This window comes from Abramis brama (genome assembly GCF_963993115.1).
Source record: "Abramis brama genome assembly, chromosome: 13".
Classification (NCBI taxonomy): Eukaryota; Metazoa; Chordata; class Actinopteri; order Cypriniformes; family Leuciscidae; genus Abramis; species Abramis brama.
The window spans coordinates 5,717,357-5,789,320 of NC_139975.1; the positions used below are offsets into that span (position 1 = coordinate 5,717,357).

Consider the following 71,964-nt stretch of genomic DNA (forward strand, 5'->3'; position numbering starts at 1 on the left):
TGAGGACATTTTGACCGGTCCTCACTTTCTGAGAATCCTTTAAAGGCCTGTTTGAGGGTCAAGACTTGGTTTTAGGGATAAGGTTATAATGAGGTTAGGGTCGGTTTAGGGTAAGGGTTCGGGTTAGGCACTTAGTTGTGATGGGTAAGGTTAGGGTAAGCAGCTAGAGATTGCATTGTGTCAATGAATGTCCTCATAAAGATAGATGTACAAGAATGTGTGTGTATGTGTGTGTGTGTGTGTGTGTTCGATTATGTGCTAATGTCCTTGTCACCTTCCCTTTCAAAGATTCTCTGACTGCATCAGCATTCATAATATCACCTCTCATTAACACAGAAAAATTACTGACACAGAGAAAGAGAGAGGCAGAGATAAAGAATGAGAGAAGAGAGAGAGAGAGAGAGAGAGAGATGCATAGTGAAAGAGAGAGGCATGAAGAGACTCTTCATTTCACCTGCAATCACTTCATCCATATAAAGAGCCTCCGAACCCCCCTGATCTCACTCTCATAACCCCTGAACACACTTATGGACAGGTGCTTCGTTTCGAGATCTCAATCTCTCCAGTGCGGATTACACAACACATGCACGCAACACACAGGCTGCATCCCAATTGGCATACTTTGACTGCATACTAAAACGATGCACACCAGTATCCCAGTACGGCAGTAAACAAGACAGTAACCACATATTTAGGATTTAAGGGCCAAATGTTCTAGCTGAAGAATCAACCATTGATATCTGATAACAACTTTCTTACCAATAACATTTACTGTACACTTAAAAAGCCCGAACAGTTCTCATGTTTTTCAACTTTTTGAATCTGACAGTTCCTGTGCTATTATGTATTCAGACATAATTTGCCCTACTACTGGTTGCATATTATATAGGCTAGTGGATATTAAGTGTGCATATTGAGCTTCTATAAAAGTAATTTTAAGTAATATTCAGCCAAACATGTTATCTACCTAATCTATGCTATCACTTTACTCATACTGCTTTCAATGTCATCTAATTCTGGATGTACTAATCCTAATCTTGCATACTACATTTAGTAGGGATAGTATACAAACACTAGATGAATACAGCCACATTCACCAAGCTGACACATATCCATTGTTTTGAATATATGAGGTAATATTATATTATAAACACTAGACAATCCCTAACCCTAAAATAAACCTTTAGGGCGTTTTATATTTTAATTAATACACCATTTTGCTCAAGCTTTTACCTAGTGGGAAAGACAACAAAAGAAGGATCAGTCAGCTTTTGCTATTTTTCAGGGATTTTTAAGAGAATTCCCAAGCAGATTAACAAAACATAGAGACCATCTTTTGACTTTTGTTCTGAATTAAGCTGACCAAAATAAATTAAAATGACCACAGACCTTTACGTGGACATTTGGTCCACCCAGTGGCATAAGGAAATATAGTGGGAAAAACTCACGTCGCGGAATTTGTTCCAGTATTTGCTCTTGTCGTACTGGGACACGGTGCTCATCCACTTATCATTGTCCAGCGGGTTTCCATCACTGCTGCCGGTAACCGACACCGTCAAAAACACCAGAGACACGAACAGACCGAGACTCAACATCATCTGAGAGAGAGAAAGAGAAAGAGAAAGAGAGAGAGAGCAGGTGAAATTAGGCACGGGGCACTTGAAGTAAAGACGTCAAGCCTTTTTGAGAGGACTTTCATATAAACAAGCTCAAACAATAAAACATCAAAAAGCTCACTAATTCGTATCCAATAAACAACTCCAGAGCCTCACAGGCAGGGCTCGGATTATTTCTGGATTATAAATCCGCTGAATATGTCCATCTGATATGATTAATCGTCCCTGAGGAGAAAATCCTGAGGTGACTGACAAACAAAAATAACGGACTTTAACGGGCGAGTAAAACGGCTCGCGCTTCCCGCGTTCGACTCCTTAAAGCCTTCTGGTTTAATTGGCTTCATAGTGTTATAACGACATTATTCGTTTCACTCACCTCAAGACGGGACTGTTCTCGATTCCCGGGGCCAAACTGAACGGGTGACTGGAGACCGGGCGGGCGGCGCGTCCGTGGGACCGTAAAGTATCCGAGACACGGGAGAGCGGGTGAGTTTCCTCAGATCTTGTAGCTGCTGCACTGAACACGACCGGGAGAAACGGACCCGTGTAATGGAACGGTGAGCGTCTCCGCCCCCTCTATCGTGACTCCGCCCACTTTTCCTCGATATCTCTCTCTCTCTCTCTCCCCACAGAGGGACGCGACGTTATAACGCGTGACGCAAACTCTAATAACTAAACCGAAACGCTGCTTTTATGATTCTGGAAGCTTTCTTCGCTGAACTTTGTATATTATAACGGAAAGGTTGTAGTTTTGTTGCGTACACACACACACACACACACAAACACTCTCTCTCTCTCTCTCTCTCTCTCTCTCTCTCTCTCTCTCACACACACACACACACACACACACACACTTTGGATGTAGAATAAAGGGAGTGCTGCATTCAGCCGGGAACAAACAAACGCGCTCGTTGGCGTTGAGGTGTGCTGGAGGAGGAGGTAATACGCAGGTGTTGACTTTAAGCTGTAAAACATCCTGTGCTGTGCAGAGGGAATCGATACACCGACATGCTCTCACTCCCTGATCACTCCTAACAAATTAAAACCTGCCTCCGCTTTCATTTGAAATCAGCCTGTAATGGCTCTAAACTGCTGCTGTCCACTGCAGTGAATTCAGCTGCAGGGAGACGGATGGGAATATTGGCTCATGTTTAATTGAATAGAATAAACAAGTCAATGGATTATCTCATTAGTAAACATAACGCGGGGAAAGTATTGAGATTGATATTTGTAGGTGTTCTCCGTAGTCTAGTGCAGTGGTTCAGATCTGCTCTCTATCAGGGTTTGAACCGCTGATCCAGTGAGTATGTGGGGGAGCTGTCCGTTCAGCACCACACACACACACACCTTTACACTGCAAATTAGGCCCAGTAGCCTCTGTTGATGTGTATAAACCACGAGACGGTGCGTCCACAGACTGTTTAATGCTGCGCAGAGGCGGCATACATTTACAGAAATTACTATTCCTGAAATAATGTTATATGGCTCATTCCATTCTAACAAACCCAACATAGGCTAATATAACAAAGTGATATAAAGAGGGGACACTTGAAGAGTTGTCCTTGAAGAGTTCGTTGCCTGCAAGTATGATGCTATTATAACAGTTTTTTATTTATTTATTTATTTATTTATTTATTTATTTATTTATATACTATATGATGGTAACAGGATTGACATATAACCTGGTAACAAAAGCACTTAGCATTTTTTATGCACACTAAAATCTAAAGATATATAAATAAAATGCAAAATACTTGCTTTTCTTTTCTTTTTCAATCTATAATGTATATAAATGTACAAATACAGCAACGAAAAGTTGGAAGCATGACAGGGGATAGGCCAAAAAGGCAGAAAATGTATATAATAAAGTAAGTGTCACGGATGCACACGGGAAGCAGGAAAATCCAAGTGCAGTAATTTATTAAGAGGGCAATCCAACATCGTTGTAATCCATGCAGAGGTCAAAAATCCAGAGAAGCAATCCAAACAAGAACAGGTATAAACAGACAAGAAGTGTGGTGACACAAATTAACGACTCCGTACACATACAGAAACAGGCAGAGAATAAATACACACAGATCTAACAGGACTAACAATGAACAGCTGGGACAATGATTACGGGCAACAGCTGAGTGTAATGAACAGTGATAAGTGACAGACAGAATGCTGGGAATTGTAGTCAAAGTGAAGGACACCGTGAAAACGAGACACAAACCAGACACTGTGACAGTAAGGTTACTGAATTTTTATTTATTTATTATTATTACCTGTAATAATTTTATGTGCATAGTAAAAGTTGCTATTCATGGTTTAAACATGCATAAGTGACACAAAGGGCATTTAATTTGTGGAATGACTCATGAAATTGATCTATCAATATAATATAAAGTTATTTCAGTAACACTTAATTTTAGTGTCCAATTCTCACTATTAACTCATTGCTGATTAGCATGCATATTACTTGGACATTGGCTGTTTATTAGTACTTATAAAGCACATATTAATGGCTTATTCTGCATGACCATATTCTGCATCCCTTAATCCACCCAATACCTAAACTTAACAACTACTTTAACAACTACCTTACTAACTAACTAATAAGCAGTAGGAGTTTATCGTGGCAAAAGTCAGTCAATAGAGAATTGGACCCTAATCTAAAGTGTTACCATTATTTCTATAGAAACATGAATGAAAATGTGAAATTATAACAAAAATATAATAATTGCTGAAGCAAAACCACATCAGAGCCTCTAGGAACTGAGATGGGTTAGAGATGCATAATAATCTGGCAGTCTGTACAGCCTCAACTCAGCCTTAACTCAATTGTGTAAAGACGCCTTTAGAAAGGTCTACACATTAATGCATGATGGACCTTTTAATATGACAAAACAATTTATCACTAAATCCATCGTAATCGAACTAATGATGACCTTGGCAGTGGTCATTGTGTTGAGTCACAGCATTATTAGTGCATGAGTACTATAGTTCAGAAGTCACAGATACTGAAAATGACTTATGTAGGGTCATATTGGCTGGTGTGACTCGGTGGTTAAATATTTGCGCAGATGGTAAATAAAAGGTTGATGGTTCTAACCCTGCAATGGCTGATTTATGAATTGTCATCTTTAAAACACTGAACCTCCTGCGACGAAACATGAAACAACCGCCAATGACATCTATCATGCTCTGTGTGAAGCAACAGTTTCTCTCTGTCAAGCAGTCCTGTATACGTGAGTGTGTGTGTGTGTGTGTGTGTGTGTGTGTGTGTGTGTGTGTGTGTGTGTGTGTGTGTGTGACATTAGTTTGTGTGTTTAATTTATTCCGTTCCACTCCATTGGCTTAATGCTGTTAATGTTAAGTGGCAATATTTTAAAGTGGGTAATGTAGGTCAGTGTGGTTTCTGATTATGTGCCGTTAACATTTTACACTTTGAAAATGTTAGAGTGTGTAAAATCAGCCACAGCCAAGATATTTACACAGCTCAATCCGCATGATGTATTTCTGAAATCCAGCTGATTGACATGCATATGAGAGATGCATTAAATTGTAAATGAGAGAAACGCTGAGCACACGCAGAACAGATAATTTTAATTGAAAACTTTCACTTGTGCACTGAGGTGCAACACCAGAATATTGAGAGCGGTTTCACATTTTTCTCTGCTGAACAAAACCAGCTAATTATTCTTTTAGCATACACTATATTTACTTAACAGAGAAGTGCGCAAGCTGGTAATTGTTGAGGTTATGAAATTACATAGGCTAATTTGTTCATTTCCAAGGAAAAATGCTGCATTTTAATGCACAAAATGAAAGCTCTCATATAGGCACAGACAGTGACAGGACGCCCTCTATTGGCTAAAGGTTTTGTGCCTCCAATGATTTAAATTGATAACTATTTTATTATTTTTTAGGACCAAATTAAATATATATCAATACTTTGATCAATGCACACTTACAGCAATTCAATATTACTTTTCTTTTTTGTCACTGATTGATTTTTGTGACACTGGACTTAAACCATACACTGAAATAAAATAAAACCAAGATTATTGGAGTACGTTGTACAAGAAAACACTGTCAGATTTACTACTTTAATATTTAATTCAATGTGGTACTTGCCATTTCTTTGTGATTGTTTGTGAAATTTACTAGCAATTTCCGAGTGAAAACTGTTTCTTTCCGAATGGTTTTCAGTGTGTGTCGTGACCAATGCACCATAGCTCTGAAATGAATAAAGGAAATTATGTTTTTGTGTCTCATTTAATGGAAGATCCAAATTTAAACATTGTCTGAAAGCATTCTTATATCTGAACAATACATAAAGGAAATAAAGTTTTGCATAGAACAGCAGTAGAAAGAGAAAAGGAGGTAGAGAGAGTTAGAGACAGACTTGCATACTAAGTATTGGTGTTGGACGGGCAGTGGGTTCATGCTGAAGGTCACACTTCTCCGCATGTTTCCTCTGAGAGACACAGCACATCTGTCCTCTCTGTCTTATATGGAAATCATCTGTCATGTCATACTTTGATTGGTCCCTGAGGGCCAACATGACAGGAAGCACAAACTGGCCCCAGGTGCATTATTGGTAATGCTATAGTCTTTTGCGTTCACGTGATCCAGTCACCAGCGGTTACTCTTGGCAGCCAAGTCCTCGTCCATGATTCGTGGAAGACGTCCGCTCGCTCCGCCTTCCAGGTATCCAGACTTCACGGTAGGCGCTTCTGGAAATGTCCTCTTTTTACTCAGATCTAATGAAGGAAAAGTACAGAAGTTTCACATGAAAATGCTTCAAATGTTTAGATCTATCCACCATATGTCGACGTGATGATTTCTTAGTCAAATCAGCCAACAGAATGTTTCTTTAACGAGTTCTACATTAGATTGGTTAATTAAAGTGACCCGTGATGGCGAGAATCATCTTCCGCCGCGCTCCAAATGTGTTCACGCCCACTTCCTTCAAATCCTCGTCTGAGAGCGTCAGGAACGTCTGGTAATCGATCTGACAGATGAGAGAACAACATTTATTTGTTTGTGTGTGTGTGTGTGTGTGTGTGTGTGTGTGTGTGTGTGTGTGTGTGTGTGTGTTTGCGCACCAATGTCACTAGGTGTAATTGTGTGCGTGTTGCCTCATGTAGTTAGACGTTTGACTTGATGAAAATAGATGATACCACACAAACAAACTGGTGTAGAAAATATTAAATCATTCCAAAACTGCACATATCATCTGAATTTAACAAAAGTAACACACTCCAAAAATTATTTTCCTACTCAGAATTTTTCACTTGTTTAACAATATAAATATCTAAACATTCTTAAAATCAAGATGCATTTACTTGAGAAGCAAAATTATTTAATGTATTAAGTCTTGAGTGAGTTTATACTACCGTTAATAAAAATAAAAAAATCATGTTTTTGAAAGGAGTCTCACTCCTTTGCATTTTTAATAAGGCTGCATTTATTTGATCGAAAATATAGTAAATATGAAGCAGCATAACTGTTTTCAATATTTATAAAAATAAGAAATGTTTTTTGAGCAGCAAATCAGCATATTAGAATGATTTCTGAAGGATCATGTGACACTCAAGACTGGAGTAATGATGCTGAAAATTCAGATTTGATCACAGGAATAAATTACATTTCAGAATATATGTATTATTATTAAATATTTTTATTTTATTATTTTATTTATTATTATTATTATTATATTTTAAACTTTAATATTTCACAATATTATTGTTTTTACTATATTTTTGAGCAAATAAATGCAGTGTTGGTGAGCATTTGGTGAGAATATTATTCCACACATACTTGCAAATATCAGCCAGTTTTCTGGCCAGTCTTTGATTTGATATTGAACATTTTGCATCAGCAGATCAGATTCTTGTTTTCATAAATTTATCAGAAAACGAGACTTTGCATCTGAAGTCAATGTATATTGGTTTAAGAATGTTATTTTATTGAAATCCAAGACAAAGATACTGTGTAGGAAAATATTTTTTTCCAGTGCAAATACTGATTGTTTGTTTCACAAACCAAAAACAAAGCAGAATATACTGTACAGTTCTGCTCATGGAAATCTTTTTTAAAGATCTGATGCAAATACCCTGGCCAACTTTAGCAAATCCAGTCACTAGATCCACCTCAAACTTTTAGACGTGACTTTGTTTCCAGATAGACTAAAATAATCCTGTGCACCCTCATTCCTCAAGGTTAGATCCAGTCAGATCTTGCCAAGTTTGTGTGCAGTCTGCATCAGACAATAGCGGCGTGTGGGCGTTCTGTGGGTGTGCCGTCTGGGACGTGTGTGTGTGTGGGTTGTGCATTTACCTCCTGTTGTTGGAAAATATCAATGTATTTCTCCAGACCCAGCTGCGCCAGCAACTCAATAAGATCATCTGCGTGGGCGGGACTGGGAGAGCTGCCAATCAAATGTCTGGACACTGTAGCCCCGCCCTCAGAGCTGGTCATGTACCCCTCCGCTGCAGGTCAAAGGTCAGAAATGAAAAGCTCATAAAGCTGGTGTGATATTTAAATTTCCCAGTAGGTCCTGGATTTTGATCACCTCAACAAGCGTAAATGATTGTTTCACCTTGAAATAAAGCAGCTGGCAGAATTGAATTCTTTAATTAGCAGCTAAACTCATTTAATAGTTACTGTTAATTAAACATGATACTGTATGTCACACCCTCTGTAATTAGGGAGCAGAACGATGAGTTTAACAGCACACATACATGTTCGGGCTGATGACAAACTATAGGCAAGAAAGGATGATGATGAAGGTGGTGATGAAGATGCAGATCCACGTCTTTCTCTCCAGTTCCCCGAGTCGCTGCCGTTCTGTGAACTCCACACCTACAACCACACAGACAAATCATGATGCTGAAAATTCATCTTTGATCACAGGAATAAATTACATTTTACAATAGATTCACATAGAAAATAGTTATTTTAAATTGTAAAAATATTTCACAATATCTCTGTTTTTGCTGTATTTTTGATTAAATAGATGCAGCCTCGGTGAGCAGAAAAGACTTCTGTCAAAACATAAAAAAAAATCCGATTTTTTTTCTTTTTGGAGTTTGAAAGCTGCTTTCATTATATAAAAAAAGAGCAGCGTGAACATTTTGCAAACCATAGTCTTTTGTATTCCGCAGAAAAAAGAAAGCTTTTACAGGAAATCATTTTTTAACAGGTTTTAAATTATATGAGCAGTTGATGGCAAGTTTCGTTTTTGATTGAACCCTTTAAGAAAGGACGAAGCACAAAACAGAATTTCAATAACTTTTCAATTTGAATCCTTCAAGGGGTTTCACTTATTCTCAGAAATAATGCGATTCAAACAGCAGTAACAATCAAAATCAGATTCAATCAGTTCTGCAGTGCTGTGCTAAACCTCTTCCATTGAGATCTTTAATTGAGAGCGTCTCATTATCTCAGCAGAGAGGAAATGAGGGTGGAAGTGAAGGGAACAGTGACGTGCTGCTCACTGTGCGCCCGTACACTTCTGTGATTGGAGTTTACAGTCTTTTCTCCATGATTACACTGTTCTGAATGACAGGCGCGTATGTGTGTGTATACAGTACCTCTGTATTCAGAAAGGAATATTTTTATAAACTCACACACAAGATTCCTCACACACGTGGGTCATTTTGAGGTCTCTTGTTCAGAACACACACACACACACACACAGTCCATGTTGGTACACCTATCATTATGAGGACATTCCATAGGCGTAATGGTTTTTATACTTTAGCCCTAAACCTACTCCTCACAGAAAACTTACTATATTTTACAGTTTTTAATAAAAAAATAAAAAACATGTTTATTTAGCAATTTGACACACTACAATATAAATACTTCGATTCCTCATAATGTAGGTCAAACCAGTACACACATAGTTTTAGTTTTCAACTAAAAATGGGAAACTTTTTATAGGTTTTGGCCGTTCATTTACATGACAACGTGGGACTGAAAACACAAACTTTTGAAACATTTTGCATCAAAGTGCAAGTTTTCGAAAATGATACAGTGATCGTCTCTATGTAAACAACAAAAACGTGAATTTGTGAAAATTGTGATGTCATGCACATACGTATTACGTGTGTGTTTCTTTACAAAGTGACATCGCCAACTACTGGCCTGGCATGAATAATACAGTGTTTAAAATCGTTTTCATGAACGGGGATCGTTTTGACAACGTTGTCCTCTGCACACGAAATACACAAAGGACAAACTTTTCTGTTTTTAGTACATCATTGACGTGTAAATGTACTCTAAGTTTCCTGTTCAAATGTTTGGGTTTGGTAAGCTTTTTTAAAAGAAGTCTCTTATGCTCACAAAGGCTGCATTTATTTGATGAAAAATAGCAATATTCTGAAATATTATTACAATTCAAAATAACGTATTTCTATATGAATACATTTTCAAATTGAATTACTTTCTCTGATGCAAAGCTGAATTTTCAGCATCATTGCTCACCAATTTGATCGAAAATACAAAAATATTGAAATATTGTTACACTTTTAAACAGCTGCTTTCTATTTGAATATTTTAAAATGTAATTTATTCCTGATGCAAACTGAATTTTCAGCATCATTACTCCAGTCTTCAGTGTCACATGATCCTTCAGAAATCATTCTAATATGATGATTTGCTCAAGAAACATTTATGATTATTATCAATGTTTAAAACAGTTGTGCTCCGTAACAATTTTGTGGAAACTGTGATAGATTTTATTTTTCATGATTCTTTAGTGAATAAAGTTCAAAAGAACTTATATATATATTTTTGTAACATTATAAATGTTTTTACTGTCACTTTTGACCAACTGAATAAAACTATTAATTTCTTTTAAAAAATAAAATTAAAAAATAAACCACAAATTAGTGTACATGGTATAATCTTTGTCAAAATAACACATTTCATGAATGTGTTTGCTGGTGCAAAACTCACTATTTGGCACACATGATGAACTCTGATACTCAGTGTTAAAGGTTTTGAAAAGCCAAATAGCTTCGTATAAAAGAAGAGTGTACTGTGCGTCCTCATTTAGAGAGCTGGATGTGTGTGTGCACCTGCTGCTGGTTGATGTAGGGTCTGTAGCAGCGGCGGCTCACGGCTCTCAGCTCACGCACAGCGTCGGTGGGCATCGATTTAGAGAAGCCCAAGCCAGCCCAGGTGTCTGTGGGGGTCCGAACCTCAGTGACCACGGGTGTCTGCTGCATGGCTGTAACACACACTTCACAGATTAAAACACAGGCATTATTAGACACACACACACAAACTGCCTGAACGCCTGGAAACATTATACGCTCAGAACCGGGTCCAGATTTACACTGGCATACAGCAGCAGCTCTAATTAAAGTGTGTGTGTCGCTTTTAACTGCATTATGCATTGTATGTGTGTGTGTGTAAGTCCCCCTGAATTATTAAACACCTGCCACCTAATTAAACAACTTAATCAAAATCAGTCATGCAGAAGAATGCGCTGCTATACCTTTCTATACCTCTCTCTCTCTCTCTCTCTCTCTCTCTCTCTCTGTGAATGAAATAGTTTAAACAGGAGCTTATTTAAAAAGTAACAGTATCTGTTTCTGAGGTGCACAGGGTGTGAGATTAAAGATTAAAAAACACATGCACATTCTTGAATTTAGTAGGATAATCTTTTGACGTTTTGTGTGGCGATTCCTGAAGCAAGAGTGCCATATGCTAATTTAAGATCAGTTAACTAACCAAACATTTATAGTCTCTGTCTGACAAGTCTTAATTACTCAACTTCTCAAATAATTTATATTTGTTTTCTTTTTTTTTTTATACATAATTTACTTTAAACATCAAACCCACTCACTTCTGACAGAAATATGGATAAATGCATAAGTGTGTTTTGTGTGCCTGTGGGTAGATAACATATGTTCATGGATTTTTATTTTTAATCACTAAATCAAATTAACGTTTAAACCTTAAAGTGTATAACTTGAATGCAATGTAAGTTTCTTTGGATAGAATCATCTGCCAAATGCATAAATGTAAATCAAGATTTTAGGATAAAATGTTTCTGTAAAATATTTATGAATGCAAAACACATTTTTGCCTATACTACACTGTAAAAAAAATTGTTTTTTCTAAGTTGTAAATAAAACAAGGATTATTTGAGTATGCATGTGACTTAAAAATACACATTTTATTCAATGCATTATTTGCAATTTCTATGCAATTGTTCGCAAATAAAATTCACTAGCAATTTCTGAGTGAAAATGGCTTCAAAGTTTAAATGGTACTAGAATTGAAGTACAAATATTCCTCATCTGCCAATTAACATAAGCTCATGAAAGAGGTGCAGAACTAATGAATTTAGTCTAACACGTCACACATCATGTCAACTAGCCAGAATGATTTTATGTCAGCTTGCTCTGTGTGTGTGTGTGTGTGTGTGTGTGTGTGTGTGTGTGTGTGTGTGTGTGTGTGTGTGTGTGTGTGTGTGTGTGTGTGTGTGTGTGTGTGTGTGTGTTCATCTGTCTGCATATTCTGTGGGTGGAGTGGCTGCAGTCCATTATAAATCTGGCAGCGTGTTACTCTGAAATGGGTCCCCTCTATCACCCTCCCTGGCACTGCGTAACGCTTAAATGGCTCCCCTATATCACCTCTCTGGCACACTCAAGCTCTTTAATCCATTTTGAGGTTTATACAGCATGATGAATGCCAAATAGATGGAGCCTGCGGCGGCCCGTCGCACACAGACACAAGTCCACCCAGTCACGGCCCAGAATAACAATCTGAATTGGGCACAGCTTAAATCATTTGGCTTTTAATCGTCACATTTTGATCACACAAAGATTACACTTTGATGTGAGACACCGTGAAAATGATGCAGAAAATGAACACATCGATCTAAACTCCATCGGTAAGAAATAAATATGAGAGTGCATGAATCTGAAATCTTTATCTAAAACATATTTATTCATAAAAAAAAACACAAACCCCCCCCCCAGAAACAACAGTCTCACTGTCATATGCATCATGTTCATCAGCAATATTAGTTTGAATTAACTTATTGGCACTAAATTATAATATAATATAATATAATATAATATAATATAATATAATATAATATAATATAATATAATATAATATAATATAATATAATATAATATAATATAATATAATATAAATTCATAGGCAAGGCAAATTTGTTTTGTATTGTAACATTATTTTATGATAATTTAACATTCCTAAAATAGGCTTCATTTTCTATTAGAATCTTTTTTTTCTATCTTTTTTTTTATTATTATGGGGTGAATTATGACTAAGATATGTACATACAATACTTAATGAATGGCTCTAAATAATAATTTTTATAATATAATATAATATAATATAATATAATATAATATAATATAATATAAAATATAATAAAACATCTTTTAGATCTAATGTTTCAAGTCCTGAATAAAAACAAACAAACCTTGAGTTGCCAGAAGCTTTTTTCTCTCATATTCACGGTCCTGTTAAACAACAGTAAACAAAGATTGTTTTAATAAACCGGTGAGACAAATGCTTTTAGTTGTGAACTATAATTGCTCAATCTGACAAAATCTTCCGTTTTGATTAATAGGTACAGTTTTAAAACTGTGAGAGTGATGTACCTCATTATGAGGGTCGACGGAGGGGAATATTCTCAGACTACAGCGTCTGTCTCTGTTCAAATACACACCATCCACCTCCACCCTCACTGACCTGAAACACACACACACAGTTTTATTCAGTGACCGTAATCCAGAGCATGTTCTGCCAGTCTGGACGGAGGGTTTTACCTCTCAGACGTGAGCGGCTGGTTTGGCTCCCTGGTGGCCTCTGATTGGCTGCCTCTCCTTGATGAGACGGTTGTCTTGGCAACGACCTCTCTAACCTCTGTCACCTCCGCATGTGGCGAGACGCAGGACTCTGTCTCTGCTTGTGTCTGCGGATCGTCATTCTCTGGAATCTGATACAATGACATTAATACAAGCTTTTGGTTTTGTTTACTCGTAAACACTTTTACTGTCATTAAATCTAATTTACTTTAGCATTATATTAAACACACAATTTTATTGAAGACGTATAAGTAGCGTGAATCATGCAGTCAGTTGATCAATCAATATGATTCGTTATATGCATGAAACACCTGGATGACCTGCGACTTTCAACAAATATTGTGAGATATACAACAAGGGCAAGATGATTGAGATATATACAAATTTAAATAAAAAATTATATATTACATTTACATAAATATTATTTGAATTTGTAAAGTATTTATACGTCATGGGTGTATTTGTTATACTGCTTTTAATTTTTATGCTGATTTATATAAAATATATTGTAGTGCTATTATGAATAACTATTACTATTATGAAAAAAATACAAAGAAAAAAATCTATAAAACTCTAATTTCCAGGTGAATTATTATAATCATGAGAATTAAGGGGGAAATGCGCTTAGCTACTATAAAAACAATACAAAAAAATTGTTTCCAAAATAGGCGTCATAAATAAATAAATAAATAAATATTAAAGCTGCAAGCAGCATTTATCGGGGTTCAAGCATTTAAGGCCTTTAAGCACATAAGCATTTAAGACATTAAGATTTATTTAGAAAGCTTGTAACCACTGAAATAATAGATGGAAAAGTCCATTTACAGGCAATACAGGCAATTTACCATAGGAAATATATTGTTTTCAAAGCTTTTTAACAGTTATAGCGCCACCTATCATCCGATCTACATGAAATTTTGCATGCTTGTTTAGAATGTTATGGCACATATTCTCACCAATTTTCGTGAAGTTCTGAGTTTTTGTTTAGGATTTATAGGCTTTTGAGTGCATTTTGCCACGCCCATTTTTTTTATGACCCAATATACCCATGCGAAAAATGCAAAAGTTCAACTTTTTTTTGATAATTATTGATCTAGAGAGTCCAGAGAATTGTCCTAGACTGGTTTGGTTCCGATCGGGCGAAAAACCAGGGACTAGTTCGCAAAAGTAGGTTTTGGACAAAATTCGACATAGCAGAAAATTTTCCCTGCCTACATCCAAATCGGAGATAGTTATTTTGTCCGCCTCGAGCCAAGGATTCCAACGATATAAGACACTTGATTCTGGGACAAACAGTCTAAGAGTTATGAGCGATTTTGAACTTTTGGTTGCTGTAGCGCCACCTATGGGTCAATCGGGGTCATACTCTGATAGGTTGTCCCCAAATTGAGGCCTACCATCTGGCCAGGTTTCAAGTCTCTAGGCCTTACGGTTTGTCCTGCACAATGCGTTTTACGAATCCTTACAATTACAATAGGGTTTCAGCATTTCATGCTTGAACCCCTAATAATGTGTGTGTGTGTGTGTGTAACGGTCACCAGCTGGAGTGCCCTTGAGAACCACCAGAGGGCAATCCACACCCGACTATTATCACTCTCTCACAAACTACATTTCCCATAAGTCACTGCCCGGACTCATCATCACTAATTGCATTCACCTGTGTCTCATCATCCTTGTTAGTTTCAGCCTATTTATTCCTTGTTCATTCATTCAGTCATTGCGAAGTTTTGTTTAGTGTCACACTGCAACTCTGAGCGGTTTCCTGGTTTTCTTGTTTCTTGCCTGTTCCTTGGATTACTCTCTTGCCTCTGCCCCCTGCCTGTCTTGTTTTGTTTGTTTGGACTGTCTACCTGTGTTTTGACCCATTGCCTGTTTATTGGATTACGTGTCTGGATTGCCCCTTAATAAAGCTGCATTTGGATCTCACCTTCGAGTCTCGGAGCAGTTTCGTGACAGTGTGTGTGTGTGTTTTCATAATTATATTAATAAAGATATTGTATTAAAATATTTGTGTATAGTTGTATATATTTTTATATAACTTAAATTCTAATTATTATATTATCCTTTTTTTTATGTGCTAAATTATCATTTAATGTAATAATGAAAAATTCATTGTCTATGGGCAAAATATATTACATATATATATATATATATATATTTATTATTATGGGGTGAAATATGGCCAACACATGTTCTAGACAGATGCTGTGATGCTATATATATATATATATATATATATATATATATATATATATATACACACACACATATACACAGTATGTATACACGTAGTACACTAGTAAGTCCATTCTAAACATAATCAGCATTCTGATCATTGAAACCTTCTCTAATTTAGACTCCACTCCTTTGAGTCCTATCCGTCCATCCTCTGAGGTAACAGCCAATCCGGGTGGTGGTGTGGGGCGGGGCTTCCCAGTGGGAGAGCCAATCACAGCATCTGGAGAGGGCACAGCGCACAGGAACAAAAACAGTTTATTTAGCACAACAAACAAGCATCAGTGAAATTAAAGAGGATGAAAGCACTCATGAACCACTCTCACACACACACACACACACACACACACACACACACACACACACCTGTCTCAGTGAGGCACAGTTGCTGCATTAACACCTTGAGCCAGTAGCCTGTGATTCCATTATTGGCCACCAGAGGGTCCACAGGGGTCTTGGTCATCACCGAGACCTCAGACATGTTCTTGGTCACTACAGAGACCTCACTGGAGTCCAGCCCGAGCAGCAGACGTCTGGCTTCATAGAGGTTCATGATGTTCCTCTCCAAACCTTTCACAACCACTGACTGGACACACACACTTTAAACAGTTATACGTGCAGAAATGAGACGAAACCAGACGGAATGTGGTTGAAACAACATTAGATGTTGTTTATAAAGTCTATAAGTATAATATATTAATATTCGTTTTTATATTTAAATAATATTATATAATATTAATAAAATGCTATATTATTTGTATATAGTTTTAGATATATTTTTATATGATTTAAATTATATAAATGTCATACTGCAAAAACTCTTAACTGTCCTAAAATAAGCTTAATTTCCTTTGAGCAAAACATTTTATTTTATATACTATATATATTTTTATTTATTTGTTTGATTATGGGGTGAACTATTCATTGACCTTTGACCTCTTTGAACCCCCTAAACATGCCTGCTGTATCAAGACCCTGAAGTATGTACTCGTCATTTTAGTTTGTAGTATTTGAATTTCATATTTGTATGCATAGGTTTTTTTGACAGGTGCATTGTGGGCGCTGTGCTGTACCTTCGCTGTCTGCTTGACCTTCGGTTTGACGCTGATAAAAACTCCCAGGTTCTGCATCATCTGAGCGAGTTTCCGAGGGTCAGAATCTCCCTCGTCCTTCAAATCAAACATCAGACAGACAGGCAGACAGTCCTGCAAGAGAACAGACACAGTCAGACAAGAGCAGGACGGCCCAGACCAGACAAACACACTGACAGATTCTTATAAATATGTTATTGTCTATTATATCATGCGTGCCGTGAATGCCGACATCCATTATGCAGCTAATCCTGTCAGAATCGCATCTATTTTCACATTAAATGACACATTCTCTGATATTTCCTAATGCAATGACATTCAGACATTTGAGGCTACAGTAAAATGAATAAATGTAATGAATATTTATGTATATGCAGATGTTGCAGTGTTTGCAGATTTTGTTTGGTCTACTGTTGTTTGAAAAATAATAAAAATTGATGAATGTGAAAGCAGCACTTTGGGAGAAATGACCAGTTAATTATATTGAGTACAGACTGATCCAGTGTTATTTCTTGATATTTAATTTTTTTTTGTTGTTGTTGTTGTTTGGTGTGTGTGTGTGTGTGTGTGTGTGTGTGTGTGTGTGTGTGTGTGTGTGTGTGTGTGTGTGTGTGTGTGTGTGTGTGTGTGTGTGTGTGTGTGTGTGTGTGTGTGTGTTTAAACATGTCTATTTGGATTTTAGACTTTTTTATTTCAGGTTTAGTTTTTGTCATTAAGTACAACAAAAACTTAAACTAAATAGAAAAGTTGTAAGTTTTTTTGCATTTTATTTCAGTTAAAGTTTATTTTATTTCAATTAATGCTTTTAATAGTTTTAGTTTACAATAACAACACTGGACTGACCCAAACCCTAAAAGAGAACATTAAGCATTTATCGAATTAAAAAAAAAAAAAAAAAAAAAAAAAAAACTTTATGCAAGTAATTTTTCAAAATGAAAAAGTTTTTTTTTTTTTGTCATATTAATCTTTCCAGGGCTATTATAGTTAACTAAATAAAAAAAAAATAAAAAAAAATTAATAACATGAATAAAAAAAATTAAAAAAAACATGAACGTGAACATTTTCGACAATAAAAAAACAACGCTAACTGAAATAAAGTAAAACATAAAAAAAAAATACTTATTTTTATTCCAGCTAATATTAATAAAACAATAATAGTACATTAAATATATTAAAATAACACTGCATCTCACACACATCATACCTATAGTTTACTATTTATATTATTTTTGCACTTTAAGTATACTACTGTTTTCCCATTTAGGTATTTTTTTTATACTTGTAATAACTTTAACTGTACTTGAAGTAAATCCCTATGTACACTGTATACTAATTTCTTTGTACCATCAGCTGCTGTCGAGCGAGACACACTCCGTCGGCCGTGCCCTGGATGAGGAGCGAGGGTGTGTGTTGCGGAGCGCTGAGGTCGGGCAGGATGATCTGTGTGTGTGTCTGATGCATCACGGTGAGGAAGTTCGCTCCGTTCTGACCCAACAGGAACAAGTGTTGCTGTGAGGTGACGTCCAGCTGTGTGCTCACCATCACTCCCGTCAAACCCGAGCCCAGCAGCAGCTCCATGAGCACACAGGTCGCCTTCTGCAGAGGTCAAAGGTCAAGGAGTAATTACACCACCCTGAAACATATTTGCTGAAGGAAATCAAATACTTGTTTCTTACTAATTTTGGGGTGCTGATTACAAAAATACTGCCTGTTTACCTCTAACGCATCACTTTCTCACAAAAAATGATGTGTATTTTGTAGCATTTTTGACATCCATTTGTACAGTGAAGAACTCTTGCATTATCTTTTAATCACCAGTAAAACCACAGAGACATGATTCCCATTCCTCTGAGCCAGGTTATAACTCTCACTCGATTTCCACATATACAGGTGCTGGTCATAAAATTAGAATATCATCAAAAAGTTGATTTATTTCAAGAATTCAACTTAACAGGTGAAGCTAATATATTATATAGACTCATTACATGCAAAGTGAGATTTCAAGCCTTTATTTGTTATAATTTTGATGATTATGGCTTACAGCTTATGAAACTCACGAAATCAAAATCCCAGAAAATTAGAATATTACATGAAATCACACAGTAATTACACAGTGATACGATGGTCATTGAACCAGGTTTTGGTTATTTTGGCAGTGTGGGCAGGTGCAAATCCTGCTGGAAAATGAAGGAAGCATGAAGTGCTCTGAAAATGTCCTGGTAGACGGCTGCGTTGACTCTGGATTTAATAAAGCACAGTGGACCAAAGTCCTCTTTTCTGATGAGAGCAAATTTTGCATCTCATTTGGAAACCAAGGTCCCAGAGTCTGGAGGAAGAATGGAGAGGCACACAATCCAAGATGCTTGAAGTCCAGTGTGAAGTTTCCACAGTCTGTGTTGGTTTGGGGAGCCATGTCATCGGCTGGTGTTGGTCCACTGTGCTGTCCACTCAACGCAGCCGTCTACCAGGACATTTCCAGAGCACTTCATGCTTCCTTCAGCAGACAAGCTTTATGGAGATGCTGACTTCATTCTCCAGCAGGATTTGCACCTGCCCACACTGCCAAAAGAACCAAAACCTGGTTCAATGACCATGGTATTACTGTGTAATTACTGTGTGATTTTCTGGGATTTTGATTTCGTGGGTTTCATAAGCTGTAAGCCATAATCATCAAAATGATAACAAATAAAGGCTTGAAATATCTCACTTTGCATGTAATGAGTCTATATAATATATTAGTTTCACCTGTTAAGTTGAATTCTTGAAATAAATCAACTTTTTGATGATATTCTAATTTTATGATCTGCACCTGTATAACATTATTTATGCCTAATCCTTATTTAATGTTTAGAAATATGGCCAATAACAGAAGAAAATGCAAACATGTGTGGGTGTTGGACAGTTAATATTGTGTTCTTTGCGAACAAACACAAAATATCTCTGTTGAACCCAAAAGTTTTGCGAGGGAACGTTGACATATCATTTTTCCTCCCATCTTGTACTTCTTTCTTTCACCGTGTCCCTCAAGGGGCTCCATACATATACATACAGTATATCATTTGAAAAAAAAGTACATTAGTGAAAGTTTTTACTGGTATTTTTGAACTCGGCATCATCAAACTGGGTAATATTAAGCCTTCTTGCAAATCAGCAGAATATTTGAAGATGCAGGGTTGTGTTATTGATGTCATATGTGATCACATGATCACACGCGTCACCTTCAGGGCAGCAGTGTTTCCCTGCACTCCTCTCACGCTGCAGGTGCTGCAGTAAAGCTTGGGCTGCGATCTGAAGCTCACGCTCACTCCAAACGCCTGAGCCACGTGCTGGATCACCGGCGACCCCGTATCTGCCACCACACCCCCCACAAGGGTCACGGGGAGGTCAAAGGTCAGCACCAGGGGCTGCAGATCCTGCCGGTCACAAACTTACGCAAATCACACCAGATTCACATGCACACACATTTATCACGAAAGACAGCCTCATTAATTCCCATTATTCTTCATGGCGATTCTCACTCGATTTTCATTACCGTAGTATAATATTTTTATATCAGTGTAAAATTGACAGGTAGAATAACAAATACTACAATGATTCGATTTTTTTTAATATATTTTGTAATATATAAATTATATTAATATATTAATATTATAATCAGGGTTATTATTGTTAAGTAAAAAAAAATACTTGAAATAAAATAATTAACTGAAATAAAATAAAATTTCGGCTAGTCACCAAAGCAACATTTCTCTTTTTCGTTTAATTTAAGTTGAAATACTAAAATAACTAAATAAATTAAAACTAGAAAATTATTAAAATGAACACATATTAACTTTTTTTTTTTAAACTTTTTTTAAACAAAATTTGTAAACTTTTACTAAAATTAAAATGAAAACAAAATACAAAAAAAGTAACTAACAAAAATATAAATATTTTATACAAAAATAAGATTATAATGATTATAATTTAATATTTTAATATATTTTAATATACATTATATGGATTATATTGTAATTATTATATTAATTCAATATAAAAATGTCTTATATTATCACAAAATGTTACAAAGCAAATAACTTTTCTTTAAGCTATTTTTTTTTTTAATTACGGGCTGAAATATGAGACATAAAAACACATATTTGAATATAAATAAATGAATACTGAATATAAAGTCACATATAATGACTGTTTATTATAATGAGGCCTGACTGACCCGGATCCGTCTCCGCGCAGACTCCACCCCCTGAACCGGCCCGGCGATAGACACCTGCAGGTTTGAGAATAATGAAGTCTGTTTCAAACAGTGCGCTACTACAGTGATGAGAAGAAATTATGTGTGTTCATATCTGAGTACCTGGTTGCTCTTTTCTCCTGCGCCGTTGTTCCGGTTGGAATCGGGGAAGTGAATGTGACAGGACGTGTCCTCCATGACCTTCTTAATGTTCCCGCCCCCTTTCCCGATCACATGAGAGTGCTCCGTGTGTGTGACGTCCATCTTCAGCGTGACTTTATTCACCTGTGCACAGGTGTGTTGGTGTGAGATCTCCACAGGACAGATAAACACACTCCTTAAAGGGATAGTTCACCCAAAAATGAAAATTACCCCATGATTTATTCACCCTCAAGCCATCCTAGGTGTATATGACATTCTTCCTTCAGACAAATACAATCGGAGTTATATAAAAAAATGTCCTGGCTCTTCCAAGCTTTATAATGGCAGTGAATATGCACTATTTTTCCATACAAGTCCATCCAAGTGCATCCATCCATGATAAAAGTCCTCCACACGGCTCTGAGGGGTTAATAAAGGCCTTCTGAAGCGAAGTGATGCGTTTGTGTAAGAAAAATATCCATATTTAAAACTTTATCGACTAAAATAACTAGCTTCCGGCAGACAGCCTACGCAAGTCGACTTACGCCACAAGAGTAACACTTGACGATGTATGATGTAGGATGTAGGAGTAGCGTAAGCTTCGACTCCTCTCGCGGTTCAAACAAACAGACTCAAGCTCTTCCAACATTTCTCTTTAAAAATTGTCGTTTTAGACTTCTAACTCGTGACTGGTGTTTTGTTTTGCTCCTTCCTCTGTGCTTCTGCGTTCATCATTATGTTGTGCGTCAAGGTCAAGTGTTACTCTTCCAACGCAAATAGATTCATACGGCTGTCTGCCGGAAGCTAGTTATTTTAGTCGATAAAGTTTTAAAAATTGATATTTTTCTTACATTAACGCATCACTTCACTTCAGAAGGCCTTTATTAACCCCTCAGAGCCGTGTGGAGGACTTTTATCATGGATATGATGCACTTTGATGGACTTTTAAAATATACAGCCATTCACTGCCATTATAAAGCTTGGAAGAGCCAGGACATTTTTTAATATAACTCAGATTGTATTCGTCTGAAGGAAAAATGTCATATAGTATGGCTTGAGAGTGAGTAAATCATGGGGTAATTTTGATTTTTGGGTGAACTATCCCTTTAAGAGAAATGAAAGGAGGTCAAATCTCACCTTAGTCTCAAGAAGCTCCAGAATCATCCGTTTGGCCTCCAGAACGTTTGCTCTTTTCCCCTCCACTTTAACATGAGGATCTAGAGAGAAACACACAAATCATCACAATGCATTTTCAAGCACAATTCTTCTTCGTGCTTCTGCGCTAAACTAACTATTCAGTGGGGGAAATGTGGACGGAGATGCTTTGGGTTTTGATTAGATCATAAAAAGTGGCTTTGATTTCTGTCAGCAGTAAAGAAAAATCATTTAACTATAAAAAAATTATCAGCCTTATTTGAGCGCATGCATTTTTTATGTGCATTTTTAGAATTTAGGCATTTCCAGCAAGCGGTTTTTATACAATATCCCAAAACGCTCATTAAAATAAGTGGCTGGAAACAGCTATTTACTCCCCACATGTCTTTCTAAACTCATATGTCTCTATCTCTTAAATCTCATCTGCACATTTAAACATAATGTATGAAGATGCATTGCACCAGGACAGATGTCCGTGATGGCAAATGCAATTGCATGTAACCAAACACTTGACAATGGCATATAATGCATGAGTCATACTGACCAGTTTTAGGACACACTAGAACAAAAATGAGGATTTCCTTTGAAACTTTCACTCAGAAACTAGTCAATTTCACAAATAATTAAAGAAAGGCAAGACACACATTGAATTAAACATGACATTTGTACATATTGAAAAATATTTTCTTGTAAAACAATAATCATTGTTCCATTTACAACTTTGAGTGCACTTTTATGATACTTTTATGGTGCATTTGGGCTTTTTTGGTCTTAAACAGCAGCAAAAAATACCTCTTTTTTGTGTGTTTGAACCTAACATGAGTCAGCAAATGATGACAGACGTGTGACATCACTCACCTTTCTTTGATTTCGCACCGATCTTCAGCTTGGACGGCCATTTCACCTGTGTGTGTGTTTCTCTCATCACCTGGAACAATGAGTGTGTAAGGAAGAGAAACTCAGCTTTCAAAAGACATTCAATTTGCATCTTCAGATCCTCCATTCATCAGAGACAATGGCTCATTAGCATCTCAAAGCTCCTCGTTTTGCCTTCATAACACCTTAATCTGTTCAGTGTGTTTGGAACTAAATCACTTGAGTGGTTTTTACTTTCAGGAAACTGCACCAGCATGTGATCCTCATACTAAAACAGCAGCGGATCTGAACGCATGCACACGTCTTCAGATGGCAGCTGGTTTGACAGGATTTCTAGATGGTCATGTAATTCACAGTCACACCAAAGAGCCTAATTATAGTGAGGTTCTTCACATAAACGCTTAAGTGTGAAAATGAGAATGTGGTCCATATCAGGCTTATTAGCGGCTGATTAAAGTTAATATTAGATGTATTATTTGAAGTCTTACCTTCTCGAAGAACTCCTCGCCTGACAATCCAGAACATTCTGCAGGAGCTAAAGACAAGATGATATATCATATTTTATCAAAGATATTTAAATTATATAACATAAAAAATGTAAATAATGAACATAATTTAAATATTACATTTATATTGCATATTTTGCATGCTCTGCTCACACATTTTCTATATTGGCTATATCTAGATATATGTAGACTATTATAATACTTTACCAATAATGTAGCCTAAATGTTAGTGAAACAAACAAACAATTACATAAATAAATGTTACTGTGTGTGTTTTTGGATAGTTACAATTTTGTCTCCATGGTGATAGTTCTCTAAAGACAATAAAACATTAGAATTTTATTATACATTTTTTTTTACACTTTATTATTTATTATTATTACACTTTATGGTTTACCAATAAATAATTCATACTAAAATCATTAATAATTCATAAATAATAATATATTAAATAATATATATTTTTAAATAAATACATAATAAATGAATAATAATACATAATAAATAAATACATAATAAATAATATATAAATATATACAAAATATATACATAAATAAATATTGTGTAATATTTTTGGATTGTTCAAACTGTGTTCATGTGATAGTTCTCTAAATTCATATTGCATATTTTGCATTCATAATACCATATTTTTCATACTGTGCTCTGGTTACACATTGCCTATACAGAAGGACGGATGGATGGATGTGTGTGTTTAGGATTGTTAAAACTGTCTGGGTGAGTTCTCTAAAGAAACTACACAACTCAAACAATATCTTAAGATTTAAAAAGAGTAAAGACTCTCTCTCTCTCCATCTCTCTCTCTCTCTCTCTCTCTCTCTGTGTGTGTGTGTGTGTGTAGGGGTGGTAAAGTTAAACACATTTGCCCCAGAGTGACATTTACAGGGTTAGGCAGAACATCCCTCCTTTCATTTGCCGCTCCTCGTCACCACGGGTTACACAGCTCTGCAACCAAGAATGACTGAACAACCAGTGTGTGTGTGTGTGTGTCTGTGTGTGAAAAAAAGAAAAAGACCACAAAGTCGCTTCTGAGAAACGGCGTCAAACAGCAAAGTTATGTTAGAGCAAACGATGCTGACGCAAAACTAATTCCCCTCCCTGTGAAAGGAGCAAACACACACAACTAAAAACACACTGAGCAGCGATACGGCACAAACACAGAGGAAAGAGGAAACAGATTAAAGCAAGACCCAGTGTGAAAGTAGAGTGTGTAAGTGCAGCGTTTGTGCTCCAGTAATGAATGATTCCTCAAATCATGTGTGTTGTTGAGGAGATTATCCATTTTCACCTTCTGCACCAGAAAACACAATGAGTCATATCTACAGACCAGAAGATCACCGAAAGAGACACTTCAGACAGAAAGAAACTATTTAGCAACCATCTATGCCCTAATAACCTAAGGTGCGATCACGCCATGTTGGAATTACTGTAATAAAAAATAAAAAAATTCCCATCCTTGTAGAACTCGTAGTAACAACTCAGAATTTTCCGAGAGCTCCGACTTTTACCATGTGACCGCTGCAGATTCATTCTGGCGTTGATAATGTTGAAATAAAACACTATAAACATAGAACATCACAGGTTGTCATCTCGTAATTAGCGTTAACACAGCATTATTTTATTATAATTTCACATACTGGTTTTTATTAACATTTTGAATTTTAACATTTTTCATTTTCATTTTAGTTATTTTGTTGTTTATATATCTGTACAGTTTTTATTACTTTTTGGTTTCAGTTTTAGTTATTTTATACATGAAGTTAAACTAAACGAGCTAAACGAAAAGAAATGTTGCCTTGGGAACTTGCTGAAATGAAATAATTTGATTTTTATTTTATTTTATTTTATTTTAGTTCACATTTATTAGTAGCCAAAATGTGTTTTTATGGTTTTAGTTAAATATAATAACTCTGCTAGCCAGCCAAATACACCCTGGCAACACCCTGGCAACCACCTACAAAACCCTAGTATCATAGCAGTGAGTTTTACAAAACTCTCCAGAACATTTGTATTAATAATTGTAAAATTTATAAGGAATTTGACATCTTAAGTTGATTTTGAAAGGAAGCGTCTCTAAAAGAGAAACTCTGAGGAATAACCCTGATTTTAGAGGAGCATCTGCACCAGATTCCTGCTTTCTCCTCTGACAAGCTCGATCTGTCACTCGCTCTCGCTCTCTCAGGGGTTTGAATGTCGACTTCATGTTGATGAATCGCAGGCTGTTAACTCGACTCAACTCCAGAATCTTCCTGGACAGCTCATGATAACAGACCACTAAACCTGTTCATCACAGCACACACACACACACACACACACACACACACACACACACACACCACATCCATCTGAAGCCCACTGACAATCACATCTCACACACACAAGCACATTTTGCTGGAAATCATAACAGGCTGGTTTGCATAGAAAAATCGAACGGATTAATGAAGCGTCTGGAAAGAAAACTATGACAGATTATAGAGTCATCGATCAAACACACACCGTACAGCATGAGCTCCAGCTTCTTCCGGTCGATCCGGAATCTCTCCTCCACACACTCTGGATCCGAAAGTTCCTGGTTCTGAAGTTCAGATCCTTCATCTTCCTCGTCCTCGTCCTCGTCCTCCTCCTTCTTCTGGTTCTGGTCCTGGTCCAGTTGTGGTCGGTCACAGGGATCTGGTTCAGGAGACTCCGGCACGGTGCTGCTCGTCTCTGAGGCCGCCATAGCAAAAGTGTGTGTGTGTCCATCAGGGTGACCAAGGAAACGAGAAAAAGAGGGGCCCAGAGAAACCCCCCCCCCACCCCCACCCCCACCCCACACACACACACACACACACACACACACACACAGAACAGAGCAATACTACATCACACCTCTCTAACAAAGCACATGAGTCAATCTCACTGCTCTGAAGTCTTTTTAAGTATCATTCCTGTTTCTCATTCGCTTTAAAGTATAAAGGTTTAGTAATGGAATCTTTAGTTCCATGAAGAACTTTTATGGTTCTTTGGATTATTAAAAATGTTCTTCACATTAAGAAAAAATTATTCTTTTCAGAACTGTTCACTGAAAGGTTCTTTGGGGAACCAGAAGTGCTTTTTCTATTGCATCGCTTTAAGAGTGTAAAACAAAAACCGACTCAAATGAGTCACTATTATTACAGCCATTATATTATAGCCACCATTTACTAAATGGTGGCTATACTATATTTACCAACACTGAACTGGACTGAGCTGAATAGTCACACTATTGTCTTCTGTAGAGCTGCTTTACAGCTTTCAAAAATGATTACTTTTACATTAACAGTTTTTTCCTGTTTATTACTGTGAAGCTGCTTTGAAACTAATTGTACTGTATAAAGCGCAATATAAATAAATGTGACTTGACCATTTAATGCCATTGCTTTGTAAAATAAAGACATCTGAATTTCTTCTTTTTTTCTTTTTTTTTGCTGCGGAACGGCTCACAGTTTTCTATTGAACTACTATTATTATCAGTATTGAGACCCAATGGATATTTTTAGGATTTACACAACTCTGAGGATTTTTTTTTTTTTTTTTTTACTGTTAAAATACAATCATCCGGATCTTTTCTGTTTTTTTTTTGTTTTTTTGTTTTTTACTGTTAAAATACAATCAACCGGATCTTTTCTGATTTTTTTAAATATTTTTTTTACTGTTAAAATACAATCAACCGGATCTTTTCTGATTTTTTTTTTTTTTTTTTTTTACTGTTAAAATACAATCATCCGGATCTTTTCTGGTTCTTACAGAATTTCTTTCTTGGATTGTTTCTAAATTGCGATAGGAGTCCTGTACATTCCTTCAGGATGGTCTGTAGGAATGTGTTCTTTATTGGTTCCCGTAAGTGGAGGCCTTGATAAAGCCGGTCTCCTCCCTCCCGCTGGAGAAGAGTGTTTCAGGGGAGGGGAAGCGTTTCGGGAACAATACCGGACACGACCCTCCGTTAACAACACGGTTCCCTGGCAACACATTTGTTTACAGACAAGCAGGAAGATAAAGGATGAGAGTCATGATCTGAAGAACACTGAATCATGGCAACGTGTGTTTTTCACTTCAGCTCATCTTTAAATAATTTGACTCATTTCAAACAAGTTACAAGTTAAACGAAATTCAACTGAGCAACTTAACCCTGTAAAGACATATGAAATAATACTCAGAAAAAAAAATAATGTTTTTTAAATGGAGTAGTTTAGACAAAATATAAGGAAAAAAATATTTGCATGCGTTTTTTTGTTTTTTTGTTCAATAAGATCTTTATAATAGTGTAACTGAATACTCACATAAAATGCATATAAATATCAGTCATCACTCTATATCTGCCAATAATATGTCTTATTAAGATGATATTTAAATGGATAGTTTATGATCAAAGCTCTGTAGTTTTAAAACATAATGCAATGCAATACAATGATGATTGATCTTCCTCAAAAACCTGATGATCATATTTGATACTCGCGTTTTAACATGATTTTCTAAAATATGATGTATGGATAATCAAGTAAACCCAAGTTGCTTCACTAAGTGTTAATCTAGAAATATCACTAACAACATAAAATCTGTTCGTTTATAAAAATCAGTAAAGATTTCAAAGCAAAAATGGACATGAAACACGACCTGAAGGAGAACGTTTTTACTATTAAGCTAAAAGGCCTTTTACTTGCTAAATAAGTTGGCGTGTGATTGTGTGCTTGATAGTATAAACTAGTAAAAACTATCAGGCACACAATCTACTATGTCAGGCATGTTGTAGACTGGGTGCAGAAGGTTTTTCAGCAAAGTTTTGATCATTTCAGGGGTCTCCAACCCTGCTCCTCGAGGGCCGTCCCACAGAGTTCAGCTCTGATCACACACACCTGTTCAAGGTTTAGGTGAGTGTGTTGGAGAGGGTGGATTGGCTCCAGGACGAGGGTTAGCTAACCCTGATTTAGAGCCTTTAGAAAGTATGCATGAAATATGACACCGTATGCATTACAGGGTTAATATTTTAAGTTGACTTGTGGAAATTTTTACAGTGACTACGAGAGACCAGGAAAAAAAGCATTCCCCTGCGGTCCTACACACTTCTAATGAAACATCTAAAGTTGCTTGACATCTATTTTCCTGTCTGTCCTTCAATATTCTGCTCAGTTCCACTCAATCTCTCTTCTGCTCAATAATTCAAACCACATATTGCTGCATATCCTTCAAACTTTAACTTTTTCAAAACTTTAGTTGGCTGTCAAGCCAACATTCAATATTTGTCTTGACAAACTCGTGTCCAGTTTTAGATTAATGTTCGTGTGTAACATAGGCCAATGCAAGTTGGACACATTTAGTCGAATTTCAGTCTGGATGATGGAACGATAAAGATTTGCATTTAAACGCAAAGCTTCAATAGAAACACTTTCAGGAGGCGTAACAGTGTATATTTTTACTTTAATATAAAAATATTGAAGTTTTTTGAGAATGTGAAGAATGTGTTGGCCTTAAGGCCCTTGCACACTGAGTCCGAAATTCGCGTCCTAAATTTTCGCACGTTAAAAAATAAATACGACCTCAGCCTCACATTATGTCAATCACGCTTGCACACTGCCTCTAAAACTTTCATCCTTCATAAAACATTTTTTGGATCGGGTTCGATTTTCTGCGTTTTTCGCATCCATAGCAAGCATTTTGAATGGTGTTTTGACAATTCAGAGCCACGAATCACGAATACGAAAAAACACATAGGCTACGAAAATTTCGGACTCAGTGTGCAAGGGCCTTTACTGACATAAATTCGTATTTATATGATATGTTTAAGTATTCAAAACTTACAGCCTCTCACTTCTGCCAATATGGATCAATGATTTTGATGACATCACTCTGCACTTCAGCTTCTCATCAGATTTTCTGTCCAATCAAATGCTCTCTAGAATCTAAAGCTCCGCCCCCTACATTATAACTACACTGAAGCTGCAGCTAAAATCTGTAACTTGTTCACACATTTACTATTTTTTATATGGTGAATGGCACATAGTGCACTATATAGGGGATAGGGAACGATTCAGACAGTGTAAACATGCTTTCCATTGGGTTGAATGAAGTCTGGTTTCACGTAAACCACTGCACTACACACACACACACACACACACACACAGTCTGATCCGGTCCAGAGAAACGAGAGCGGATCATGCGCGCGAGTCGGTGCACACCAGAAAACTTATCGGACCCATTTGAATTCTGCACAGAATGCTGTATTTTAAATCGATATGGAGGATATTAGAAAGAGAAACGCCATAGAAACAGCACAGACGAGTACGGTGTCATGCACCAACATAAATAACACACTTTTCAAACTATACACATCCTCACTTCAGTGGGTTGGGTGGATTCTGATTGGTTGTCTTGTCAGTGTTTTTATCATCATTAGCTGAAAAAAAAAAAAAAAAAAATGCTCTGAATGTGATTCCAACGATATCGTTAATACTTGTGGCATGGACTTATTATTCTCAGAATTAGAATGACTATTAAAACGTTATAGTTATTGTACTTGTTGTAAACGGGATTTAAGATAGTTGTAACCGGGTTTTCCAGCAGGGAATCATGTTAAACATAGAACAGTTTCACATTACAAGTTCTCCAGACGGTCACAAACCTCAAACACATACGATAGCTAAAGCTTCTGCTGCCACCATGTGGTTTATCACATGTACTACAGCATTGTTATACATTACTACTAATGTCTCATGAAATATAAATAAGCTTTCTAGTTTTAAAAACCAACAAATAAAGTCCCTGGCCATAACTAAAGGTTTCAAGAAACCCACCTCATTGGAAATGACGCTTATAAGAGAAACTCACATTAATAATCTAAAACTCTCAGTGGAGCTTTTTAAACCAAAACACAATCTGAATGTAATTAAACTCTTAAAACACACTTAGGAGATGAGGAAATGTGTAACCATAGCAACAACGCCATCTGAAGATCTCTCTCTCTCTCTCTCTCTCTCTCTCTCTCTCTCTCTCTCTCTCTCTCTCTCTCTCTCTCTCTCTCACACACACACACACACACACACACACACACACACACACACACACACACACAGCATTAGTAGCAGTGTGGTTTATTTTCCTCTATTCTGCATCTGTTTGACCAGGTCAGGCATCAAACAAAGAAGAAAACATGAGAATGAATTTGTGAATCATGTAGTGAAAGCTTCAATCTACTTACACATATATTTGTATTTCCACATCAATAAACTGTGGTAATATCATGTTTTTGAACACTATTAGAGTAATAAAACTGATAACGCCACTGTATTTTTACCATGGTATCACAACAGATTTCCTATAAAGGACAGATCTGTGATTTTTTCCCATCATCTGCCCCAATAGTCAATTCATTTTAATTTCATCTTCATGCATGAGAGAAATTCACACCTAGAAAACAAATTAATTAATCTAAAAAAAGCCAGGAACATTAAGGGAAAAATGCAGTTTGAGACGCATGAAAACCAGTGGTGTTTGATTTCACTGACATCAAACCTGAAAATGTTCATCTGTGAGCGTCAACATCGTATAACTTCAGAAGACAGACTTCATACTACATTTTTGTGCTTTTTGCGCAAGTCATACGGGTTTTGAAGGACATGAGGGCGAGTAAAAAAAAAAACTCATTTTAATTTTTGGATGAACTATTGCTTTAATAACACATTCCCTCTAATAAAATCACCAGTTTTGTGTTTCAACCATGAGGATAACATTATCAAAACATGCTGTTCTCATACAAGAAACACTTAAATGGCACTTGAAATGGTAAATTCATGTTATAAGAGCTGTACTACATTAGAAATGAGTCTCTGTGCTGATGTAAAAACTAAAGAGTTCTGTACTATTTAGCTTGAGAGCTGCAAATTTAAAAGGATAGTTCACCAAAAACAATGATTTACTCACAGTAATGTCATTCACAAAACATGATATTTCATAGAATGAACAGTCTGTGTCACTCAAAGCATCACATGACTTCGGAAGACCTGGAATATAGTGCACAAATCACACACACACTTCTGTCAGGTACTTTTCTGTCATTCTTAGAGCATCACAGAAGAAAGAAGGTCCTTCTGTTCGGAAAGACATGAGGGTGAGTGAAACGACGTCCATGTTAGAAAACAAAAATATCCCAAACAAACCCTCAAAATCAGAACTAGATACAAATGTAAAAAAAACTATGTAGATGTCTATATTAGTTCATTGTCGTGATTTTTGACTTCTTTATAAAACTGTATTGAGTCTGTATCAAATGTCTTGAGTAAAAAATTGTTCACAAGTTTGTAGCATCAGTCTCTGCTCCGCGGGACGATCTTCACGAAATCAGATCTTCATGAGTTCAGCACAGTCTGATCCAGTGTCAATAACAGGACAGATATGAGTTCATTCATAAATACTGGCCTTTAAATACTAGTATCAGTGAGTATCAGTGATGAAACGGCTGAAACTCGTCTAGGTAAGAACTGGACTGTTCCTCCTGCACGTGTTGTCTGGTCCGGATGATCTTCTGGCACTCCAGATGTTTGTGACATTCATCATCACGAGAGACTCTGTTACCTGATGTTGAGGAGTTCCTCTCGGAGCCAGCCGGGCAGAATCTGACCCATTTTATACAGCAGTTTAGAGAGCTCGATGTTGTCGTCTCTGTAGTAGTTCCTCAGAAACACCCGAGACTGACAGAGAGACAAACAGTCAATGTGAATTTACACTACATCTTTTTAAAATAATATTCATATTTTCTCAACGTTGCTGCTTAAATGACTTCTAATCAAATTATAATTAATTAGTGTGTCTGAGCATCACTTCTCATCTGTGACATCCAATCTTATTTTCATTAATACGTTTTGAGAATCACTTAACCTTGCTTTACACAAAAAAACTGAGCAACATTTAAGTCTCTTAATAGAACAAATAGAACAAATTTAACTAATATTTAAATTTCTTGATAGAACAAAACTGACCAATATTTAAATCTCTTAATACAGCAAAACTGACCAATATTTAAATCTCTCAATTACCTTTGAACACCCAGAAATGTGCCTGAGTTTCTGCGGCGCTGTTAAATGTGTTAAACAACACTATTAATGCAATATAGCTAGATCTAGGATCTCTTGTATCATCGTTTTATATCGTCATAACTAAACCCTAAAACTTGCTCTATGGTAAAGCACTAAGACATTATAGACAGTACGACTTTCTGTAAAGCTGCTTTAAAATGATTTGAATTTGAAAAGCGTTAAACAACTAAATTTGACTTAACTTGACTAGATGTTGTGCTGCCGTTTAGGTGTGTGTGTGTGTGTGGTACCTGTGTGTCCATGTCCATGTATCTCTGTCCTTTACTCTTCCCTAAGCACTTGGTCTGTCCTCCGTCCAGTAGTTGACACCAGAAGCCTTTCTTTGGGTCAAACCTGAAAAACATCATTTAGTTAATGTGGGAAAATATTAAGGACACAGACATGAAGTTAGGTTATCAAAACGTCCCGCATGACTCTGTGGCTTGGAAAAATTTCCTAATATTTGTAATAAAATGTATAGTTCTGGATACTGATAGAGGCCAAATATTAACCTTTCACTATATACATTATATGTACTATATGTATGTATGTGTGTATGTATGTATGTGTTATATATATACACAAACACTTGGGTATATATATATATATATATATATATATATATATATATATATATATATATATATAAAAAAAATTTTTTTGGCAACTCAAACTCACGCCAGTATTTTGTGATAGTCGACTCGATTCTCCAAACCCAGAAACGTCTGGATCTTCTCCATGACCGAAGCTGGATCTGTTTTCAACGTCTGACCGTCCACAACCAGAATCTGTGAGGGTGTAACGCATGAAATATGATAAAGAAAAAGCACTATATTAGAACATACAGTCATGCATCCTCACACACACACACAGACCTGGCTGGGGTGGTAGTGTTCGAGCCAGCGCTTGAGGTGTGTGGCGTACCACCCTGGACCCAGGCAGCGCTTCTGCAGAATCTGCAGCTTCACAGGTGCATTGTGGGATGCGGTAATGACACCATGGAACGAGTATTTCAGGGCCACAGGGTCAGCATGAGCTCTCTGATGCTGAAGAGAAAAATAATTTGATATAATTTGAAAATATTTGAAATAATAATGAATTGTTAGTCTACACTGAGTGTTCAAATTGTAATTTTAAATTGTATAGCCAAAATACTGCAAATAAACTAAGGCAACTAAAATACAAACCACGTTCGTCAAAGAAATGTTCATAAAATACTATGATTTTCACTGTACAATAAGTATGGCATCATGATTTTAAGTGGTTATATACAATTCATGGTTATATAAAAATACTGATACCATACAAAAACATTTAATTTTCATACAGGACAATTTTAATTGTGATTACTACCATTTTACTACAAATACCACTGCTAAATGGTTGGTTACCATAGTAAACATCTGGTAAATGAGTAGATTAGTGGTGTATAGGTACCTGGTACCAGGCGAACGCTCGGTCCGCAGGATCGCTCAGGACCGTGATGATTTTAGCTCTGGGCAGAAGCGCTGCGGCTCTGGACGGGGCGACAACCGAATCAAAATAATTGGCACCTTTTTCAAAATAATAATCAGAGCTGCTGTTGGACGGGAGGGGGAAATACTCCATATACCTGCAGGAGAGAGAGAGGAAGTCAAGTCAAGTCAAGTCGCTTTTAACAATATGGATTGTTTCAAAGCAGCTTTACAGAGATAATAGGAAACTACCGTAACAGATTGTTTAGGCTTTACAACAGCTCTAGGATAAAGTTATTGTCCAGCTAAACTTAGTTTTGATTGATTGATTGTGTGTGTGTGACGTTTGTTGCTCTGCTGACGCTCACCAGTCGATGCCTCGGTGATAGTTGTGCCCGCTGAAGAACTGAATCTCCTCAAACGTTTCTTTACTGGGGGAATTACTGGTCAGATCAGGGTGCATCCCCAGAAATAAGTAGAGAGCCGTCGCTCCTGAAAAGCAAAGAAAGAGAAAATGTACCATGAATTTCTTTCTTCTGCTGAACACAAAAGATATTTTGAAGAATGTTGGTGACCGAACAGTTGATGGACCCCATTGACTTCCATAGTATTTTCTTCCATTCTATAATAGTCAATGGGCCAAACAAATGTTCGGTTAACCATGTTCTTCAAAATATCTTCTCATGTCTCATGTGAAGAAAGAAACTCATATAGGTTTGGAACAACTTCAGGGTGAGTAAATGATGACTGAATTTTCATTTTTGGGTGAATTATTCCTTTAATTATGGAGCGTACAGATATTGTATATTTGATTGGCAACAAATTTACCAAGCTACCATTCGAGCAGAAGTTACAAATTAAAAGTGAACGAAAACCCCAAGCCGAAGTTGGATATCGGCTACAGCAATCAGCTTCATTAAACACCCCAATTTGCTCTTTTAACACAGGCATTTACAAAGACAGAATGATGGATTTGTGCTTCAAGTGATAGCCCAGGGTGAGTAAAATTATATTTAGATTTTCTTGCTGTATGTGTAATTTTTTTATCTAAAAGTGACCAAAAAAGCCATTTTAAAGCAGTTAAGCTGAAAACAATACAATTTCATGTGCCTCCTCTATTTAAAAAACCCACCAGCCACCAATGACATCATATATCCATTTTATATTTCATTCATTATTCACACTGTAGTGATTAAATGTAACAGGATCTGTCTGTGTTCTGGATGTGTCCATGGGATGGCGCTGTTGCCCCTCACCAGTCTTCTGAGGGCCGATGAGCAGCAGCTTTGGGAAGTGGTCGCAGGTTTTCTCTTTTGACCAAATGTCCTTGTGTCGTTTATCCTCACAGGGGTCCTGAACACAAGATCACACAGCTGAGAGATTTCAGTGAGACAGAGGAAGAGTTAAGATTAGACTGAACGACTGACAGGAGAACTGAGCAAAGTGTTGGGAACTGCTGGACTTCATTCAAATGAGAAGCATGTTTCGAATCACATGTTTCAAATGCAGTTTGGATGCTCTCATCGTGTCTAGACTGTGACTATTTTCATTTGAAAAAGTTTGCATTTTCCAACTGTAATCCTGCATTGTGCATCAGTTTTTAATTTGACCATAGATCTTTGTTTTGCGCATGTTTCTTGTTTTGTTCAATGTTGAGTAGATTTATATTTGTGCTTTGAAATCCTCCTTTATAAATGGATCTGCATTGACAGACCTGCCAGAGCGGCTCGGCGTCGGACGGGAACAGGTGGAAGTATTTCTCGGCGAGCTGCGTTGGAGGAAGCGTCTGTAGTTTCAGATGAGTCCATGTGAGCAGGAAGTTCAGCAGCCGTTTGAAGGTGAACAATCCCAGACGGTCATTCCCGTAGTTTGACAGGTGAGTCATGAATATGCTAATCTGAGAAAGAAAGACACTTCAGCCAATCAAACCTATTTTAAGGCTGCACTTGGAATATTCTGCACCAAATATATTCTATACCATCTGTGATCATGTATCACTGTAAATTAGTATGTAAACAGCATGCAATGATAAAACAGTAGAACGCTACATTGTGGTCACATGACCTCATTACATAGCATGTGTTAAAGGAGCACGCCGACTTTTTGGGACTTATCTTATTCACCGTATCCCCCAGAGTTAGATAAGTCCATACATACCCTTCTCATCTCAGTGCGTGCCGTAACTCTGTCTGACGCACCCACCGCTAGCCTAGCTTAGCACAAAGACTGGAGGTAAACAGCTCCAGCTAGCATACTGCTCCCAATAAGTGACAAAATAACGCCAACATTTTCCTATTTACATGTTGTTTACATGTCTTTGTGCTAAGCTAGGCTAGCAGTGGGTGCGTCAGACGCACGGAGATGAGAAGGGTACTTATCTAACTCTGGGGGATACGGTGAATAAGCTCAAAGTCCCAAAAAGTCAGCGTGTTCCTTTAAACTAGTTTCATGATCTTGTCTCATGACTCTTATGAAAATGTTCAGAGAAAGTTTAATAGCATCTCTCATAATAAAAATTTTGTAATAAAAACAGTGTAAGAATTCTTAAATTTGATTTCTCTGAATCCGTTCAAACTGCCCATTTCAACTCAAATTTCGGATTCAGCAATTTGTTTGTCACTCAAATAAAAGTGAATGTTTAATTTTCATACACTGAAAATTAATCTAATCCTTACTCTATTGACATATAAGAGGTCTTTGTACCATAAGTTTCATATCTTAAAACATCCGAGTCTGTCAACAACAGGACAAATGGAAGGGTGAAAGAGCGTTCGCTTCCAGTTTAAACAGCTCATGAATTTATGTTATGAATAATGAAGTCTGAAACAATTATATAGTATTATTTCATAATCATTTTATAGTTGTTTTATAATTATTTTATAATTACATGGTGATTTCATTTATTAATTAATTATTTCATAATTTAAAAAATATTATTTCCTTTGATAAGCACATGAAAACTCGTAATATTTTACCTTCAAAACTTCTTCAGGTCATTTGTTTGGATAAATAAAAAAATATTACACATCAGTCTTTCTTGAATTCAATTATTAAAATCATGTCTTGATTAATTTCACCAACATTATTAGTGTATTTTACTGTGAGTATTAAACATTTTTGATTGGGAACCCCAAAAACACCCTTTTAATTCCTTTCAGATGAAATACTTTTTCAAATAGAGGTTTACTGAATGTCATCAAAATGCTGAAAAGGATTAACAGTTTTATGGCTACATATCCCAGGCTTGCTGACGATAAGCGCATGAACACAGTGAGTTGATGTGTAAGTAGAGACTGACGGGGTTGAGCAGGACGGTGAGGAACAGCTCTCCTCCGTCAATGAGTCGCTCCAGCTCCTGTGGGCCGCCGGGATAGTCCTTGTGAAAGATGGTGTGTGTGAACAGGCCACACGTCTGCCTGGGCAGCACCTGATGAAAACACACACAAATGTGACGTCCAATCGGTTCGGCATTCACACACTGCCTGCCTGACTTAATGTGAGAGCCACACACGCACACACACACTCATGCAGTACAGCGCCTGTCTCACTGAGGGAATAAATAGACGTGAGCTAATGTAATATTCATAACATCTCACACTGAACTCAGGAGCTCAAACTCATTATGAAACGCAAGAAAGAGAGCAAGCAGAATATGAATCTGCTCCTGAAGTAAAGCACAACTGAGACGTTTTCTCAAGCGGACTGTTTTCACGCCTGTTCAGGGGCCGTATTGTTCATTTTTGGTCTTTGCATAACACGATCACCTTTGATATTAACTGGGATTGTAGATCTTGTCGTGCCGTGAGTGCTTTAAAGCTTGTCAGCATCTCTGACAAACGACTGAGAACACACTGGAAGTCATTCATTTCTGCTGGAGAGTACGGGAGCTGCGCATGAACAATAATCAGATCGGATTTGAGCTGAGCTCTGAAGGAAGAATAAAGTCTGAAACAATTATTTCATAATTATTTAACATTTAATATTATTTTATAATTATTTGTAGATATTTTTTATACCTGCAATTATTTATTTATTTTATATTTTATAGTTGTTGTATAATTATTGCATTCAGTTATTTTATAATTTATATTATTTCATGATTATAAAATAATTATTGCATAAGAAGTAACTGAAAATTATTTCATAATGATTTTATAATTACAAAATTATTCATGTTTATTAGCACTGGGAAACCCAATCATTTTATAATTATTTTAGTTCTTATATAAAGTATGTATTAGATAATTCCAAATAAATTTATATTTTATATTATTTCATAATTGTTTCAAATTATTAAATATTTTAATAGTTATAAATTATAAAATAAATGAATTAAATATGTAATAAAGTAATTTATAAAATATAATTCCAAATTATAAAATATGTATAACATTTTGTTTATTTTATTTTACAATTACAAAATTATTATTTATGTTGATTACATTTATGTATTTTATGTTGATTTTTTTCATGATGATGTCATTTGTTCTGTGTGGTTGAATAACATCATTAATTCATTCACTCGTTCTAGCATGATGAGTAAGTGGAGAGTAAAAGCTCTGGCTGTCACTCTTCATAACAATGTGAAGATCTGAATGTCACTGAGGGCAGAATGTGACAGTCGTATGCAATTGTCAGTGTCAATTTATCAATTCAACTGTTCATTTGCTGACACATATCAACAAGCATAATGAGGGTTTATAATAATGAGCAGAGCTCACACACACACACACACACACTCACTCTGATGCCGCGGTGAATAAAGCCGCGTCTGAATCGAGCGGGTTTGAGATGTGGATACTCTTCAGTGCTGGTCACTCTGATGTCCCATACGCGCTTCCAGGCCTCGTACAGCTGGATGTGGACGGGATACACACCGGAGTGATGAGGAGCCACTGCGTAACCCAGATGAGTCGGGATAGAGTGATTCTACAGGACAGAATCAAACGCCACAAACACAGAATGACAGTCAGAACTGACAGAGGAATAAAACACTACAGACCCCTGTGTGTGTGTGTGTGTGTGTGTGTCACCTCAGCGAAGCGTCGGTTCAGGATCATCTGCTCCGCTAACACACTCTGGTTATGGAAGCGGTGTGGCTGAATGTGACTCCACATGTGAGGAAACCACCAGAACTCATGAACGTATGACAGCAGCAGATCATCACCCAGATCCTCCTCATCAGTACCTGACACACACACACACACACACACACTTATTCATTTACATTTACCAGTCAAAAGTTTGGAATAATTATGATTTTTTAAATGTTTTTGAAAGATGTCTCTAATGTTCACCAAGGCAGCATTTATTTGATCCCAAAAATAAAGTAAAAATTGTAATAATTGTTGTGGCGAGAAGGACGAGTACGGCGCGAGGCCGGTGGCGTGATTGCTAATGAGCGACTCCTGCGCAACGCACCAGTCTCGTATCTCTCACGGAGGAGCGACGACAGTGAAGGACGAGAGAGGACATGCCTGGATTTATGTTTCTGTTTGTTATATGTGACAGCAGTCATCCGTGAGGGGTTGCTGTCTTTACTTTCATTTTGTATTTGTTTATTTATTTTGTCATTAAAGTCTTTAAATGTTCAACGGTTCCCGCCTCCTCCTCCTCGCAACAACGAACTGCGTTACAATTGTGAAATATTTTCTATTGCAATATTTTGCAAAATGTAATTTATCCCTGTGATGCAAAGCTGAATTTTCAGCATCTTATATTTCATCAATGCTTCTCAAAAGCGGATCTTGTGCAGTTTTCACTCACCTGCATGGAAGAACTTCCCTGAGAAGCCCAGGTTAAAGGTGAAGTCTGGAATCGACCTCCGCAGCTCATTCTGAGTTTCAACCAACGCCTGAGAAGATACACACACCACACACTATTTATGATATTCACGAATCTACACATAATTTATTAACATCCCCATTCTGAAGATGATTTTCTCCTTAAACTCCAGCAGAGTAAACGCACACAAACATGATCCGGACATATTTTCATAAGATTGTTCCAGATATATTTTTTGTGTTGCATAAAAAAAATCAAAATAAAGAAGCCACTGAATAATATTTAGCTTTAGATTCCAGCTGTAATTTGGCTTGTGATTTCCCAAATCCATTCTCTCGATCTTCCCTTAGTTTCCATGCTTTTTTTCCCCACACTTTCTTCTAATGATAATAGTGGCAAAAAGCTTAAACAAAAGCAGATGTCTGAGTCGATCTCTTTAACGCACCTTCACATCCGACACCTTCATCCTGGTCCCTTCCTTGCCCACAAATATATCATCGATGTCCACCAGTATGAAGCGGTCCAGGGACAGAGACAGTCTCTTCGCAGTGAGGAAGGACACGGCGTCCACGAACACCATCTTGTGGAGCCAGAAGGAGAGGTTGTGTCCGAACAGGACCCTCTGGATCCCGTCGTGAAGCCCGAGATCTTGCACCACAGAGGTGTGCAGAAGAGCAGCGAGCCCAGCGCTCTCCGAGAAACGGCTTTTGGCCAGCAGAACCGGCTCGTAGGTGGAGTGATTAGACTGGAAGACGGTCCAATCATCCCCGGGAAGCGGACCGCGAACCACCTGACACAGAGACACAGAGAACGCTTTATTTAAGTTCAACTTCAGCTGATGAGCGTTGAGAGCTCGTCTGACCTGCTGTGCTCGAGTGACGTGAAGCAGAGGGGATTTAGGGTTGACCGCACAGTCCTTCAGTCCCAGGTTGGAGTGCAGGAACAGAGGAAATCCTTTCAGCTGCGCACTCAACAGACTGTTCTCATTGGCCTAACGGGACAGACAGGAAGTGACATCAGATGATCTGATATACATGCTGCTTCCGTCCAAAGTCAGATGTGGGACATATTCATACTCGCTATCTCCGACCACCACCGCAAGACACTCAGAATATAATGTATAAAGAAAACAGCAACGCTACTGTTAGCTTTGCAGATTTTGGAATATTATAAATCAAGAATAAACGCTTTTGCTGGTTTATATATATATATATAATAAACTGTAATAACTTGTTTTCATGACAGCTTTATTCAAACATACAATAAATAATGAAGACATCACTAACAGGTTAAGCAAAAAATATAATGAATATGTAATATTGTGCATATATTTAGCAAATGCTCTTTTCTAAAGTTATTTATCTAGCTAACTAATGCGTTTATGAACACTGAATAGCTTTCTTGAGGTAAATGTAAGTGGCATTGTATAGTCACTGTATGTTTTATTGACATCTTTTCCCGGTTAAAACACTGGTTGAGTGATTACATAAGAGAGGATTAATTTCAGTAAGTTGTACTGTATCTTTCAACATTCTTCTGATGTTCACCCATGTTTATTTGGTGCCATTTTGAACCAGTAGTAAAGCAGACGAGATGATCAGTTCACGTGTGTTTGATCTGTGATCTGTCACGCCGTATTAAAGAGCCTCGAAACGACATTTATTGTTTGAATTTCGTTAGAAAATCAAGAGATTTTAAAGTTGAGACTTTGCTTCATATCAAAAGTAACAAAGCTTTTTGTAATTATTGGATGGCAGGTACGCTACAAATGTTTAGCGAAGTTTTGTTCATGCATCAACAGAAAACAGCACTGACTATAAGATTTTAGATCATTACCGATTAAAATCGAGAAATTAATATTGTCAATCTAGAGATATTGTCCACACAGCTGACATGTTTAACTGTTTATCCATGTTGTGTGCATGAAATAGACATTGAACACTGTTAAAACGTGCCATTGGAGAAGTGCTAATTAAACATGTTTCAGTCACTGATTTCGGCCCTCCAAAAAACCCCAAAAACATTTCAGCCTGAAACCAAAAATAGCCGTTTCGGCTGAATTTGTAAATAGCCTATATCTTACATCTTATATCATACATCTTAGATTTGCCCCGTCTGCCGCCAGTGGCTTTGAGACTATTGATTCACTTTCTCCATGTATTATAAATTTCACTGGTTACAACAATGCACTTTTCCAAGTAGGAAGTTGAAATGTATGGAATTCCAAAGCTGCCAAAATAATAAATAAATACATAAATAAATAAATATAAATCAAAAAAATAAATCAATGTTGAAAAAAATACAATTATATATAAATAAGGAAATAAAAGTATAAATACTTTACTTTTTTTACATTTATTCATATATTTATGCATTATTTTTTTATTGTTTTGGCAGCTTTGGAATTCCATAGAAACGCTGATGAGCGAGTGTGTGAAACTGGTATAGAGTCGCTTACCTTAAAGAAGCCGATAATTCCGACTCCAAACTCGATACAGTATCTGTCCAGTAATTCCCTATTCCAGGCGTCCATGTTCACGTACTTCAGGATGTTTTCATACACAATCAGCACAAAGTGGCCCCGCTGTCCATCCGTTAACGTGGGCATGTCCCCTTTTCCAGGAGAAATTTCCATCCGGTACCGGAATCGCGCAGACTCCAGGATGGCCACGATCTCCTGGCCGAGCTGCGAATACTGACTCTCCACGAACACCAGCACGACCGGATCCGACCGATAGCCATCAGACGGCAACGTCCCGCCCACTCTAGCAAGAAAGGGGAGTGGTCGAGAAGAGGTCACGTAGAGGTCATCCGCTGCATGCCCTGCTGTGACCGACGGTTCGAGCTCTCGTTTGACAGCGTACAGGAAGTAGGAAGAGAGAAACACGCTGAGAACGCAGAGGAAGAAGAGGAAGACGAGGCTGGTCTGTAGCGGCACCTGGCGAACGAGACGGCGCAGGCGGAGCACGCTGGGCATCACACAAATAAACAAACAAACAGCTAAAAGAAGGAAAACTGAAGTTCAATCTACATGTTCACGTTCTTTCGGGGAAGTAAAACGAGAGGAACATGACACAATAATGTCTCTGTGCTTCTATGTGACCATTGCTGAGGCGGAGAGAGGGGGCGGGGCTCTAAACTTGAGTGGATGATTTGTCTGTCCATCATCAGACTGGCTCCGCCCTCTTGCTCACTCTGAGGCTCTTGATTGGTCACGGACAGCTGACGGGGGCCGGCTCTGCTGTGATTCACCGACAATCATTTCTATGGATCACAGTGGACACCTGCACACATGAAAGAAACAAATATGTCAGGAAAATTTTTTTAAAAGAAAGAATCTACATTTAGTTGAGATGCATAAAATGTAACTATGCATTGTTGCAACTATGTGTGTGTTTGAGTTACTGAGAGGAACACACACACACACACACACACACACACACCTCTGGTGGCGATGACACCGCGCTCAGGGCATGAGGAGGAATATCAGTGTCAGATTAGAGACAGTGAGTTCAGACACTCAGCAGGAGTGAAGCGGTTCTGGACAGCAGCGGGTCGCTGTGGACTGACGGGTTTGTTCTCGGCGGGTTTCAGGAACTATTCGGGCTGAATTTGCATAGATTTCACACTGTCTTTTGACGGGGCGTGCTTCAACGGGGCTGTGAAATTGTGTCCTGATTCTCAGTGGGTTTAAAAATACCCATCAGATTCATCCACAAACTCAGAGAGAAGTTTCAGCTGAAGACAGTCGATGAAAACAAATGATCAAGATGCACAAAAAGCTGCATGTCAATGGATGAACATGGTATGATCAGAAACAAAAGATGGCTTGAATTAGCTGGACATGAGCTGCTCTAATAGCCAGAATCTTATTTAAATTAAAAACAAATACATACTCAGTGTAATAAATTCATATGATATTTAAGTAAATTCATTTGATTGAAGAACAACTAGGTGAATAAAAGAAGTTGGTGTGTTTCATAAACCGAGGAGATTATACCCCGTCAACTGTACCGGCCCATCAAGTTATGTTGATTATAAAGAGAGCAATTAATTTGTGATGTGTTGCAACTCGCCACACACGTCTGATGTAGACTAGAAGTCTACTGTATATTAATTCCGTTTGATAAAAACTGCAGTGTATTTAGTGTTCTCACAGAGTTTGCAGCTTTTTAGTTTGTAATTTAATGTAATCAAAAAAAAATGTTAATACAGAAAAACTGTAACATTTACAATAAGGCTCCATTTGTTAACATTAGTTAACTACATTAGTAAACATGAAAAATACTTCTAAAGCATTTATTAATCTTTAGTAATGGCAATTTCATAATTTACTCAAATCAAAAGTTGTGTCTGTTAATATTATTTAATGGCCCTGAGCTGACATGAACTAACAATGAACAGTTGTTCAAGGTTAGTATTAGCTAATGCATTCACTAACATTAACTGGACCTTATTGTAAAGTGTTACCAAATAAATCATGTGAACATGCATGATAAAATGCACATTAGAACTTTACAATTAATTCAATATTTCGGTTTAGCGGCGTAACCAATCACTGACATTTTGACATGAGAAATTATGATTTTTCTCATTCAGACAGATAGGAGAAGAAAGATACAAGCGCACACACACACACACACACACACACAGAATAGAAGTTGAGTGGGGCTTGTTCTCATTTTGCAGCACTTGCATGTGTCGAACTCACAGAACGTCCCCACTGGGCCTTTGATGTGAGTGTGTGAGAGTTTGAGAAGAATTGTTGGAGCCGCTGGCAGGAGAATGCATTTGATATATGAGTGTGGCAACAAAAGCAGCGCTGGGACTCTGGAACGGGTCGGCCCATTGTGAGAAGAGGCCAGCCGAACCCTCGGGTCACCAGGAATCCTCACGCAGCCCCACACACTGACACTAACAAACGACACTCCGTAGCAACCGCCAGCTCTCCATGGAAACGCTGCATGAAGGCCGTGGAAACGGTGTGACAGAATGGAGACCTTCGCTGGGACTCAATCGGACTGGATTCAGCCAGAGTTCACTGCGGGATTCTGATGAAATCTACAAATCTATTTTGGAACTCCTGGTGAGAATTTTGGCACTCACAATGGAAACTGTGAATGAAAATTCTACTTTAATTGCATGGGCTGATTCATCAACCTGTTTTAGATTAGTCAGAACTTAGTTCTAGAGACACAAAAGTGGCTTAAGTTACTGTCAACTTTGACTCCTACCATTATTTTAGCATCATTTAGCTTCAGTGTGATGCACTTTTGTGACACCTTCCTCCAATAACCATCATTAAAATGGTGTGTGACTTGTGCCACAGTAGTCCTTCGGTTGGCTCGGACCAGACGGGATAGCCTTCATTGCCCTCATGCATCGATGAGCCTGGCCAAAGTCAACTCTGACTTCAGCCATGTTAAAAAAACTGCAAAAGATAACTGGAAAACTCTAAATTGTAGATCTCTTGAAAACTCAAGTTCTAGATTTCTCTCAGCAGATTCCAACGCTGGATAATTCCCTTTACATTTATGCATTTACATTTACGCATTTGGCAGTCGCTTTTATCCAAAGCGACTTACATTGCATTTCAAGGTTCACACATTCACATTTTTAACAAAAAATGTGATCCCTGGGAATCGAACCCATGACCTTGGCGTTGCAAGCGCCAACACTCTACAGTTTGAGCTACAGGAAAAGGATACCCTGCAACATCTCAATTCTTCTCTCACTTCCCATTAAATATGAAACGAATAAACCTGTTCTTCTGAACAGCAATATCTAACCCATATTCTGCCTCCTGACCTCATTCTGGGAACAACATTCTGATTGTGACGGATCCCTGACATAAAAGACTTCCATTATGAAGTCAGAAGTGGGAGTGATGATTGAAGCAGAACCCCAGAGAGCAGCTCGAGAGGACGAGGTCATCAGACATCATCAGCGGGAACACACTCATGAGTGACACATCCATGATGAGAGAATTAACAGTAACACCTCAGGCCATGTACGACACACCTCACGCGAACACAACACGCTTGATTCAACCCCATCGACCCACACATGAACCCCTATTACACCAACACACACGTGTTAATTTTATTGGATATGCTACAGGAACAAACAGCGCAGATTCCCCTGGAGACAGCCAATGAGAGACCTGAAGGGCAGAGCGGCTGCTCGTTTATCACGTTTGGCAGCTCTGGGGTTTGTGGGTTTCTCTGAACACAATGACGAGCCGGTTCATTCAGCCCTGCGTTTAGCAGCAATCGCAATCCAGACCTCAACTGCAATCAAAACTAAGAGACTCAGTCAATAATCACTTCAGTTGCTCTGAGCAAGTGTGACGGCGCTGGCCATGATGATAGAATTTACCGATATAATCAGTTCTTGAAGAGTTTATGACAATATGAACTAGATGTTTTTCTGATTATGGAAATGTGAAATGATAAACATATGTAGCAAGCACTTTGAAGCATCTTGCTGGTAATGATCCACATCCCAGTGAGTTCTGCGCTGGCAAACACCACATGTGCCTCAGAAGATGCCACTTTTTAAATCTAATCAAGGTAAAATGTATATTTTGAATCTATACATTTTATCTTTAAAATTTAATCAAGCAATTGAGTTTTACAGCAGTACAGTAAAGCATCTGAGCCGTTTTGATTCAGCGATCTGTAAGATGACTGATGCATTCATTAGCAGCAAGACTGATTTTCCTGGTTAATGCATTAAAAAACTGGAAAAACATCAAACATGCACGGAAAAGTACGTTCTCATGAAACATACTATAGAGATTTGGATCTCGGGAGTGAGTGTGGTCGTGTTTGATGTCGCAGCGGGTCAGATTTTCCACGGACTGCAGTGACGATGATATGAGACCTGATCAGTTTTGATTAACGAAAGGAAATGATTGAGTCCAGGAGGCGAGACCACAGACTGTACATGGAGTTTGATCCTACAGCGGATGGACATCAAAACACAAATCACCCCATATAATCATTCAGCAGCTGTCAGGACACATGTGACAAACACACATGAACACACACACACACACACACATTAAGTTTCCATGTTTTCTAGGACTTTCCATAGACATAAATGTTTTTTTGTTTTTTTATGTACAAACTGTATATTATTCTCTCCCCTAACCCTAAACCCATCACAGAAAACAACCTCAATCAGATCTGCAGTGTTGCATGTCTTCAAATCAGCAGTGCAGATGATTTAAAGTCAATGGGTGAAGAATAAATTAATTATATCAATCTGTAATCTAAGAATAAATTAAACCCATTATGACTTCTATGTTGATCAGGCCAATTTATCTGCCAACATTGAGCTATTTGACATCAACATCATCTGATGACAAACACTCGTCTCATTGATGAACAGAAGTACAGCAGCAAAATCTACAGATGGCCTTGTCACTAAAAAATATTATTATTAAATATTTTTGAATAACTTTCATATCCTTTAATATATTAGAAGGACTATAGTACTTAACGTCTATGACATGCTGTCAATCACCCAGAGCCAATAACTAACTAAACAAATATCTTTTAATCATGACATGCCTGAGTTTTTACTTTTTAAGCATATTATCTTCCAGCTCTACATATATAGTTACTATAAGTATATCCACATACATACAGTACACTCATGTACATTGATGAATACTATATATAGCAAATCTCAACTATAGCTGATTGCTTGTCTCTTCTCAAAATGTAACTATTATTATCGTCCAGCTCTAATCTGCAAAATGTGACTATATAAAGCATGAAGTTAAGATATAATAAACATTAACACCATGATTTTTAAGCTGCTTTGAAAAAGTTCTCTATAATTAAATTTGACTTGACTGACTTGAAATGTGATTGAACACCAGAGGAAAATAAAGTAAATATCCACAAAGCACTTTTTAATTGAGTAAAAATCCACCTAGAACAGCCGTCCCACTTCAGAAGAACGAATTAAACAACTTTACAACTCAAATAACACACATCTGAAGAACTCATTAGGGATGCAGCTAAATTTAGGCCAACCAAAATATTCAGCTGAAAAAGCTATTTTTGACTTCAGAAGAGAAAGAAAAGGTAATCTAAACAGAAAGCATTTCTTCAGGATTTTTGAGATTAAAATTAATTTCAGTGCATCACTAGAATTTATGTGTGTTTTAACAGAAATGCATTTTGCTTTAACATTTTTGCTTTTAAACCCTCACTCACCATATAGAAATGCAAATTTTGTATGTTTTTATAGATTTAGGGAATCATTTTCTGTAGGAATCGATGTCACATAAGCTGCTAATGGAGCATTTACCTTTAGATAATTCCTTAAAGGCAGGGTAGGTAGGACTATATAAAAATAAAAGATCCAAATTTGTTAAAACTTTCTATATATATCAATACATAATTAAAATGTAAGTACTCTGAAAAAAAGAGTATAAAAATCAAGTGACTCTAGACCGTTTAATCTGTATTAAACACAGCTCATTATTTCGATTCGGGACGAATCAAAGGATTGGCTTAGGCGACTGTCACTCTCTCTCGCAACCATGGCAACCACCCTTTTGCCACGGGATCTGCCCACTTGCGCGCGCACGTTTGATTTGAGGAATTCGAGAGGCACGGAACCTAGGAATAGCAAAACAATGGCAGAGAAAGAGCAATCAAAATTCACATTACCGGCATGCAGTTAGTGAAGGCAAACAAGGCAAAAAAAGAAGACAGTACAAGAAAAGGTAATGAACAAAAAGTCTTTGGATAAACAAAGAAATAAAACGCGTGTCAATATCATCGTGGCTTTCCAGCGACCACCCCGTCCTCAGCCTCTACTTCCTCGGACCCTAGTTGCACGCCACGGCCTCTTGCACGACCTCCTCTGCTTCGCCCTAAAATTATTTTTATTTTACAAAAGGACATTTTACAAACCTACATTTTGCGCATGTGCTCCTGCATGCACTTTTCCAGTCACAACACAGCAATCAAAGGAGGACGCGCTGAAAACTGTAATGCTGTTCTCTTCCTTCATAACTCGTACTGAGAAGGTTTGAGTTGCAGAGGAATTTGTGACTGTTTCAGCTGTTCAACCACATCAAAGTTTCGTAATTAGTAAGTCCGTGCTTTTTCTCTTTTTGTTCTTATGTGCTGAAGGGCTGCTGTGCCTTGGTGAAACGGTGTTTGTACGTGAAGAGCTCTTTTCCAAAACGCCATAAACCTAAAAAGCTGCCTCAAAGAACCAGCAAAAGTAATGATTAAGAATGTGTAAAATATTGCAATAAGACATTTTAATTGTTTATTAATTTCTGTGTCGGCTGCAAAGATGAAGTTGACGATATTTGACTCGCGATCTTCGCAGTAGGCTAGTGAACGCATGCACCGGAGAAATGCACATTTAGGCTACATAGTTTTATTTTGTTTTGGATGGTTTTGTTTAGAACCAGATTTCTGTAAATATATTCCACATTTTTTAGGCCTGTGAGGCGAGGCTACGGTTCGGTTCACGATGATATAATCTCCAGTTCAAGCACCTTATGTTGTGATTGATAGCCTATATTTACTTTATGTATTTAATCCAGGAATGAAAATATTAATGAATTAATGAAAAAAAAATATATTAAAATTAAGATACAATTAATACAAAACGAAATTCGTTTTAAAGAAAGGCTTTGTGCTTTCTGTTTTGAGGTCTCTGTGAAAGTTTGAAAGTCTTAGTGCAGCTTTCAGAGCGCTCGCGTCCATAATGGAGAACTGTCAAGTAATATTGTTTTTTCCTCATAAATGCAAACACGAAAAATAAAAGACAAAAACTTTTTTTAAAAGACAAACCATAAATTTAGAAAAAAAAAAGAAAAAAAAGATGGATTTATAGCGTTTTGGGGGAAAAATGAATGGATTTATACCGTTTTGAAAATGTTATATTTTTTTTACTTTGAATTGATCATCAACAATATTGTTGTTTGATTTAATAATCACTGTTGCAAGAAGTGCCTAGTTAAGTTTTTTTTTTTTTTTTTTTTTTTAAGTGGAAAAAGTAGGGGCTGCCACAGATTATGTTTAGTTAGCTCCTTTATTGTTTTTTTCTATAGCCTAGAATAATATAGGTCAAATGCAGCAAGTCAAAAGACCAACTGGACCTTCTTTGCCAGTTTGCTCACATTTCTTTGAAGGATGGCAAAAATATCGCCTGAATATCGATATCTAGATATTGGAAAAAAATATCGAGATATTCATTTTTGTCAATATCTCCCACCCCTACATGCAGAACACCATATATGTTATGAATCTTACACGAAATTCATCTTCATCACAATATAACTGATGGTAATGTAAAAAAGTGTATCAATGCAACCTGTTTTTAGCTTATATAACTAGCTCGTTAGCGAATCAAAAAATATATATTTTAAATTTACCAATATCAATATGCAAGCTTGATAGTGAGTACTAAAATACATCTTATTTGTTTATATTCATAAGCAATTAGCGTTAGATTTTTTTATTACATGTGATTCTGACATGATGTCACTACATGCACTGTGCTCCTTCCTCTCTGCTTGTCTCAGGTAAATAATGCGTCTTCAGCTCAGCGGTTGGAGTCGCGCGTTCATGTGTTTTGGGGGCGTGGCTTTGGAAGGAGCCCAGAAGGGAGGGGGTGGAGTGAATGGAAATAATGAACTGTCTTTAAAACAGTCGTGAGAGGTCTACAGACACTCGATTTTTATACTTTCTTTTTCAGAGTACTTACATTTTAATTATGTATTGATATGTACATAAAGTTTAAACAAATTTGAAAAAGAAGTTTTTTAGACCATTCCTACCTACCCTGCCTTTAAATTCAGCTATTTTTTTTAAATAATATAAATAATATAAATATTTGCAGATATTACATACAGTACATACACTACCGTTCAAATGTTTGGAGCGAGTACGATTTTAAGGAATTAATACTTTACTCGGCAAGGATGCATTTAAGTGATCAAAAGTGACTGTAAAGATTTAAAATTTCTAGATTTCAAAGAATCCTAAAACATAATTAAATAATGATGATAATATGCAAATCAGCATATTAGAATGATTTTTGAAGGATCATGTGACTAAAGCTTTGCATCACAGGAATAAATAACATTTTAAAATATAGAGAAATTAGTTATTTTAAATTGTAATAATATTTTACTGTATTTTTGACCAAATAAAAGCAGACTTGGTGAGCAGAAGAGACTTCTTTAAAAAAACTTTTTTTTTTTTTTTAAATGTTACCGACCCCAAAGTTTTGAACGGCAGTGAACATGCATTCATGCATATATGAAGAACTCGGTCAAACGCTTTTTAAAGATCTGTGCCTGTGGTCAGACACTTTCAGCGAGTGAAACCTCATAACGAAGTGCTGCATGAGACCCATTAAACACAGAGGGCAGTAATGACCTCAGCTTAATATGAGATAATGAGCCCCGCTGAGACGGTTATTACACGTGTTCACCGATGACTGTACGGGATTGATTTTACACGAGCTCATTAACAGCCCAAGAGCTCTGCGTTTGTGCTCAACAACAGCTCTGTAGGCACGAGTTGAAAACTGAATCTCTCAGATGGAAAATGAGCTAGAACTGAACGACTCTTTAATTTCAAACCATGAACAAATCTTTCCTAAACACACTTACAGTCCCACAGAAGCGGCACCACAACTAAACAAATGGAAGCAATTTATAAGCTGGTCAAATAGCCATGCTGGAAAGAGAGAGAGGTTTATTGATCATCCATTATTTAACTCCTGTTGTGTTAAAAACTGGGTACAAGTGTTAGTGTTGTTGGGTCAAATTGAGCCCCATTGGTTTCCATGCAATTCACCAAAAAGGAGCAAGGAGCACCTATGCTGTCTTCAAATACTGCCTATGTAGACAGCTCACTTGGTTTTGATATAAAGCCATCAGAACTAGTGAAACATCTAGTCTTTTATTCCAGAGAGAGGATCAGCAGGTCATGTCACGCTTTCCTCTTCTGAGTCGACAACAATGTGCTTCAGGCTTACAAAAACCACATGATGATGAGTGTTTGCTCTATAAGCTGAGAGAAACTCAACGCTGCGCACACACACACACACACACACACACACACACACACACACACACACACACACACACACACACACACACACACACACACACACACACACACCATCTGAAGAAGAAAAAAAAAGTAGCCTACATAATGTACACCTCAATTTCTTTTCATGTATATTAAATGCAAGTGTTATTTTAGTATTTATATATAGAGTTAATTTTGATTATATTTTTAGTTTTCATTTTAATTTGATTGCAAGTTTTAGTAATTTTATTGTTCTTGTCATTTTTATTTGTTTTGGATTTTTTTAATATTTCTATATAGCATTCTTTTTTTATTTCAGTTTGTTTTAATAATTTAAGTATGTCAACTTAAACTTATTTCAGTTTCCAAGGACTTTTCCCATTTTTATGCAAGTTTTTCATGTAATACTAACAGCATTTTTATATTTTGTTACTGAAAACTAATTGGAGCTTCTCAGGTGTTTCTATGCAATCAAAAGTCAGAGATCTCACTATGAACTCAAACGTTTCTCATTAAATGCATCCAAGAGCAAACCATTTATAGCTTTTAGTCTTATAGTGAATTTGAGACAAAGTTGATACTTAAAACATAAGTGAAACACCTGAGCTATGAAAGAGAAACTTCTGAGCAAAGACATTTTCAGGCAAACTTTAATTTCTCATTCTCGCTGATGTTGATAAATCCATTTGTCACTTGAAATTAAAGAAACATTAACTGAAATGAAATTTTGAAAAAAAGTAAACCCATTTTAATTCATCTGGAAGCCAAGGCAACTTTTCTCATCTTTTAGTTTAATTTAATGTCCAAAACATAACTAAAACTGAAATAGTTATTAAAAACTACACAAACACAATGAAAAACAAAAACTAATAAAGATGACAAACACAACAAAATGACTAATTCTTAAACAGATTTAATAATTTTATTAAATTATTAATTAATTATTAATTAATTAAAATGAAAACTACATGTTACAATAAAAACGAATTCAAAACTAAAGGAACTACATGCCGAGGAACCTCAACAGGGGTCGTGAAAGTCACTCTGAGCACACGGGACCATCAAGACGACTGAACTGACTGCTCTTTAAATGACAGGGCACGTGGGTAATGAGATCGGCACACACACACACACATACACACACTCGCTGGCTGGTGATTTGAGCCGGACGACAGATGATTCTTGTGCCCTGTGACCTCTCACCTAAATATGATTCCAAGCCTGCATCTGGATTGGCCGAGAGCTCATAACGGGTCAGATGATGTAACATGATCCTGAAAACTACCGTGTCGTCTGACACCTCTGAGAGCAGGACACAGTCTTGAGTGAAAGTGCACTTCATATTCCCTTCAGAAGCATTAAACATTTAAACCCCGTAGCCTTTTCTTCTCTACTGTGACGTATAACCGAGTGAAACGGCTTCTCAAACAAGAAACAAATGAAATGCGGGGCTAGATTTTGACCATGAGGAATTGATTGGATGGTGGTGGTTTGCTATTGGTTAATCCCATGTGAGTGACAGGTTGCCCCGCCCTCACGCCAATTTTTGTCTTTTGCTGACTACTAAAGTTCAAGTGTGGTGACCTCTGACCTGTTGGCTCTGAAATGTCTTTGCTTACTGCAGGCTGTAGTGTCGCTGACTAAACACAACTTCAGTGATGTATCATTATTACATTAAGTGACGGTAATGATATGCAAATATTCATAAGGGGCGGGGCTTGGGTTCCATTGCAGTAAAACCTTTAGGTAAGAAACCCTTGATTATCAACAAATTGTCAATAATGGTTCTCTTACTTAAGTTGTATGTTTCAATGGCTGTTGGTCTTCATGACAGGGATACAAACACATTTCTGAAATCTTTAATCTTTATCTTCCAGAAAAATGGATAAAAAATAATGATAGGGCTGCACGATTAATCGAATCACAGTATATGCTGCCGCATATGAAATCAAATGCGAATCAAATATGAATAAAAATCAAATATGAAGTTTGGGTCGCTTTAATGAGCATTTGGAAAAGCAAATTCCTAAACTTGTAATGAGAAGTGCTTATAAATGCACTGTTGGGGGCTTGATGGTTTAACATTTGCAAATGGACAAATTAATACAGCCAATTTTGTAATTTTACTTATTTTTAAGACAAACTAAAATCTATTGTCCATTTATTAACTAAGGAAGTCTCTATTAATGTCAACACAGGTAGGAGAACTGGACTTATCAAGCCATTTAGTGCAGTATTTCCAGGCCTTTAACAAAGCTATTCAAAATCATTTTCAAAACAACAACATCAATATCGACTCAAAACAGACTCGGGGACACTGACAGGAATATATCAGAGGGAAATGTGTCAGTCAGGCAGAAGGAGTGAGAAAGAGAGATATCAGCCATCCGTGTGTAAGCGAGCGTGTAACGTCCTGCTCTCTGATGTGAGACGTACAACACACGTGACCTCACATATCCCACAAGGCACTGCATGATGAATGAGCTCTGCAGAAGACACACATCTCCCATGATTCCCTCCTTCACTCGCTCTCTCTCTCCACCTGCCCGACAGATTGATTAATGTCTGTTCTGTGCCGCTCCAACACACACATTACACGGGACCGAACAGTGTTTTAGTCTTGAAAATTGATAAAAATGAAATGAGTTATGCTGAAACACGAATAAATAACTGTCAACGGCGTAAGAAAAAAAACTAGTTTCCTTTTATTTTTTTGACCCCATTGGCAGATATTTTTTAAAGCGAAAACTTGCTTCATTTTGATTCATTTTTTAGAAAACAAGACTTAATATCTGACGTAATTTTGCTTCTCAATGAAATGCATCTTGATTTAAGAATGTTTAGTTATTTGAACTGGGAAAACAAGACAACAATACCGAGGAACAACATTTTTGCAGTGCAAAATGACACGATCAGAATGACACACTGCAAAACATAGTACAAAGTGTTTACTTCATGCTAAAAATATGCAAAAACATAATCAAATGTGAAAGATATTTTATAATTAAAAACCAAAATCCACAGAACTAAAAATTCTAATGTTAAAAGGACACAAAACAACAATGAAAGAAATCTCTCTCTGAGCTCATACTGTGTGTATCTATTGTATATATAGTATATACACACACGCATTGCTCACTCCTTCCGTCTAATATATATATATATATATTATAATTATATTTACAGTGTTTATTCAATGAACATTGAATTTTTTTTGGTATAAACCAGGAAATTAACTAAGTTTTATTGATCAATATTACTATATGACTAATCAAATGAAAGTAAATGTATGTCACTGATCATGTGACTGTACAGACGGTCAGATGTTCTTCCATTTAGCTGATAATACAATTTGCATGAACAAATAACTGTATTAAATCAGAAAGATGCCAAATTAATTGCCATTCTTTTATGTATATATACATATATGTATGTGTGTGTGTGTGTGTGTGTGTGTGTGTGTGTGTGTGTGTGTGCTGGGGTTCCTCCTGCTCACCTTAAGGGCAAACAGTTTGAGTGATGACAACGTCCAAAATGAGACCCCACTGAGCAGATGAAGATTTCAGAGTCAAATTACCCACAATCCATCACTCTCTGCCAAACGACAGCTGCCAACCTGCCTCTCCTCAGGACAAAATAAATAAACGGTTTGTTGTGTCCTGACAAATGCCAGTGTTTGTGTTTCAACACAGATGGTAACTCATTATGCAGCAGTGATTTAAAGGGTTAAAGAAGCTCACGATCTGCAGGACGATCATAATCCTGATTCACTGAATCTCCATCTCAAAGACATGAGATCCCTGACAGAGCAGACCTACAGAATGACTCTCTGAAACATAGACACGGTTGTTTTATCGTAAAGAGGAGACAAAACAATGTTGATTTACATGCACAAAGTCATTCATTAAATTACCAACCCCCCAAATGATGCCTAATTTGCACACTGCAGTCAGTTTAAATGGGGTTTTGTGCATTTTAATACAAAAAACTAGGGATGCACAAATCTAAATTGTAAAAAAAAAAATGTAATTGTAATTTTTCTGATAAATATTGTGATTTAAAATAGAATTTAAAAATAAATTCTAAGTTTGCTGTGCTTTTTTTTATCTATATGGCTATAAAAATGATAAATTATGAATAAATAATAATAATAATAATAATAATAATAATAAATTACTACTAAAAGGATTGAATAAATTATTAAACAAATTAAATTATTAATTTGTAAGAATTCACTGTGAAATACACAAATCATAAAAGGAAACAGACCGTGTGTTTGAATAATTTAAAATAAAAATAATGTTATGAAAAATTCATTTCAGTGCTCTATTTCTGTGTCACTGATCATGTGACTCTTTGTACAGACAGTCAGATGCATTTAAGAAAAATAATATAATAATAGTCATTTTATTTTTACATTACAACTGTAAAATTACAGCATTAATTTTTTACTTTTTAATTAATTTTACCACGATTTCTGTTTTATTTCAATTACTCATGCAGCCCTACAGGAAAGCATCTGATCTGATTTAGACTGAATCTTTCTGACTCTGATGCCACTGGAAACACAATCAATCAACTAATCAATCAGGACTTTCTTACGCTGAAGAGACAAATCAACAATCAGCTCCTTACATCAGCTCTGAAGACCCCAAAAATCAGGAAAAGACACAACAGGCGTCAGTTCAGCTAAAAATAAACTTTACACTACACGACAGCTGTGAAGTGGATGGAGTTCATGGGTCACATGCAAACACACACACACACACACACACACACATTAACTAGAACATCTCACAGACTGAATCGTTTTTTATACAGAGGTGATATTTGCTGAAGCCAAACCCAAACCAACCGCTCGACCTAACCATACTTTGAATATGATCGTTTTTATGATAGGATTTGAATATGGTTATGGTAATTGGTTTCTCAAAAAGAAAATTCTGTCATCATTTACTCACCCTCATGTCGTTCCAAACCCGTCAGACCTTCGTTCATCTTCGGAACACAAATGAAGATATTTTTGATGAAATCTGAGAGCTTTCTGTCCCTCCTTTGATAGCGAAGTCATTGCAACTTTAAAAACGTGGTAAAAACATTGTTAAATTAGTCTATGTGACTACAGTAGTTCAACCTTAATGTTATGAAGCGATGAGAATACTTTTCTTTTTTAAAGCTCTCAGATTTCATCAAAAATATCTTCATTTGTGTTCTGAAGATTAACCAAAGTCTCACGGGGTTGGAACGACATGAGGGTGAGTAATTACTGACAGAATTTTCATTTTTGGGTGAACTATCCCTTTAAAATCAAGAACATGATTCAGCTGATTCAAGAGTCTTCAAACAGAGAGGAGCTAAACATCCTCAAAACTCATTTTCCCATGTTTTAGTATACTTTTCTTCAAAGACTCAGCCCTCGCAAGTGTAAAGAAACCTGTAGACAATGCACTTTATACCAGAAGCCTTATAAATGACATGAAACTGTGTCACATGGGTTTGATTTTTGAGTGTTTACAAACTGCAGATTCAATACACTCAAAATTAAAAACAAAAAACAAAAACCATGCATTACTAAAGAGGTTTCACTGTACGATCAGTGATCTTTATAACACTGATGAGCCGTGTATAAGATCTTGAAAAATAAAGAGTGTATGAAATCTGCTTTATTTTGTCCCAGATTTAAATTTTTCTCTGTCATGTGATTGTCCAGTGAATCTACTGTAAATCAGATTTCACACACAATTAACCCTAATAAAGCAATTTACCCATCATGTGATGAGTTATTTAATCAGGACTGTTTGAAGACTCATGAATGCATGTAGGCTACAGTAAAACATCAAATACACCATAATTTACCACAGCGGAAATACATCACAAATACAGAAAGGGTCCAGAAAGTATTGTTTGGGTTACACAACAATCTGCGGGAAACTGACTTCATACATCCACTAAAAATCACCAAACTACAGAAAAACATCCTAAATATGACTGTAAACATCCTGAACACTGATTGATGCACTAACAACAGGTGCGGTGTGAACCCATCACTGGTACAGTAACAGTACAGTGTCTGGTGCACAGAGTGTCTTTATATAAGGCCGTTGTTTAGTGTGAGAACATGCAGCAGATTTCCTCTCACCTGATTCACACACAGCAGAAGAAGCGTTGCTGAACGCGTCCGCGCGCGTGTCCTGCGTCAGTCCTTCACCGCTCGTCCTGTGATGCTGTTCTCACGGTGGTCCGGTAAATTCGGCTGTCCGGTGACTCCGGTTCTCCTCAGGTTCTCCTCCGGTCCAGAGCGCGTCTCGAGCGCAGAGAGACACCAGCTGAGTGAAACACATGTGCGCTGAACTGACGCCTTACAAGCGTTCGGTGATAGAGGGCGACAAACACACACATATAGCCTACACACACACACTTATTAATGGGTTATAGAGCGACGACTAACGCTCAGAGAGCGATAATACAATCTGGTGCCGAACTACCAGAGCTTAGTAAGATATAGAGTCATACTGAATTAAACCGAGGATGTGAGTGATAGAAGTAGCCTACAGTGCGTTCAATGGATTGATGCTCAGCTGACAAAACATCTTTCCAGAAACATCCATTATACAAAAACTCCATAAAACAGTTTGGAAAGCTGTGAGTTTTGAAAATGACATAGGCCTATAGGAACAATTTAAAGGGTCAGTTCACCCAAAAATGAAAATGCTGTCAGTAATTACTCACCCTCATGTTGTTCCAACCGCGTAAGACCTTCGTTCATCTTCGGAACACAAATGAAGATATTTTTGATGAAATCTGAGAGCTGGATCACCTCTCCATAGGCTGCTAGGTGACCGAAACTTGCTGGCCCAGAAAAGTTATTAAAGAGATCGTTAATATAGTCCAAGTGACTACAGTGGCTCAATCTTAAGTATATCAAGCGACGAAAATACTTTTTGTGCGCAAAAACAAACAAAACTAACGACTTTATTCCACTATTCATTTCCTTTTCTCTGGGCCTCTAGTTGGTTCACGCGCTGCACGTCTGTGTTACATGTCAACACGTAGGCTCACTATTGGCCGACGCTGGTCATGTGTGTGATGCGTGATGACGTGTAACACAGACGTGCAGCGCAAAAACACTACGAGGCCCAGAGAGATGGAAATGAATAGTGGAATAAAGTCGTTATTTTTGTTTGTTTTTGCGCACAAAAAGTATTCTCGTCGCTTGATATACTTAAGATTAAGCCACTGTAGTCACTTGGACTATATTAACGATCTCTTTAATAACTTTTCTGGGCCAGCAAGTTTCGGTCACCTAGCAGCCTATGGAGAAGTGATCCAGCACTCAGATTTCATCAAAATTATCTTAATTTGTGTTCCGAAGATGAACGAATGTCTTACGGGGTTGGAACAACATGAGGGTGAGTAATTACTGACAAAATTTTCATTTTTGGGTGAACTAACCCTTTAAGGCAAGACACTCGTTTTTTCATGACCTGGTCAATTGGTAACATTAAGACAAGACTCTACTGGTGAACACCATACCTTCCCCAGTTTATTAATCACAGTATTTTTTTTATATATTACTTCCATAACATGTATTCTTTCAGACTATTGGAAGAAGACTTGTTTCTGGCTGATTTATAGAGTGATAAAAAGAGAAATCCAAAATCTCATCTGTAAAAACCTTTAACTCTAACAAAATGAACCAATCATTTTAGAAAATTATGATATGTGACCCAAAACCAGTCACATGGGTACATTTTTTGAAATTGAGATGTATACATCATATGAAAACTGAATAAATAAACTTTCCATTGATGTAAGGTTTGTTAGGATAGGACAATATTTGGTCGAGATACAACTATTTGAAAATCTGTAATCTGAGGGTGCAAAAAAATCGAAACATTGAGAAAATCTTCTCTTCTCCATTTATGTTCGCGATTTTGCTGCATTCACTCACATAAATAAATGTTTTATATATTTACGGTAGGAAATTTACAAAATATCTTCATGGAACATGATCTTTACTTCCTAATGCTTTTTGGCATAAAAGAAAAATCGATAAATTTTGACCCATAGGCTACCATGTAGTAGCCTATTGTTGGCTATTGCCACAAATATACCCGTGCGACTATGGCAAGCCGTTTTAACTTTTATTCATTTCCAGGATATGAATCCTTGATATCAACAATTCAATTTTCACTAGTTAAAATTATAATTCTTGATATCAGGAATAATGTTTCTACTAGTAACAATGGCAATTTTTGATATCAGGAATTACATTTCAACTAGTAAAAATGTTCATTCTTGATATCAATAATTTAATTTTAATTAGTAAAAACTATAATTCTTGATATTAACAATTGAATTTCAACTAGTAAAAACTATAATTCTTGATATTAACAATTTATATCCTGGGAATGGCAATAGGCAAGCCGTTTTGACTTTTAATCATTTGCAGGATATGAATTCTTGATATCAACAACTAAATTTTCACTAGTTAAAATGATTGTTATTGATATCAGGAATTAGATTTCTACTAGTAACAATGGCTATTTTTGATATCAGGAATTACATTTCCACTAGTAACAATGCTAATTCTTGATATCAGCATTTACATTTTCACTAGTTAAAATGATAATTCTTGATATCAACAATTGAATTTCAACTAGTAAAAACTATAATTGTTGATATCTGTAATTGTATTTTCACTAGTGAAATGTCACCATAGGCTGCCATTCAAAATCAATTGTTGATATCAAGAATTGATTTCTTACTAGTTAAAATTCCAGTTTCACATATCAGAAATACAATTTTTACTAGTAAAAACCTTTATTTTTGATATCAAGAATTCAATTGTCACTAGTTGAAATGTCTATTCTTGATATCAACAATTTAATTGCTACTAGTAACAATGTTCATTTTTGATATCAATAATTCCATTTTCACTAGTGACAATGTTAATTTCTGATATCATGAATGTGATTGTTACTAGTAAGAAAGCCATTTTAGATATCTGAAATTATATTGATATCAGAAATACATTTTCAGATATCAAAATGAAAAATTTTACTAGTAGCAATTAAATTGTTGATATCAAGAATAGACATTTCAACTAGTGACAATTGAATTATTGATATCAGTAATTGCCATTTTTACTAGTAACAATGTAATTCTTGATATCAACAATTATATTTCTACTAGTAAGAAATCAATTCTTGATATCAACAATTGATTTTGAATGGCAGCCTATGGTGACATTTCACTAGTGAAAATACAATTGTTGATATCAACAATTAAATTGTTGATATCAACAATTAAATTTTTGATATCAACAATTACATTTTTGATATCAAGAATTGAATTGTTGATATCAACAATTTAATTGTTGATATCAAGAATTGAATTGTTGATATCAAGAATTGAATTGTTGATATCAACAATTCATATCCTACATGTGTTTTAAATGTTAAAAGGGCGACAAAACTATTACAGATATCAAAAATGTATTTCTTACTAGTTAAAATTCTGAATACACATATCAGAAATACAATTCTTACTAGTAAAAACCTTTATTTTTGATATCAAGAATTCAGTTGTCACTAGTTGAAATGTCTATTCTTGATATCAACAATTGAATTGCTACTAGTAACAATGTTCATTTTTGATATCAATAATTCCATTTTCACTAGTGACAATGTTAATTTCTGATATCATGAATGTGATTGTTACTAGTAAGAAAGCCATTTTAGATATCTGAAATTATATTGATATCAGAAATACATTTTCAGATATCAAAAATGAATTTTTTTACTAGTAGCAATTCAATTGTTGATATCAATAATAGATATTTCAACTAGTGACAATTGAATTATTGATATCAGTAATTCACATTTTTACTAGTAACAATGTAATTATTGATATCAAAAATTATATTTCTACTAGTAAGAAATCAATTCTTGATATCAACAATTGATTTTGAATGGCAGCCTATGGTGAGATTTCACTAGTGAAAATATAATTACAGATATCAAGAATTTAATTGTTGATATCAAGAATTACATTTTTGATATCAAGAATTCAATTGTTGATATCAACAATTTAATTTTTGATATCAACAATTACATTTTTGATATCAAAAAATGTAATTGTTGATATCAAAAATGTAATTCTTGATATCAACAATTCATATCCTGGAAATGAATAAAAGTTAAAACGGCTTGCCATAGTGCGACTCGTGACTGGTTTTGTGATCCAGGGCACCGGCGGCGCCAGGGGGGGTCTTGGGGGGTCTCAAGACCCTCCCAAAAAACGCCTTGCCCCCCCATTTGACCCTCCACCCCCTTCCTGATTAAAAAAAAATATAGGCCTACCCGGGATAAAGATTTAAAAATGTTTCTCTTCAAACTACGCAGAACAATAATAATTAATAATTTATTCGACATATAAAAAAATATAAACATAAGAATCACTGCGACGCCCCATGAACGTCGTTCCCAGCAAACACAGAACGTTGGCACAACGTAGCCAACCTTCTAACAACGTTTTAACAACATGGCCAAAAGGTTGCTATAACTACGTTGTGTGGTGAAGTTGTTACAGCGTTGTCACAATGTTGACATTAAACCATCGTTCAGGGCCATTGCTTAAGGTTGTGCCTAGGGTGTCTTGACAACCACTGGACTACATAATGTACTCGTCACTGCCCTGAAGCGGGAAAATCAGACTTTTAAATTCCAACCACCTGTTGTTGGGCTCATTGTGTTCTCATTCATCATCGAGCAAGGATACGTGAGTATTGCGTTTAGCCTACTTCAGCTATCAAACACAACCTACAGCTTTAATTTCTAATGTGATTAATGAAGCATCGCTCGCACTGTTTAGTTTTTCGTTTGATTTTTCCGCTATTTAGTCTCATTCGTTTCTTTGCTCCTTTGCTGGATTTGTGGATGTTTCCCCGGTGACACCTGCTCGGCTACTGTCTGTCATACATACCCGGTTTTGTTCATTAAATGTTCTGATCTGCCTTTGATTTTCATGTTTTATTTATTATACTTAAAATAAATGTGTATTCGTTTATTTCTTTCTTTTTTTCTTTTTTCACAAATGTATGACTTTTGGAAGTGCAATTTGATTATATGCAATTTTAATAAAGTTGAATTAACGAAACCTTCTGTCATTTTTACTCTTTAAAGTGTAGGCTACACTTGCAGGTGTTGATAGCCCCATTAAATAATATAGATAAACAATAAACGATAAAAAGTATATAATTATCTAACAAAATACACCATATAAAAATATTGTCAGAACGTCGTCTCTCAGTTGCTGAATGTCGCGCAACAACGTTGCTACAGCCCTGTCACGTCTTACAATTCTACGTTGTTACAATGTTGCGAGCACGTATACAGCGACGTTGCCATAGCAGAAATGCAACGTGCCAGAGACGTTGCCACAACGTAAATGTGTTTGCTGGGTTGCGTCATTGCGTTCAAGGCGCTGCCGCGAGCCCGCAAGAGCTTGAAGCTAAAAAGGATCGCTTTGCTGGACAAAAGAGGAGCAGAGAAGATGCCAGTGGGAAACTGGACAGAAGTAGGGCAATCAAAAGGTGGTGAGAGTATGAGAATTATGGAAGCTTGTTTCCGCCACAGAATAAAACATTTTAAAAGATAATTGCGACTTTTTATCTCACAATTGCGAGTTTACTCGCAATTCTGTCTTTATTTCTCAGAATTGCGAGATATAAAGTCAGAATTGCATGAAATAAAGTCGCAGTTGCGTGTTGAAAAATCAGAATTGCAAGATATAAAGTCAGAATTGCTTGAAATTGCGTCTTAAAGTCAGAATTCTGTTTTTTTCTCGCAATTGCGACTTTATATCACGCAATTCTGACTTTATAACACAATTGCGAGTTTATATCTCGCAATTCTGACATCTTTTCTCAGAATTGTGAGATATAAACTCACAATTGTGAGATATAAACTCACAATTGTGAGATATAAAGTCCAATTATAAGGAAAAAAAGACGGACTTTTTTTTCTTTTTTACCTCAGAATAGTAGGCTAAATATCTCACAATTCTGACTTTATAACACGCAATTCTGACTTTATATCTCCCAATTGCGACTTTATTTCTCAGAATTACGACTTTATATATTTTGTGTTTAAACCATTTCAGAAAACTTGTAACACAAAACAATTGTCTTTACTGTGATTAATAATCTGTGGAAGGTGTGGTGATGTCAGGGTTCGTACGGGTGCTTGAAATCCTTGAAAGTGCTTGAATTTTGATGTTGTGTTTTCAAGGTTTGAAAAGTGCTTGAATTTTGGATAAAATGCTTGAAAATGCTTGAATTTGTAACTGTATTTCTTTCACAAGAAATATCTTTCTGACGAAATAGTTCTTTATTAAATGGAGAAAAAAAATGAGCCCAAAAGAATCAGATACAGATTGATTTGCGTTACGCTGGCCAGAGCAAAAGTAGGCGGAGTTTTCATTTTGATTTCCGCGGTTGTTTGGATGCACCGTTTTTATTGGCCACGCAGCGGCAACAGTTGAACTATTTTAAACTTTGACCGCGGCGTGCGCGCGAGCTCGCTGAGCTCCGCTTTGGTCCGAGTCGCGCGGCGCAAGCCATTGAAATATATCGGTTTCATTTCATAGCGCAGCGCGGTCCGCGTCCTATCTGAAAGGGCCATTAGTGACTGAGAGTAGGCCTACTTGGTGTGATAATGTAATGTAAGTATTGCATGTCCGTTATGTTCATTTGTGGAATATGCAGTGAACATTGCCAAAATTACAGAACTGTAACGTGCAAATTAACCTGCAAACGTTAGCCCAGTGCATAACAACAGTCGTTGATTGCTGAACTGAAATCAGTCAGTGTCATAAGAAGTATACTGTTACTGTAAGGTTTAGGATGGCCCTATGCAATATTTACACTGCTCTATTCCAGTAAATGTATTAGCTAACGTTATGTCTTGGCCCAATACATCTTGGCAATGAAATACATTTATCAGGCAGGTGCCTCTGCACTCAGATATTGTTCAAACCTTGTCTATATCAAGAATGTGTCCCAAAACGGGAAGGCCTGTCAAATATTTCTGAATATTTCTCTGAATAAGTCTTCATATTTGAAATTAATTCAGTTTTACAGCCTATAAATCACATTATCTGGTCAGCAATATTTGGACATTAATATAATGAAAAGTATATTATTCATATACTTAGTGATACATTTTGAAGAATAAAACTTGTGATTGGCTTAAATATTAGGGCTGCACAATATATCGAAATATTGCAAATGTGTATATTACAATATGCATAACTGCATATCGCAACGGCTTGCAATAACTGGGGTCATGAACAAAAGACAAAGAAAATCACTCACTGCTTTTGGCTGAATAGGCTAACTTTTGTAGCTTTAATAAGAATCAGTATATTTAATTCATGCAGTGAAAACTAAGCAGTGTTTATTTTTACATTTGATTAATCAGTTTCTGTTGTTAAATAAACCTAATGTAGATAACCTGAACCCCTAAACCCCAGTGATGTTAAAATAACACTTCTTATGCTACAGTAAAACACTGATGTTCACTGTCTTGAAGTTGTAGGGATATTTTCTTATCACAAAAAGAATGTGAAACACGTATGTGTAGGTTATATCATTTTAAAGATATTTTAAAGATAATTTAAGTTAATTTGACACACTTTAAGCATTATCGTATAGTTATCGCATATCTCATTTTTCTTCTATATTGTGCAGCCCTCTGCTATTATGAAACATTTGGCTGTTTATCTCTTTTGATGTGATAAAAACACTAAATAAGAATTTTAACTATGTATTGGTATGTAATTTACGGTAGTGTAAGGTGCTGGAAAAAGCTTTAAAATGGACCTGGAAAGTGCTTGAAAAGTGCTTGAATTTGGCCTTGGAAAAAGTGTACGAACCCCGTGATGTTTACCCTGTCCTATAATGTTACCAATGCAGACCATAACAAAAAGTTGAATATGAAATAGCTAATTAACAGTGGATTATATATGGCGGGATGTATCTACATTAACATAAACTTAATTAGGCTCTAAAGGAGTAGTTGTTAGACTTTTTACGGTTAATATTTATCAGGGTCAATTTGATATGTAGACACTTTTGGGAAGCTTGAACTTGTTCACAGTGACACTAATTCTGATTGAAACGGATTCTCAAATAAGAAAAAAAAAAAGTAGGGTGTTGTTTGATTATGTTTATCTTCTTCATGCAACCTAAAAAGCTTCTGCGTAGTCAAAGAAAGTTATTTGTTTGTTTGTCTGAAATGCATTGGAAACTGAGAGGATCCGACATAGAGGAAGAACAAAACAGGAAGCGACGAGGGAAAGTTCAGGCCGGTGATTCCATTGTCTGAGATTAACAATATGAGGATCTGCAACGTCTAGGCCTTCATTAATCCGGATAGATCTGAAAACTGGGTTTTCGTTTCAAAACGCTCTCCGTCCACATAGCGTTTTCCAAACGATTTCTCGTCCACACTGAAACGTAGGAAAACACCAAATTCAATTCACTTCATAAAAGCTCACTGAGATGATAAAAGACTGAACAATAACATAATCAGGTTATCACACAATTCTTCTGGCAGGATAATTTTATTATTTAGCCGAATATCTCAGCATTCACTGATGTGCAGGGTCGCACACACTTACCATTACATGTGTGGTCTAAAACACAACTGCTCTCATGTTTCACCTCAGGACAGCAAATGCGACTGAATTTTTGGTCATCTTTGCAGGACTGTGATATGAAGAGTGTGCAAAGTAACATATTTTAGCAACTGTGTGAAAGTGAATAGCACATAACAGGCACAATATGGGTTCAATGCGTCACATGACTAAACGTCATCGTTTTTAAACTTATTTAGTGTGGACAAGGCCTCAGGGAAAGTGTTAGGATCCTCAGCACTGCAGTTATGATGCTGATAACAGTGAATGTGAAAGAAATGAGAAGATGTGATGGTAACACTGAGAATACTGTTCTGTCATTTATGAATAACTGCAGGAACAAATTAGTAACGCACTATTAACGTAGTAACTAATTAACAAGAATTTTTGATTAACAATTTAGTAGTGTTCACTTCTCTAATCAATAACCACTATTTGTATAGCTCCCAGAGGACTAGGCTACTTTATACTAATATACATAATAATGCATAATATAATTAAAGGAGCCGTATGTAAGATTGTGGCCAAAACTGGTACTGCAATCACTTTCAAATTCAAATACTGTAGAACGGTGTATCAACCATCAAATGCTTGCAATGACTTCAGTTATTTCTGATGTTGCCTGAATTATGTGTCTGAGAGACAGTGAGAAAAAGATTATTATATGAGGGAGAATAAATGTGTTTGTTTGTTTGTTTGTGAGTGTGTTTTTTTTACAGTTTAACAGCAGGCGCGTTCACTGTTAGTACAGTAACAGTTACAGAACACACCTTCGATTGTGTTTATGTGCCTTTCAGTCATCTTTAAAATTATGAAATGCATTCCTTGTTGGGTTCTTCTGAATTCAGTCTTTAACTCTCGTGTGAAAACAGCAAATCTGAATTCAACTACTGTTTTGTTCCTCTATAAGATGTTTTGATAATCTCATTCATGGAAAAATACATCAGTTGTTTGTTTAATATAGTACACTGTAAAAATACGGTAATTTTCTGGCAGCAGGGGCCCCAGAAAATGTCTGTTTAAAAACAGAAAAATACTGTCAGGAAAAAAACATAGATACACTGTAAAAAAAACAGTAATTTCTTATCCTATAATTACGGTTTATTACTGTTATTCTACAAAATAAAATCTTAAAAAACGGTCAATGACTGTCAGCTACGGCTGCCAAACAAAAACCGTAAAAATAAAGTAAAATATCCTAATTTAAATGAAGTGCAAAAGACTTTTACAGAAATCTTCAGCAATCTTTTTTTAACAGAAACACAGTTATTTCATATTTATTTTCTGATTTTTTTACTGAAAAACATGCAGTTAATTACATGCATGATTTGCTGTGACTATACGTCACTGTATCAGCAACTACACAGTTACTGTCTGTTAAATAAAACAACACGCAGCATATCATCAGTGTTTCTCTGCTCATCCTGGACTGAAGCTCAGGCTCTACTCTTCAACACAATGGTGACACACGAAACACACCATACAGAAACACTTTAAACCCCAACAGAACATTAAACACTACCAGATCTCTCAGGATCTCAGCATCTTCACTTATTACAATCCAGACTTTATTTCTTTCATACTAACATTCTTATTGAGAATTAACAGAGGTTTAGAAGTTGAAGTTTTATTGAAAAGAGTATCAGAGTTTTTCTCTGGCTGCTTTAACTGTGTCTCTGATGCATATTTGTTATGGTAGGAATCCAAGAGAAACTCAGATCAGATGATGTTGGTCACATTTTAGTGATAATAGTCATCATGTAGTGTCCTGCTTCATTTATACCATCTGAAGTATAATATCCGATTAAGTCGTTAAATATTAGTTGTTAATTTTGCATGACAAAACTGCTATAGAAGATCCTGCAGTGCTGTGATACTCAGATTTTATGAAATCATTATACAGAAAATGTTTTGAGAGGATCATAGACTCACTCAGACATCAAGAATCAGCGTATGAATCGCAACAATGGTGACAATGAAAATAAATTCTGAACTACTTTAAAGTCACAAAAGGGCTTTGTTGGTTGGTTGTCACCATTGTTGAGATTCATATGTTGATTCTTGATGTCTCTACGCTGAAAAAAATTTGGAGTAGGATTTACTTGAAAAAAGCTAGGCACCTTTTTTCACTCAGAAAATGCTAGTAAATTTACAAAGATTTGCCAAGTAAAAACCTAAACATATTCATCAGTAGCTTTAATTAGAAATCTTTAAGTAAAATTTACTTGGAATATGGAATTAAGTAAACTTTACTTAACCTAGTTAAGTGAAAGTAACACAGAAAATAAGTAATTTTAACTTAGCTAGTAAAAGGTTGATTAATATCGATTTAGTTGAAATTTCCTTTGCATTACATTTCACTCAAACAATAATATTGGATTATACCAGTCATTTATAGTATGTGCTTTACTTAGATTATCTAAATAATTTATACTACAGCATGTCAGATGTTAAGCATCATGTGAATGCAAAGACCTCAATACTTGGTAGACAATACACAATGACGGTAACATTTGATGGATCGTTTTTGTGTTTGAATGTGTCATTTTGAGCAGAAAATTTACTCGAAATGTCACAAAATGGCAAGTTACTAATCCTGACAACAAAAGCAATGATAAAACAGTGTAAATACAGCTGGAAACCAGTGAAAAATTAACCTCATTAATTATTCAGGGTCCAGTACATGATGGGAACCCCAGTATCAGAAAAGCTGAGTAATGTTTACTTAATTTTATTGAGTTGATATTTACGCTTTCATTTCTACTCGCTTGAATTAAGTACTGATATGGAATTTACTTCGTTTTTTAAATTCTTGCCTGAACTAACTTTTTCATGTAAATTACATTGTTTTTTTTTCAGTAGTATTTACTTCACCAAAAAATCATTTTTTACAGTGTATACTACTAAAAAAATGAACGAGCTCAAAACTTTTTCTGTATAATATATTTGTTTTTTATTTAAGATTGTTATAATACTGATGCCACAATATTTCAAGGGTCATGTGAAAAAATATGACATTGATAGACTTTGTATAAAGCTAAACTCCATCTACATTATTATGTAATCTAATCTAATATATTCAGAGATTTGACTGTCACATCAGAGGATCAGATCATCATATGATGATAACATCACCATTAAATTACCAAGATCATCTGATATTTTCTTCTGCATTTATTGCTACAACAAATGTGTATCAAATACACAGTTAAAGCAGCCAGAGAAAACTAAAGCAAAAAAAATCACGGGTCATGAGCCCAACTAAAGCAGACACTGATCTCAAGCATGGTGACATCAAATTATTATTTTTTCAGTTTATTTAATTTAGGATGTTTTACAGTTTTTTGGGGGGGCTGACAGTCATTTGACCATTTTATCATTTAACTGTTTTGTTACTGTAATTTGTAATTTTACATACAGTTTTATGTAATTTAAGAAAACAGAAAAAATACTATATGAAAAATACAATCTATTTTCTGTATAAAAAATGTGGATTACTGGAATTTGTCATTAATGTCACAATACCTAAAATAACAGATGAATTTTTATTTTACAGATATTATTTGTAATTTTACAGTGTTTTGAGTACAATTTAAAATGAAAGAAAATGATCATCAAAAAATCACAGTTATTTTCTGTTAAATTAGGATTTTCTTACAGTGTAACTTCTTTTCTTTGTTTTCTAATTTCACAGAAAAAAATCTGTAAAATATTACGTAATAATTTATGTAAAATTACACATAACAGACAAGTTCCTTTTAAAAAAAAACGTAAAATTGATGTAAAACCAAAATACAAGCAATTACCTGTAAATTTAATAGTGGACCTTTAAATTACAGCAAATATCTAAAATAACAGGCATTTCACAGTAAAATGACAAAACGGTAAAATTCTGTAAAAAATACAGACCATTACCTGTAAAATTACACTTTTTTTTACAGTGTATGTATTCAATAATATTATAACATGAGTTGGTTGTTAAATTATTGAACTGGAAAAGTGATTTAAGAGTTAAATTAGTTCTCAATAACTGTGATGTTCGATTTATATTCTAATTAATCAAAAATAAAAGTGAAAGTATTGTATGCAGATATTGTTGTCTTCCTCTGCTTTCTTGAAACAAAACTAAATATTTTGCAAATCTTTTGACATTGTGTTGTGTTTATGTTTACTATGTGCGTGTCCCTAGATCTGACATCTCCATTTGGGAAATATATTAATAAAGTAGATAATTTTTGGAATATATATTTTTTTAAAAAAGTTTTATTTTATGCAAAAATGTTGTGCATTTTAAGAGTATGTGTATATTGATGATTTCATTTGATATATAGCCTACATATATATATTTGTCAGCCTTCGTATGATCTGCTTTAGTGATCCTCAAACTGAGATTTGACTTAACTGTGTTTGGAAATCTCATCATTTGATTATGCACAGATTACCCAAAAAATCACCTTCAGTGATTATTTTTACCAGCAGCAACAGAAAATCATTTGCAATAGTGTTATTTTTGCTTATATTAAACACCATTTAAGACACAACACAACACAACACAACACAACACAACACAACAACACGGCTTCCACAACACATTTCTGATAAATCAGAGGTTTAGTTTGCAAAAGTCTAGCCATCTAAAGATCATACTCTCTGATTTCACTTCATGTTTGACATTTTACTTGGAAAGGATGGTGAAGTTTGCGGACTTGATTCTTTATTTCTCAGTTCTGTGTTTTAGAAAAAAGGAATGTTGTATGTCATGATGTTTTGGTCTGCGTGTCCAATCAGAGAAACTGGACGTTTGAATCAGCTGTATCTCGGCAGAACCTGCACTAATTCACTCACATTTTACCATGTTTATGTGTTTATTTCACCATGATGTTGCCTACAACATTTTACAGCCATGCAAAGAAAACTTTATAATAACTTGCATTACTTAGCCTATATATAAAACTTTACTCATTATGCAGTTTACATAAAAAGGACAACATATGTTTGTTGCTTTAATTCATCAAAAAAAAGTTAAGCAATTTGAAACTTTTTTTATAAGTTATAGAAGATTCAACTAAGTCAATTTTAATGTAAGCTATGCCTAATTTAAGTTGAAATGACTTAAACATCCAAGTTGATACTTAAAAA

General features: G+C 36.2%; 3 protein-coding genes across 4 annotated transcripts in view; all 3 read right to left on the reverse strand.

Moving 5' to 3' along the window:
- Window positions 1–2,135, reverse strand: part of spock1 (SPARC (osteonectin), cwcv and kazal like domains proteoglycan 1) — a 242,627-nt gene extending 240,492 nt beyond the window's left edge. The window contains exons 1-2 of the mRNA XM_084133115.1: window positions 1,993–2,135; window positions 1,449–1,598 (exon numbers count right to left, since the gene is read on the reverse strand). Of these exons, the coding sequence (XP_083989241.1) occupies window positions 1,449–1,598 (150 nt within the window). The 5' untranslated portion in view covers window positions 1,993–2,135. The remainder of the gene's footprint in view (window positions 1–1,448; window positions 1,599–1,992) is intronic.
- Window positions 2,136–5,875: 3,740 nt separating this feature from the next.
- Window positions 5,876–26,437, reverse strand: bicc2 (bicaudal C homolog 2; the record flags this gene model as incomplete). The annotated part of the gene is made up of 19 exons (XM_084134051.1): window positions 5,876–6,364; window positions 6,516–6,615; window positions 7,944–8,095; window positions 8,348–8,468; window positions 10,691–10,842; window positions 13,078–13,117; window positions 13,259–13,349; window positions 13,427–13,596; window positions 15,808–15,923; window positions 16,049–16,286; window positions 16,774–16,905; window positions 18,136–18,387; window positions 20,010–20,204; window positions 21,005–21,058; window positions 21,146–21,307; window positions 22,301–22,380; window positions 23,177–23,246; window positions 23,683–23,729; window positions 26,215–26,437. 19 exons carry the CDS (start codon window positions 26,435–26,437, stop codon window positions 6,237–6,239), a joined length of 2,523 nt encoding a protein of 840 aa, XP_083990177.1. The 3' UTR covers window positions 5,876–6,236.
- Window positions 26,438–30,805: 4,368 nt separating this feature from the next.
- On the reverse strand, window positions 30,806–58,478 carry ndst1a (N-deacetylase/N-sulfotransferase (heparan glucosaminyl) 1a). 2 transcript variants are annotated; one of them, XM_084133787.1, is made up of 16 exons: window positions 58,265–58,478; window positions 42,498–43,323; window positions 40,902–41,030; window positions 40,485–40,829; window positions 40,022–40,109; window positions 39,289–39,443; window positions 38,999–39,184; window positions 37,554–37,682; window positions 35,970–36,152; window positions 35,512–35,608; window positions 34,624–34,747; window positions 34,239–34,413; window positions 33,677–33,847; window positions 33,480–33,589; window positions 33,053–33,155; window positions 30,806–32,417 (listed from the first exon to the last, which is right to left on the reverse strand). In XM_084133787.1, the coding sequence occupies exons 2-16, from the start codon at window positions 43,014–43,016 to the stop codon at window positions 32,298–32,300; spliced, it is 2,634 nt and encodes an 877-aa protein (XP_083989913.1). In that variant the 5' UTR covers window positions 43,017–43,323; window positions 58,265–58,478; the 3' UTR covers window positions 30,806–32,297. The 2 variants fall into 2 exon arrangements, with proteins under 2 accessions (XP_083989913.1, XP_083989912.1); XM_084133786.1 differs by lacking the exon at window positions 58,265–58,478 and having other exon boundaries at window positions 40,485–41,030; window positions 42,498–43,163.
- Window positions 58,479–71,964: the final 13,486 nt, after the last annotated feature.

Excerpts from the sequence above, each read along its gene's own strand:
- ndst1a (XM_084133786.1), bottom strand. The coding sequence starts at position 43,016 with ATGCCCAGCGTGCTCCGCCTGCGCCGTCTCGTTCGCCAGGTGCCGCTA. Across the intron at positions 39,185-39,288 it reads TGAACCGACGCTTCGCTGAG|AATCACTCTATCCCGACTCA; the intron begins GTGACACACACA and ends TCTGTCCTGTAG. Across the intron at positions 32,418-33,052 it reads ACATGGACATGGACACACAG|TCTCGGGTGTTTCTGAGGAA; the intron begins GTACCACACACA and ends TCTCTCTGTCAG.